Below are 72,089 nucleotides of genomic sequence, written 5' to 3' on the forward strand. Positions count from 1 at the left end.
TTAGACCTAAAATCAGATTTTCAAGATAGATTTTGTTATTTTTTGAAAGAGGAAAATGACCCTAATATCATATATCTGTGTGTGGAAAAATTAAGTAAACCTTTAGAATTATCCGATAATTTGAAGGTAAAATTAGAGTCTCGTGTTTTCAATCAATGGGATGACAATTATGTGTAAGTAGGCAACCTGCTTTGTTTAACCCCTTAAGGACCAAGCCACTTTGTATCTTAATGACAGAGCCTAATTTCTAAAATCTGACCAGTGTTGCTTTGCAAGGTAATAACTCAGGAACACTTTAACAGATCTCAGTGATTCTAAAATCGTTTTTTTCGTGACATTGTGCTTCATATTAGTGGTAAATTTTGGTTGATATGATTTGCATTTATGAAAATATCTAAAATTTGAACAGAGACCAAAGTGAGTCCAGCGTAGTGCTGCTTTCTCATTATAGTATTTGGATCCATCGGGGGTTTCATTTTAATCATGCCATTTGGAGATTTAGATGGAAACTCCAATGTAAGTGCTCATTGTAGATCGTAGAACAAACGTGATTCAAAATCTCATATAAAATGATCCCAATAAAAGTTTCAAAACAAAAGGCAAGTCACTACTCAGGTCAATCATCTGTCAATGGAAGTATAGGGAGCTCCCACGTTCCTGGTAGCACAAAGACTCTGAAAAAGCACTATGACTTCTCACCCCCCAAAAGATTTAAGAGAATTTTGCTATTACAAATTGAAATGCCCCCCCTCCCCCTTTTTTCTGAGCCCTAGTGTTCCTAAACCACATTTAGCATCCACATGATTGGCATTTCTGTAGCAATGGGAGCCCGTCTAATTTATGGGTGCATGTTTCCAGAGGCACAAGCTGGGCATAATGTACTGAGCACTACAACATACTGGGCATTTAATGTACTGGGCACTGCAATGTACATATACTATAATGGCAGATTTGCAATTTTCACATAGCAACATCCACTGCCGCTTGTTTCTGGAAAACACCCATGGAATCAAAATCATCACTACTCATGTAGATAAATTCCCAGAGGGGTATACTTTTCAAAATGGGGTCACTTGAAGGGGGGATTTTGCAACTATTGCAACCATCTGCAACTATTGTTGCCGTGTTTCGCCATCTGGCTAAGCAGTACCGAACACCCACATATGGGATATTTCCACGTTCAGCTGAAATTGTTTGACAATTTGTGGTGCTTTTTTTACCCATTTTTGCATGTGAAAATGTAAAATCTGGGGCTAAAACTAATTTTTTGTTTTTTAAAAATGGTATCATTTTTTCTTCACTGCCCAATACTATTAAATTCTGCTACACACCTATTGTGTCAATATAATCACTACACACTCAAATGAATTCACTCAGAGGTTTAGTTGGAAAATTGGGTCACTTATGAAGGGGTTTTGCTGTTCTGACACATCAGGGGGTCATGGAACCCTGAAACCTTAACAGTAAAAACTGCACTATAATATGGCGCTACCTCCCTTTTGAGCTTTCCACTTCTCAGTTCTCAATTACATGTAGGGTATTGGTGCACTAAATTTAAAAAATTAAAAATATGGGGCGAAAACATTATTTTAACGTTAAAACTGTAATTATTATTTCTTCACCGCCCAATTGTATATAATTCTGTGAGGCACAAGGAGGTCAACATGCTCTCTTCAACCCTATATGAATTCATTCAGTTTGTTAAATGGGATCACTTATGGGGGTGTTTCACTGTTATGGCACCTCAGGTGCTCTGCCAATGTGACATGGCACCCTCAAACAATTCTAGAAAAATCTGAACTTCCCTTCTGAACTTTTCACTGTACCTCAAAGTAGTTTTCAACCACATATGCCGTACTGACGTACTGAGGAGAAATTGTGTAACAAACTATAACATTCATTTTCTCCTATTATCCCTGTTGAAAATTGAAACATTGGTGCCAAAGCAACATTTTAGTGGAAAAAATAATATTTTACTTTGTCTCAGCCAGCCCAATGTAATACAATTCAGTGAATTGCCTGAGGGTTAAAAATGATTGATACACCCCTAGACGATATCCTCAAAAGGTGTAGTTTCCAAAATGGGGTCACTTATGGGGGTTTCTGTTGATTTGGCATGTCCTGGGCTCTTCAAATGTGATATGGCATACACAATCTATTTCTGCTAAAATTGTGATCCAGAATCCAATTGGTGCTCCTTCTCTTCCGAGCCCTGCCATGTGCCCAAACAAGAGTTTCTGAGAAATCCGTGTACTCAGATGAGATTGAACAACAAATTCTATGGTCCATTTTCTTCTTTTACCCTTGTGAAAATGAAAAATTTGGGGCAGAAGCAATTATGGTGGGTTTCCACTGTTTAGGCACATCAGGGCTCAGCAAATACGCTACATACTTGTGCTATATATTCCAGTCAATTTTGCACTCCAAAAGTAAAATGGTGCTCCTTCACTTCCAAGAGCTGCATTATGCCTAAAGAGTAGTTTTCCACCACGTATGGGGTGTCGGCATATTCAGGAGAAATTGCACAACAAATTTTCAGGTCAATTTTCTCATTTAAGATACAAAATTTGGGGCTAATACAACATTTTTGTGGGAAAAATTGGATTTTTCTTTATTTTCACGGCTCAAATTTATAAAATTCTGTGAAGCATCTGCAGGTTCAAGGTGCTTACCACACCTCTAATATTCCTTGATCGGTATAGTTTCCAAAATTGAGTCACTTTTGGGCTTTTATCATTGTTTAGGCACATCAGGGGATCTTCAACATATCATTCACGTCCTCTATTACAGATAGTTTTGCACTCCAAAAGTCAAATGGTGCTCCTTCCCTTCCGAGCCCTGCAGTGCGCCAAATCAGTTGTTTTCCACAACATACGGGGTATTACCTCTTAAATTACCATTTCTCAGAATTGGAAAAAATTAGCCTAGTCAGGAAGATGAAAATTGGCTCAGGGGTGAAGGGGTCAATGTTCATGAGTCCATCTTCAGAAGGACACCGAACAGCAATAGTGTGTGTGGCAAGATTAAAATAATGCTGCTGCTCACCCAATAGAACACTGCTGCAATTTATTAAAGAACAACTAGAGAAGACAGAAGAAAACTGGAACAACATTTTGTGGCTGAATAAGGCTAGAAAGAGCTGTTTGGTTTGCATTAGAAGTGTTATGTTTAGAGAAAGAAAAACACTGCATTTCAGCTTAAAAACATCATACCATCTGTGAAAAACACTGGTGGTAGTAACGTGGTTTGGGCCCTTCTGCTCTATTGGGGCCAGGATGACTTAGTATAATTGATGGAACAATGAATTCAGAATTATAACAACAAATTCTAGAAGAAAATGTCAGAACATCGATCCATGAGCTGTATATCAACAGTTTGTTGGTCATGCAGTAAGAAAATGACCTAAAGCAGGGGTGTCAAACTGCGTTCCTCAAGGGCTGCAAACAGGTCATGTTTTCAGGATTTCCTTGTATTGCACAGGTGATCATTTCATCACCTGCACAGAATGATTTCAGCACCTTGTGCAATGAGAAGGAAATCTTGAAAACACGCATGGTTTGAGGCCCTCGAGGAATGCAGTTTGACACCCCTGACCTAAAGTACACAAGTCATTCTACAAAATACTGGTTCAAGGAAGAATAATTATTGCAGTTTTAGAAGGGAAAAGTCTAAATCCTGAACTTAATTCTATAGAAATGTTGATGAAGGAATTAGAAATGGACTAAAATTTCTCCAAAGGACATGCAGGACTTATTACTGGAAATGTTTAGATGCAGTTATTGCTCACAAGTAGGTCACGCTATATACTGAAAGCAATTTAAACAACACTGCTGAGCAGGCACCATCTACAAATATTTACCATTTAAGGGGATCACCAACTGCATACCAAACAACAATGGAACAAAATAGAGCAAAGTGTATGCATGAGAAATGGGATCACCACAACAGTTTAATATTTATACAAAAAACATCTTTATTTTAGGAAACAAACACAACAACATAAAAACATTTAAAAACCCCAAAATATGACCTGGGGTAAAGGGTCCATATAGATACCAGATAAATGCTATAATATTGCACACAACATTAAACAGCCTATGCACATTAATGTACAGATAACCAAACCACTATTCCCAGCATATGGGCGTTATATAATGCAGTATGATATTATACATCAAGTTATACACTCTTAAATAGAGGTTAACACTCCATACCATACCCCATGTATGAGGAACTAACAAGGAAAATGGTGAATGGAATACAAAATATACTAGACACCAAGCAGATCCCTAGACCCTGCTGTGCACTGACCTAAGTCTTACCCTACCTAGCAGGCAGGCTGTACAAGGTTCCCGGGGTGGTGGGTTTAGTGGATTTCAATCAGGCTGTTCTGTTTGCTGAGACCAATATACTGAAAGCAAAGGCTCACATAGTATGCCACTAACAGACAAGTAATATTGATAATTTTATAAAATGATTTTTCAATAATAATGTGACACCGTGTAATATTTGTTTGACTAATATTCTTTTAAATATTAGTTTTTTTTGTTTTCTTTATCTATTTTTAAAACTTGTCTAAATATCTGTCATAGTTTCAGGTCGAATATATGCAGAAATATTGAAAATTCTGAAGAGTTTACAGAGTTTCAAGCAGTGGACGTTTTATTAATAATTATTCTCTTTTGGGTTTAGAACATACATTTTAAGATATGCTGTATATACAGTGGGTACGGAAAGTATTCAGACCCCTTTAAACTTTCACTCTTTGTTTCATTGCAGCCATTTGGTAAATTAAAAAATTAAAAAAAGTAAATTTTTTTTCTCATTATTGTACACTCTGCACCCCATCTTGAATGAATAAAACAGAAATGTAGACATTTCTGAAAATTTATTAAAAAGAAAAACTGAAATATCACATGGTCATATGTCATGATTCTCAATGGCGAGAGAACATAGCCCAGCATACATATGAACTAGCTCTTGGAAGGATGGAAACTTAAACTGACCATGAACTAAACCTGCCGCACAACTAACAGTAGCCGGGTAGCGTGCCTACGTTTTATCCCTAGACGCTCAGCGCCAGCCGGAGAACTACCTAATCCTAGCAGAGGAAAAGACAGTCCTGGCTCACCTCTAGAGAAATTTTCCCAAAAGGCAGACAGAGGCCCCCACATATATTGGCGGTGATTTTAGATGAAATGACAAACGTAGTATGAAAATAGGTTTAGCAAAAATCGAGGTCCGCTTACTAGATAGCAAGAAGACAGAAAGGGCACTTTCATGGTCAGCAGAAAACCCTATCAAAACACCATCCAGAAATTACTTTAAGACTCTAGCATTAACTCATAACACCAGAGTGGCAATTTCCGCTCACAAGAGCTTTCCAGACACAGTAACGAAACAGCAGCTGTGAACAGGAACAAAATGCAAAAACACAAGGACAAAAGTCCAACTTAGCTGGGAGTTGTCTAGTAGCAGGAACATGCACAGAAAGGCTTCTGATTACATTGTTGACCGGCATGAAACTGACAGAGGAGCAAGGTTATATAGCGACTCCCACATCCTGATAGGAGCAGGTGAACAGAGGGGATGATGCACACAAGTACAATTCCACAAGTGGCCACCGGGGGAGCCCAGAATCCAATTTCACAACAGTACCCCCCCCTCAAGGAGGGGGCACCGAACCCTCACCAGAACCACCAGGGCGATCAGGATGAGCCCTATGAAAGGCACAGACAAGATCGGAGGCATGAACATCAGAGGCAGTGACCCAAGAATTATCCTCCTGACCGTATCCCTTCCATTTGACCAGATACTGGAGTTTCCGTCTGGAAACACGAGAGTCCAAGATCTTTTCCACAACGTACTCCAACTCACCCTCAACCAACACCGGAGCAGGAGGCTCAACGGAAGGCACAGCCGGTACCTCATACCTGCGCAACAATGACCGATGAAAAACATTATGAATCGAAAAGGATGCAGGGAGGTCCAAACGGAAGGACACAGGGTTAAGAATCTCCAATATCTTGTACGGGCCGATGAACCGAGGCTTAAACTTAGGAGAAGAAACCCTCATAGGGACAAAACGAGAAGACAACCACACCAAGTCCCCAACACAAAGCCGAGGACCAACACGACGATGGCGGTTGGCAAAAAGCTGAGTCTTCTCCTGGGACAACTTCAAATTGTCCACCACCTGCCCCCAAATCTGATGCAACCTCTCCACCACAGCATCCACTCCAGGACAATCCGAAGATTCCACTTGACCGGAGGAAAATCGAGGATGAAACCCCGAATTACAGAAAAACGGGGACACCAAGGTGGCAGAGCTGGCCCGATTATTGAGGGCGAACTCCGCCAAAGGCAAAAAAGCAACCCAATCATCCTGATCCGCAGACACAAAACACCTCAAATATGTCTCCAAGGTCTGATTAGTCCGCTCGGTCTGGCCATTAGTCTGAGGATGGAAAGCAGACGAAAAAGACAAATCTATGCCCATCCTAGCACAGAATGCCCGCCAAAATCTAGACACGAATTGGGTCCCTCTGTCAGAAACGATATTCTCCGGAATACCATGCAAACGAACAACATTTTGAAAAAACAGAGGAACCAACTCGGAAGAAGAAGGCAACTTAGGCAAGGGAACCAGATGGACCATCTTAGAGAAACGGTCACACACCACCCAGATGACAGACATCTTATGAGAAACAGGCAGATCCGAAATAAAATCCATCGAGATGTGCGTCCAAGGCCTCTTCGGGATAGGCAAGGGTAACAACAATCCACTAGCCCGAGAACAACAAGGCTTGGCCCGAGCACAAACGTCACAAGACTGCACAAAGCCTCGCACATCTCGTGACAGGGAAGGCCACCAGAAGGACCTTGCCACCAAATCCCTGGTACCAAAGATTCCAGGATGACCTGCCAACGCAGAAGAATGAACCTCAGAGATGACTCTACTGGTCCAATCATCAGGAACAAACAGTCTACCAGGTGGGCAACGATCAGGTCTATCCGCCTGAAACTCCTGCAAGGCCCGCCGCAGGTCTGGAGAAACGGCAGACAATACCACTCCATCTTTAAGGATACCTGTGGGCTCAGAATTACCAGGGGAGTCAGGCTCAAAACTCCTAGAAAGGGCATCCGCCTTAACATTCTTAGAACCCGGTAGGTAAGACACCACAAAATTAAACCGAGAGAAAAACAACGACCAGCGCGCCTGTCTAGGATTCAGGCGCCTGGCAGACTCAAGGTAAATTAAATTTTTGTGGTCAGTCAATACCACCACCTGATGTCTGGCCCCCTCAAGCCAGTGACGCCACTCCTCAAAAGCCCACTTCATGGCCAAAAGCTCCCGATTCCCAATATCATAATTCCGCTCGGCGGGCGAAAATTTACGGGAAAAAAAAGCACAAGGTCTCATCACGGAGCAGTCGGAACTTCTCTGCGACAACACCGCCCCAGCTCCGATTTCAGAAGCGTCGACCTCAACCTGAAAAGGAAGAGCAACATCAGGCTGACGCAACACTGGGGCGGAAGAAAAGCGGCGCTTGAGCTCCCGAAAGGCCTCCACAGCATCAGGGGACCAATCAGCAACATCAGCACCCTTCTTAGTCAAATCAGTCAATGGTTTTACAACATCAGAAAAACCAGCAATAAATCGACGATAAAAGTTAGCAAAGCCCAAAAATTTCTGAAGACTCTTAAGAGAAGAGGGTTGCGTCCAATCACCAATAGCCTGAACCTTGACAGGATCCATCTCGATGGAAGAGGGGGAAAAAATGTATCCCAAGAAGGAAATCTTTTGAACCCCAAAAACACACTTAGAACCCTTCACACACAAGGAATTAGACCGCAAAACCTGAAAAACCCTCCTGACCTGCTGGACATGAGAGTCCCAGTCATCCGAAAAAATCAGAATATCATCCAGATACACAATCATAAATTTGTCCAAATAATCGCGGAAAATGTCATGCATAAAGGACTGGAAGACTGAAGGGGCATTTGAAAGACCAAAAGGCATCACCAAATACTCAAAATGGCCCTCGGGCGTATTAAATGCGGTTTTCCACTCATCCCCCTGCTTGATTCGCACCAAATTATATGCCCCACGGAGATCAATCTTAGAGAACCACTTGGCCCCCTTTATACGAGCAAACAAATCAGTAAGCAGTGGTAACGGATATTGATATTTAACCGTGATTTTATTCAAAAGTCGATAATCAATACACGGCCTCAAAGAGCCGTCTTTCTTAGACACAAAGAAAAAACCGGCTCCTAAGGGAGATGACGAAGGATGAATATGTCCCTTTTCCAAGGACTCCTTTATATATTCTCGCATAGCCGCGTGTTCAGGCACAGACAGATTAAATAAACGACCCTTAGGGTATTTACTACCCGGGATCAAGTCTATGGCACAATCGCACTCCCGGTGCGGAGGTAGTGAACCAACCTTGGGTTCTTCAAAAACGTCACGAAAGTCAGACAAGAATTCAGGAATCTCAGAGGGAATAGATGATGAAATGGAAACCAAAGGTACGTCCCCATGAGTTCCTTTACATCCCCAGCTTAACACAGACATAGCTCTCCAGTCGAGGACTGGGTTATGAGATTGCAGCCATGGCAATCCCAGCACCAAAACATCATGTAGATTATACAGCACCAGAAAGCGAATAACCTCCTGGTGATCCGGATTAACACGCATAGTCACTTGTGTCCAGTATTGTGGTTTATTACTAGCCAATGGGGTGGAGTCAATCCCTTTCAGAGGTATCGGAGCCTCCAATGGCTCCAAATCATACCCACAGCGTTTGGCAAAGGACCAATCCATAAGACTCAAAGCAGCGCCAGAGTCGACATTGGCGTCCGCGGTAATAGATGACAAAGAACAAATCAGGGTCACAGATAGAATAAACTTAGACTGTAAAGTGCTAATTGAAACAGACTTGTCAGGCTTCTTAGTACGCTTAAAGCATGCTGATATAACATGAGTTGAATCACCACAATAGAAGCACAACCCATTTTTTCGTCTAAAATTCTGCCGCTCGCTTCTGGACAGAATTCTATCACATTGCATATTTTCTGGCGTTTTCTCAGTAGACACCGCCAAATGGTGCACAGGTTTGCGCTCCCGCAGACGCCTATCGATCTGAATAGCCATCGTCATGGACTCATTCAGACTCGCAGGCACAGGGAACCCCACCATAACATCCTTAATGGCATCAGAGAGACCTTCTCTGAAAATCGCCGCCAGGGCGCACTCATTCCACTGAGTAAGCACAGACCATTTGCGGAATTTTTGGCAGTATATTTCAGCTTCATCTTGCCCCTGAGACAAGGACATCAAGGCCTTTTCCGCCTGAAGCTCTAAATGAGGTTCCTCATAAAGCAACCCCAAGGCCAGAAAAAACGCATCCACATTGAGCAACGCAGGATCCCCTGGTGCCAATGCAAAAGCCCAGTCTTGAGGGTCGCCCCGGAGCAAGGAAATTACAATCCTGACCTGCTGTGCAGGGTCTCCGGCAGAGCGAGACTTCAGGGACAAAAACAATTTGCAATTATTTTTAAAATTTTGAAAGTGAGATCTATTCCCCGAGAAGAATTCAGGCAAAGGAATTCTAGGCTCAGACATAGGTGCATGAACAACAAAATCTTGCAAATTTTGTACCTTTGTGGCGAGATTATTCAAACCTGTAGCTACACTCTGAAGATCCATTTGAAACAGGTGAACACAGAGCCATTCAAGGATAAGAAGGAGAGAAAGAGAGGAAGGCTGCAGTATAGGCAGACTAGCAAGTGATTCAATTAAGAGCACACTCAGAACTAGAGGGGAAAAAAAAAAAAAAAAAATTGTAGCAGACTTCTTTTTTCTCTCCTTTCTCAGCCAGTAATTTAACCCTTTTTTTTGGGCCGGTCAAACTGTCATGATTCTCAATGGCGAGAGAACATAGCCCAGCATATATGAGAACTAGCTCTTGGAAGATGGAAACTATACTGACCATGAACTAAACCTGCCGCACAACTAGAAGTGGCTGGGTAGCATGCCTACGTTTTTTTATCCCTAGATGCCCAGCGCCAGCCGGAGAACTACCTAATCCTAGCAGAGGAAAAGACAGTCCTGGCTCACCTCTAGAGAAATTTTCCCAAAAGGCAGACAGAGGCCCCCACATATATTGGCGGTGATTTTAGATGAAATGACAAACGTAGTATGAAAATAGGTTTAGCAAAAATCGAGGTCCGCTTACTAGATAGCAAGAAGACAGAAAGGGCACTTTCATGGTCAGCAGAAAACCCTATCAAAACACCATCCAGAAATTACTTTAAGACTCTAGCATTAACTCATAACACCAGAGTGGCAATTTCCGCTCACAAGAGCTTTCCAGACACAGTAACGAAACAGCAGCTGTGAACAGGAACAAAATGCAAAAACACAAGGACAAAAGTCCAACTTAGCTGGGAGTTGTCTAGTAGCAGGAACATGCACAGAAAGGCTTCTGATTACATTGTTGACCGGCATGAAACTGACAGAGGAGCAAGGTTATATAGCGACTCCCACATCCTGATAGGAGCAGGTGAACAGAGGGGATGATGCACACAAGTACAATTCCACAAGTGGCCACCGGGGGAGCCCAGAATCCAATTTCACAACAGTCATAAGTATTCAGACCCTTTGCTTAGACACTCATATTTAAGACACATGCTGTCCATTTCCTTGTGATCCTCCTTGAGATGGTTCTACTCCTTCATCGTAGTCCTGTTTGTTAAATTAAATGGATAGGACTTGATTTGGAAAGGCACACAACTGTCTATATAAGACCTCACAGCTCACAGTGCATGTCAGACCAAATGAGAGTCATGAGGTCAAAGGTGCTGGCCAAGGAGCTCAGAGACAGAATTGTGGCAAGGCACAAATCTGGCCAAGGTTACAAAAGAATTTCTGTAGTACTCAAGGTTCTTAAGACCACAGTGGCCTCCATAATCCTTGAATGCAAGAAGTTTGGGACCACCAGAAGTCTTCCTAGACCTGGCCGTCCAGCCAAACTGAGCAATCGTGGGAAAAGAGCCTTGGTGAGAGAGGTAAAGAACAACCCCAAGATCAATGTGGCTGAGCTCCAGAAATGCAGTAGGGAGATGAGAGAAAGTTCCACAAAGTCAACTATCACTGCAGCCCTATACCAGTCAGGCTTTTATGTCAGAGTGACCCGACGGAAGCCTCTCCTCAGTGCAAGACATAAGAAAGCCAGCATAGAGTTTGCTAAAAAACGCATAAAGGACTCCCAGACTATGAGAAGTAAGATTCTCTGGTCTGATGAGATGAAGATAAAACAGTTTGGTGATAATTCTAAGCAGTATGTATGGAGAAAACCAGGCACTGCTCATCACTTGCATAATACAATCCCAATAGTGAAACATGGTGGTGGCAGCATCATGCTATGGGGGTGTTTTTTAGCTGCAGGGACAGGATGATTGGTTGCCATTGAAGGAAACATGAATGTGGCCAAATACAGAGATATCCTGGATGAAAACCCCTTCCAGAGTGCTCTGGACCTCAGACTTGGCCGAAGGTTCACCTTCCACCAAGACAATGACACTAATCACACAGCTAAAATAACAAAGGAGTGGCTGCCTTCAGAACAACTCTGTGACCATTCTTGACTGGCCCAGCCAGAGCCCTGATTTAAACACAATTGAGCACCTCTGGAGAGACCTGAAAATGGCTGTCCACCAAAGTTCACCATCCAACCTGACGGAACTGGAGAGGATCTGCAAAGAAGAATGGCAGAGGATCCCCGAATCCAGGTGTGAAAAACTTGTTGCATTATTCTCAAGAAGACTCATGGCTCACAGCTCAAAAGGGTGCTTCTACTCAATCTGAATACTTATGACCATGCGATATTTCAGTTTTTCTTTTTTTTAAAAAATTTTGCAAAAATGTCTACATTTCTGTTTTTTTCAGTCAAGATGGGGTGCAGAGTGTACGTTAATGAGAAAAAAAATAGCTTTTTTGAATTTAGAAAATGGCTGCAATTAAAAAAAGAGTGAAAAATGTAAAGGGGTCTGGAAACTTTCCGTACCCACTGTATATATATATATATATATATATATATATACATATATATATATATATATATATATATATGTATATATATATATGTATATATATATATAATTTGTTAAACATAAATGAAGCCATGTATGTGTAGAATAAGTCAATGTTCTTCACGAGAAACAGTAATAAGACATAACTTAGATTTTAGCAAAGCAATGACAATGGTAGCCGGGTGAATTTTTTTTTCTTTTGAAAATAATCATTTTGTGTATTGCATGCATGATTATATATTTAGTTGTGTGACATTTCACATACAGTAAATGGAATTTTGTGGCATCAAGCAGCAATTACTGTACGATTTAAAAATAATTCAATAAATATTTTTGCAGATACTATAATCACAAGTTAACCTTAATGAAATGCTGAAAACTCAAATCAATATTATTCATCTTACTTCATTACACAGGCTATGCAGGACACTGTATCAATATATAATTTGAGGGTCAGCACAGTGATACATTTTCCTAAGATGAAAATTTAGAAACCATAATAGCTTGGGAACAAAGGTTATACTTTGATCTTGATCTAATAAGGAGCTCATAGATTTTAGTTTGGTATATTTAAATGTATTAGGCAACACCAGAAAACCATTGCTTCACAAAGTAGAGGCCTCTGGGATTCATGGATCCCTGCATTATATCAATTTTATCAGCAAGGGTCAGATAGTCTTTCCACTCCTGGCAATGACATTACATAAATAAAGAGAAATGAATACAATTAGAGAGTAAAAATAATGATACTTTAAGTGCTACTCCTGCAAAACCTGTTGGCAAGATGATAATTTAAAATCGTTCAACAAAACTGAATCCGCTTTAGCATAATGTGGCCTTGTAAAATGCTTTGTCTTAGTTTAAAGGATTTGTATAGTAAACGCGTCTTTAATAAAAATAAGTTAAATTAAGGAATGATTGATTATAAGGACATGAAGGTTACCAAAGAGAATCAATATTCATATTAAATACTTGTGCTTTTCACATCACTCTACATCTTTAAAGAATAGCTAACATAAGTTGCAATAATATCACTTATTTTTAAGTGAGAAATATTTTAAATATTTAACTATTTAGAGGTAAATAGTGATGGGCGAACATGCTCAGATAACATGCAATCTGAGCATGCTCGGGTGTTATTCGAGTATCTTGAGCGTGCTACCAAACAAACAGGCAATCCCTGCATGTGTTGTGGCTGTCTATCACTGCAAAACATGCAGCCACAGGGACTCTAATATATATTATCCAAGCACGCCCATTATTGGAATGATCCTAAAAGCTCCTTTATTCTCACACACTTCCATCATCCTGCAAATGCTTTTTTTTTGCTAGATATTGAAAACCCATGGCTTATGCAATATTGTAAAGCTATATAGGAGTGTAGCTAAAAGGGGTGCAAAGGTAATGGCAATTTCCAACTCCTGTTATTTGGGGATATTTCAAAAGTGCACTCCCACTATCCTGCCACATTGTAAGACAATAAGACACTTGTAATATAAATGGCAGATGGCAGCAAACTTGCTTTCAAACCCAGAAGAGAAATGGGTTTGAACAGTTTCAAATGTCCAAATTCTGGTATATAAGATCTTGTTTAATTAGTGTGAAGAAACTCCTGGACATTTCAAAAATTGCAGTCCTTTGATGGACTGTGAAACTAGACCATGTGAAACAAACATTATTACCATCTAAGAAAGTTATCACCTATCAAGATAGAAACCTAAGCAAATCTCATTAATGTGGCTCTGAAATTCCTTCTTGGAATAGAGGGTTGGCATGAGAACCTTTTGCTCTATTCAGTATGTATGCCAAGACTATTATACAGCTAAGTGCTGTGCTCTACTATCTCTAGCAGGATGACTAGGTGACCACCTAGTGTAAGTACCACTATCTTACTAAGCACAGTGCTATCCATATTCTGTCCGTTCACACGGTCATATATCAATGCCCTCTTTCATCACGCCATTTGTAGGCATCACACATGACTTGTGTCCTGACCATCACTAATGCCCATGCAGCGTTAAAGACACAGCACGGTATGTGTGCTTTTTCCAGAATACTCTTTCCAGAATATATTTTGTTTATTTCCAATCATTATATTGAGCGATGATATTATGTACAGTACTACTCTGATATAAAATTTATACTGTCTTACAAATATGGCTCTTTTGATAAACTGTATATACTTTGTTTTTTATTGTTTTTTTATTGCTGTTCATCTGCACACTGTATTATATTTTCTTTTCATCTTGAATGTTGTAGTGACTGATGAAAGCCTAATTGAGGCTGAAACGTTTCTCCAGTGCTACCTCAGCACCAAATAAATCTGCAAATATATTTAAGTTGAGTGCGAGACTTCTTTTTCTGTCTACTATCTCTAGCAGTCCTCTGTGCTCATCAACAACAGAACATTCCAGAGACATTGATTCTGCACCATTGTCAGCTATCCAGGGGCCATGGGACTCATTCCCTATCCCTAAAGATAGGGGTGCCCTAGCTATCACTGCACCCTGAATTACATGTAATGGGGAAGATGCTGGAGCCACATGCCTTGCTGAGCTCATGAATCATCCCTTATCTATCCCCTCCCCTCAACCAGGGAAGTGGGGTGTGCAGGGATAATTAAAAATACCAATCATACAACTATGCACGTACAGACAACAGAGTGGAATGCCAGGAAGTAAAGGAAGCAAAAACTAAAAAGGAGAGAATGAGGATATGCAAACATATGACTCACCAAACAACAGTCATTAGAGAAACACACCAGAGCTAAGTATATGTAGCAAAGGGGAGTGGCCAACACTGAACAGCTGAGACCATCAAAGCAGAAAAACTTTAGAAGTTATCAACTGAACAGATTAACCCATGCACTGCTAGCAAAAACCTGCATGTTTAATATAATGGTAAAGTGCTTCAAATCAGTGCAGGAGTATGTGAAATCAGACACCACAGTCTTTTGGCCTCTCTCTGTCGAGGTAAACCCATGACACCCATTTTCAGGATGGCTAAGGGTGGTCACAAAAAATATTGATTTGATTTAGATTTCTCTTTTGTTTATTCACTTTGCATTTTCTCAATTGATACAAATAAATTAAGAACATTTTTTTTTATTAAAAGCATTCTTACAGCATATTGTCTACGACTTAATAAAAATTTTGCACAGTTCTGTACGTTTTACTCTGAAATGTTGATTCAGAGAAGATATCACTTAAAAATTTTGCCATCAGCAAGGTATTTTGAATGACTAGCTGAAGAGGCAGGTCCCCAATGGCTCCTTCACGGGACTTTCAGGTCTCTACTTATCAGTGATGTCCGTCATAGGGAGAGGGGAGGTGAGTAGGTGCTGCCTCGGACTCCTCATCCAAGGTTCATGCTTCCAGGATGTTTTTTAAAGTAAATTCTTCTATGAAACATCGCAGCATTTCAGAGAAAAACACACACAGTATAAAAAAACATTCAATGTCTGACTCACACTGCTCAATTATAACATATACAGTATCTAAATAGTTCTGATTGCTGTGAATTCAAAGTGATCATAATATGAATAATACATATAATAATTTGTATCTCATATACTGTAACTTGACATTAGGGTTGCTGCTTACCATCTATTGTTTTCTTAATTTTGTTACAATCAAAGAACTATAAAAAAAGAGCATATTATCTTATAAAAATTTATTTTTACATTTAAACCCAGTCCATCCAAAATGAACTTGCGTTTAAAGCACCACTCTAGCATTCTCTTTATTTCAGCACCAGAGTGGCACCACTAATGTAAGTTCCCTACCTCTAGTAAAATTCTTACTGGTGGCCATATTCAGATGTTCCTAGAGGCGGTCTGGTCTTGCACCGCCATCTTGTGACCGCAACTTCTGACGGTCTGAAAGTCAGAGGTAATGATCACAAACTTTAAATCTGAGTCTATGAGAGCCTCGTTCTGGTTCTTATAGACCAACATGGAGTTGTGACTTCCAGATTGCCCAGCAAACATTGTGGAGATCTGGCAGGTCCCTGTCTGCAGAAGACCGACCGAAGAATCACCGATAACAGATGAAGACGGAGGGTGTGGGGTATAATACTGGAGGCTGGGTCACACCACTCCAATGATAAAATAAAAAAAAGCCTATAAATCTATATATCTGCAGAAACATCTTTATTTCATTAGTGCATGAGTGTGTGAAGATGTGTTCTGACTCAGATTGCCAAGTTTCATTCTGTTCAGGATATCATTCATATATTCTAATATACTGTTTTCCCTGTGCAGCAATAACCATATATAAACACTGACTGAGCAATACATATTTGAGGTTGCATTCACAGTGAGGCATAAATGTAAATGTCAAATAAACACGTTGCCAAAAAAGCTATTCTGCCAGGAATTCTATATTCTGTATTAACAGGCACATTATGTGTTTTACCTTATTGACATAATTCAATTTCATTTCCCCAAACCCTTGCCCCTGCAGACATTGTCAGTGATATGATAGAGCTAATTAGAGCGTGCCTGGTGTTAACAGTTTCATTAGAGGAGATAATATTGCAGAAGAAAAATAAGAAATCATTATGATGAATGTCTCAACATTACATTACATGTTAATGAAGTGTAAATGATCTAATTATTTTTTAAAGAAAACAGATTCGATTAAACTGTCAGAATTAAATTGGAAAGGACAGCTTATTGTACTTTTTATGTACAGACAAGTTAACATTAATTAGGCACAATGTACAGGAACAAATGAGGCACAACCCTTGTTGAACAATCATGCATCTGTTGCTCAAGGCAGGTCTCATGAAAAACTGTATTAAGAAAATATTCCGCACAGATTTAATACAGCTATATTTCAGCAAGGAAGATGTGAATCGAGAATTCAATATTGTATTCGCTCTCGTAAAATCTGCACAAGGATTTATGACGTTCACATTAACCAATCAAGGGTTGACACAGCTTGACTTTGATTTTAGATTTATTATGGTAATAGTCGTTTTATCCAATATATAAGTGACTGTAATGAGTAAAAGCCTTTATATTATAGACAGGAACTTTATGAAACACTGTTTTTTAAAATGTACCAAAAGTGTTATATGAAAAACGCTTTAGTGCACATTAAAGAAAATGTTTAGTTTAGTTCTTTACTGCTTTATCAGCGCTTTGAAGTTCCAGATTTTCATCTGCTCCAGTATCTATATTATAACACTTTCCTGCTTCAAGATTGGTGGTCCAGATCTGTAAACTAAATATTGTGTGGATTCAAATCCCATCTGAGGTAATGGGTGTGTGTGTCTTAAGAAAATGAGTTACTGTTTCTATCTGTTTTTTGTGTTATGTTTATTTTTTCATGTTGTCAATGTTTTTATTTTCAAATCACGACCTATATTAAAAAACAAAATGAGAAAACTTGCAATTTTCACATTGGCCACTGGGAATATTGCAGTAGGAGTACAGAAGTTTCCTTATCATCAGAGACTTTATTGCTTCAGCAAATAACCCCTCTATGCAGAGCTGGTAACATAGAATTCACCAGTCATAATAGGAACATCCTAAAAGCTCCTCCTCTTCCCTTTCACTTCACAATGACCTTTCCACATGCTCAGTACATGTTTAAAAACAAAAGATATGCTTGGAGTTTTGCTCATTGCTAATGTTTGTGTGGATCTCCTGAAACAACAGGAAGTTAACAACTAAAACAGTTTTAGTGGCAAATGTGAAAAGTTTTATTTTAAGAAAGATTGTGATATCAAAGAAAAATTGGCATTTTTTTTTTTTTAAATACTGTAAATTAAATTCAAAAAACTAATTACCTACTTCTAGACTACCCATAGACTATAAGTGAAGTGTCCCAACAGATCACACTTTATTCTGTAGGAAGGATTGACAGTTGCTTACTCCTATAGATCCAGTAATCATGTGATTGCTGCTTGTAGAGTGGGATCAAGAGTGGCTAGGTCATAGGAAACCCAGTCAGCTCTGCAATGCAGGCAGGATGCAGAATTTCCCATGTAAATGGGGATAATATACCAGTCCCAGTTACAGGGGAAATAAGTAATAAAAAGAATGTTCAAATGGAAGCAACATAGTACCACAAAAAACCTGCCAAGAGATGGTTGCTCACCAAAACTCTCAGCCTTAGCAAGGAGGGCATTAATCAGAGAGGCAGCATGCTCTGGGGATGTTTTTCAGCAGCAGGGACAGGAAAACTGGCCGAGTCGAGGGGTAGGTGGATGGTGCAAAATACAGGTATATTATTGAGCAAAATCTGTTTCCGTCTGTCAGTGCTTTGAGACTGGGATGGAGATTCAACCTTTCACCTTCTCTCTTCCAGCAAGACAATGACCCAAAGCATACTGCTAAAGCAACACTTTAGTGGTTTAAGTAGAAATATGTAAATGTTTTGGAGTGCCCTAGTCAAAGCCCAGACCTTTATCAAATTGAGAATCTGTGGTCAGACTTGAAGATTGCTGTTCACCAGAGGAAATTATTCACCAAAAAGAGACACTATATTTTCAGATAATCAATAACCAATAATAAAACTTAACCTTTAATTAATATAGATAAAATTCCAACACCAATCATGACCTAAAAACATGTATGGCTGCAGACAAAGATACAGGGTGCTCAATCTCCCTAGAGGGCTTAACTATCTAGTCCCTACCTCACAGCAGAGGTTGGCACCCTAATAATCCTTCGCAATGGCGCCCCTGCTCAACGTAGGCTGCCCTATCTGTCCCTAGTAGGCCCTATCGTGCAGAAGATAGTAACAACAACATACAGCAGTCCATACACTACAGACAGCACAACAAATGAAACTGAGCAAAAAAAGGGTGTAGTATGGTGTACCTATGAATAGTACAATCAATAGGTCAAATGCCACTTTTATATATATGTACACCATACAAAAAACAGGGACCTGTGCTGATCGTGTCCAAATTTCAACACTTCAAAAAAATTGCACATTAAATCCGGCCCGTCCTGTGTCATGAATCCCCAATGGCTAGGGATAGCACAGGATAAGCAAAGTATAATAAATATCGGATGAGCTCTAGGGTGATGGAACCTGGGCTGACCGCTGCCCTACGCCTGACAAACGCAACTAGAGATAGCCAGGGAGCGTGCCTACGTTGGTTCTAGACGCCACGCACCAGCCTAAGAGCTAACTAGTACTGCAGAGAAAACAAAGACCTCACTTGCCTCCAGAGGAATTAACCCCAAAGATATAGTTGCCCCCCACATGTATTGACGGTGAAATGAGAGGAAGGCACATACATAGAGATGATGTATATAGCTTTAGCAAATAGAGGCCCGCTGAAAACTAGAAAGCAGAATGACACAAAAGGGGACTGAGCGGTCAGCAAAAAACCCTAATCAAAAAAACCATCCTGAGATTACAAGAACCCATGTGCCAACTCATGGCACATGGGGAGAACCTCAGTCCACTAGAGCAACCAGCTAACAAAGAGACATTCTAAGCAAGCTGGACAAAAAACCAAACAACTGAAAATCAGCACTTAGCTTATCCTGAAAGATCTGGGAGCAGGTAGGCAGGAACCAAACAGAGCACATCTGAACACATTGATAGCCGGCAAGGGAAATGACAGAGAGGCCAGGTAAAATAGGAAACACCCAGCCTCTGATGGACAGATGGAAACCAAAGGCCGCAACCCACCAAAGTCACCCAGTACCAGCAGTAACCACCAGAGGGAGCCCGCAAACAGAATCCACAACAGTCCTGCAGCTAAATAACCTATACCCCTGCACTGTACCTAGAAATGAACAGCCTATCTGCAGGGGTTGGCGCCCTAAATACCTGCGCAGATGGCGCCCACGCTCCAGTCGACTGTCCCTAAACCAACCTCTACCATATACCAAGGTACAAAGCTAAATGATCAGCTCAATAGTACAACAAAGTAAAGTGCAGAAATACAGCAGGATAAAGTTAAAAATACTGTAAATTAAATTCAAAAAACTAATTACCTACTTCTAGACTACCCATAGACTATAAGTGAAGTGTCCCAACAGATCACACTTTATTCTGTAGGAAGGATTGTCAGTTGCTTACTCCTATAGATCCAGTAATCATGTGATTGCTGCTTGTAGAGTGGGATCAAGAGTGGCTAGGTCATAGGAAACCCAGTCAGCTCTGCAATGCAGGCAGGATGCAGAATTTCCCATGTAAATGGGGATAATATACCAGTCCCAGTTACAGGGGAAATAAGTAATAAAAAGAATGTTCAAATGGAAGCAACATAGTACCACAAAAAACCTGCCAAGAGATGGTTGCTCACCAAAACTCTCAGCCTTAGCAAGGAGGGCATTAATCAGAGAGGCAGCATGCTCTGGGGATGTTTTTCAGCAGCAGGGACAGGAAAACTGGCCGAGTCGAGGGGTAGGTGGATGGTGCAAAATACAGGTATATTATTGAGCAAAATCTGTTTCCGTCTGTCAGTGCTTTGAGACTGGGATGGAGATTCAACCTTTCACCTTCTCTCTTCCAGCAAGACAATGACCCAAAGCATACTGCTAAAGCAACACTTTAGTGGTTTAAGTAGAAATATGTAAATGTTTTGGAGTGCCCTAGTCAAAGCCCAGACCTTTATCAAATTGAGAATCTGTGGTCAGACTTGAAGATTGCTGTTCACCAGAGGAAATTATTCACCGAAAAGAGACACTATATTTTCAGATAATCAATAACCAATAATAAAACTTAACCTTTAATTAATATAGATAAAATTCCAACACCAATCATGACCTAAAAACATGTATGGCTGCAGACAAAGATACAGGGTGCTCAATCTCCCTAGAGGGCTTAACTATCTAGTCCCTACCTCACAGCAGAGGTTGGCACCCTAATAATCCTTCGCAATGGCGCCCCTGCTCAACGTAGGCTGCCCTATCTGTCCCTAGTAGGCCCTATCGTGCAGAAGATAGTAACAACAACATACAGCAGTCCATACACTACAGACAGCACAACAAATGAAACTGAGCAAAAAAAGGGTGTAGTATGGTGTACCTATGAATAGTACAATCAATAGGTCAAATGCCACTTTTATATATATGTACACCATACAAAAAACAGGGACCTGTGCTGATCGTGTCCAAATTTCAACACTTCAAAAAAATTGCACATTAAATCCGGCCCGTCCTGTGTCATGAATCCCCAATGGCTAGGGATAGCACAGGATAAGCAAAGTATAATAAATATCGGATGAGCTCTAGGGTGATGGAACCTGGGCTGACCGCTGCCCTACGCCTGACAAACGCAACTAGAGATAGCCAGGGAGCGTGCCTACGTTGGTTCTAGACGCCACGCACCAGCCTAAGAGCTAACTAGTACTGCAGAGAAAACAAAGACCTCACTTGCCTCCAGAGGAATTAACCCCAAAGATATAGTTGCCCCCCACATGTATTGACGGTGAAATGAGAGGAAGGCACATACATAGAGATGATGTATATAGCTTTAGCAAATAGAGGCCCGCTGAAAACTAGAAAGCAGAATGACACAAAAGGGGACTGAGCGGTCAGCAAAAAACCCTAATCAAAAAAACCATCCTGAGATTACAAGAACCCATGTGCCAACTCATGGCACATGGGGAGAACCTCAGTCCACTAGAGCAACCAGCTAACAAAGAGACATTCTAAGCAAGCTGGACAAAAAACCAAACAACTGAAAATCAGCACTTAGCTTATCCTGAAAGATCTGGGAGCAGGTAGGCAGGAACCAAACAGAGCACATCTGAACACATTGATAGCCGGCAAGGGAAATGACAGAGAGGCCAGGTAAAATAGGAAACACCCAGCCTCTGATGGACAGATGGAAACCAAAGGCCGCAACCCACCAAAGTCACCCAGTACCAGCAGTAACCACCAGAGGGAGCCCGCAAACAGAATCCACAACAGTCCTGCAGCTAAATAACCTATACCCCTGCACTGTACCTAGAAATGAACAGCCTATCTGCAGGGGTTGGCGCCCTAAATACCTGCGCAGATGGCGCCCACGCTCCAGTCGACTGTCCCTAAACCAACCTCTACCATATACCAAGGTACAAAGCTAAATGATCAGCTCAATAGTACAACAAAGTAAAGTGCAGAAATACAGCAGGATAAAGTTAAAAATACTGTAAATTAAATTCAAAAAACTAATTACCTACTTCTAGACTACCCATAGACTATAAGTGAAGTGTCCCAACAGATCACACTTTATTCTGTAGGAAGGATTGTCAGTTGCTTACTCCTATAGATCCAGTAATCATGTGATTGCTGCTTGTAGAGTGGGATCAAGAGTGGCTAGGTCATAGGAAACCCAGTCAGCTCTGCAATGCAGGCAGGATGCAGAATTTCCCATGTAAATGGGGATAATATACCAGTCCCAGTTACAGGGGAAATAAGTAATAAAAAGAATGTTCAAATGGAAGCAACATAGTACCACAAAAAACCTGCCAAGAGATGGTTGCTCACCAAAACTCTCAGCCTTAGCAAGGAGGGCATTAATCAGAGAGGCAGCATGCTCTGGGGATGTTTTTCAGCAGCAGGGACAGGAAAACTGGCCGAGTCGAGGGGTAGGTGGATGGTGCAAAATACAGGTATATTATTGAGCAAAATCTGTTTCCGTCTGTCAGTGCTTTGAGACTGGGATGGAGATTCAACCTTTCACCTTCTCTCTTCCAGCAAGACAATGACCCAAAGCATACTGCTAAAGCAACACTTTAGTGGTTTAAGTAGAAATATGTAAATGTTTTGGAGTGCCCTAGTCAAAGCCCAGACCTTTATCAAATTGAGAATCTGTGGTCAGACTTGAAGATTGCTGTTCACCAGAGGAAATTATTCACCGAAAAGAGACACTATATTTTCAGATAATCAATAACCAATAATAAAACTTAACCTTTAATTAATATAGATAAAATTCCAACACCAATCATGACCTAAAAACATGTATGGCTGCAGACAAAGATACAGGGTGCTCAATCTCCCTAGAGGGCTTAACTATCTAGTCCCTACCTCACAGCAGAGGTTGGCACCCTAATAATCCTTCGCAATGGCGCCCCTGCTCAACGTAGGCTGCCCTATCTGTCCCTAGTAGGCCCTATCGTGCAGAAGATAGTAACAACAACATACAGCAGTCCATACACTACAGACAGCACAACAAATGAAACTGAGCAAAAAAAGGGTGTAGTATGGTGTACCTATGAATAGTACAATCAATAGGTCAAATGCCACTTTTATATATATGTACACCATACAAAAAACAGGGACCTGTGCTGATCGTGTCCAAATTTCAACACTTCAAAAAAATTGCACATTAAATCCGGCCCGTCCTGTGTCATGAATCCCCAATGGCTAGGGATAGCACAGGATAAGCAAAGTATAATAAATATCGGATGAGCTCTAGGGTGATGGAACCTGGGCTGACCGCTGCCCTACGCCTGACAAACGCAACTAGAGATAGCCAGGGAGCGTGCCTACGTTGGTTCTAGACGCCACGCACCAGCCTAAGAGCTAACTAGTACTGCAGAGAAAACAAAGACCTCACTTGCCTCCAGAGGAATTAACCCCAAAGATATAGTTGCCCCCCACATGTATTGACGGTGAAATGAGAGGAAGGCACATACATAGAGATGATGTATATAGCTTTAGCAAATAGAGGCCCGCTGAAAACTAGAAAGCAGAATGACACAAAAGGGGACTGAGCGGTCAGCAAAAAACCCTAATCAAAAAAACCATCCTGAGATTACAAGAACCCATGTGCCAACTCATGGCACATGGGGAGAACCTCAGTCCACTAGAGCAACCAGCTAACAAAGAGACATTCTAAGCAAGCTGGACAAAAAACCAAACAACTGAAAATCAGCACTTAGCTTATCCTGAAAGATCTGGGAGCAGGTAGGCAGGAACCAAACAGAGCACATCTGAACACATTGATAGCCGGCAAGGGAAATGACAGAGAGGCCAGGTAAAATAGGAAACACCCAGCCTCTGATGGACAGATGGAAACCAAAGGCCGCAACCCACCAAAGTCACCCAGTACCAGCAGTAACCACCAGAGGGAGCCCGCAAACAGAATCCACAACAGTCCTGCAGCTAAATAACCTATACCCCTGCACTGTACCTAGAAATGAACAGCCTATCTGCAGGGGTTGGCGCCCTAAATACCTGCGCAGATGGCGCCCACGCTCCAGTCGACTGTCCCTAAACCAACCTCTACCATATACCAAGGTACAAAGCTAAATGATCAGCTTAATAGTACAACAAAGTAAAGTGCAGAAATACAGCAGGATAAAGTTAAAAATACTGTAAATTAAATTCAAAAAACTAATTACCTACTTCTAGACTACCCATAGACTATAAGTGAAGTGTCCCAACAGATCACACTTTATTCTGTAGGAAGGATTGACAGTTGCTTACTCCTATAGATCCAGTAATCATGTGATTGCTGCTTGTAGAGTGGGATCAAGAGTGGCTAGGTCATAGGAAACCCAGTCAGCTCTGCAATGCAGGCAGGATGCAGAATTTCCCATGTAAATGGGGATAATATACCAGTCCCAGTTACAGGGGAAATAAGTAATAAAAAGAATGTTCAAATGGAAGCAACATAGTACCACAAAAAACCTGCCAAGAGATGGTTGCTCACCAAAACTCTCAGCCTTAGCAAGGAGGGCATTAATCAGAGAGGCAGCATGCTCTGGGGATGTTTTTCAGCAGCAGGGACAGGAAAACTGGCCGAGTCGAGGGGTAGGTGGATGGTGCAAAATACAGGTATATTATTGAGCAAAATCTGTTTCCGTCTGTCAGTGCTTTGAGACTGGGATGGAGATTCAACCTTTCACCTTCTCTCTTCCAGCAAGACAATGACCCAAAGCATACTGCTAAAGCAACACTTTAGTGGTTTAAGTAGAAATATGTAAATGTTTTGGAGTGCCCTAGTCAAAGCCCAGACCTTTATCAAATTGAGAATCTGTGGTCAGACTTGAAGATTGCTGTTCACCAGAGGAAATTATTCACCAAAAAGAGACACTATATTTTCAGATAATCAATAACCAATAATAAAACTTAACCTTTAATTAATATAGATAAAATTCCAACACCAATCATGACCTAAAAACATGTATGGCTGCAGACAAAGATACAGGGTGCTCAATCTCCCTAGAGGGCTTAACTATCTAGTCCCTACCTCACAGCAGAGGTTGGCACCCTAATAATCCTTCGCAATGGCGCCCCTGCTCAACGTAGGCTGCCCTATCTGTCCCTAGTAGGCCCTATCGTGCAGAAGATAGTAACAACAACATACAGCAGTCCATACACTACAGACAGCACAACAAATGAAACTGAGCAAAAAAAGGGTGTAGTATGGTGTACCTATGAATAGTACAATCAATAGGTCAAATGCCACTTTTATATATATGTACACCATACAAAAAACAGGGACCTGTGCTGATCGTGTCCAAATTTCAACACTTCAAAAAAATTGCACATTAAATCCGGCCCGTCCTGTGTCATGAATCCCCAATGGCTAGGGATAGCACAGGATAAGCAAAGTATAATAAATATCGGATGAGCTCTAGGGTGATGGAACCTGGGCTGACCGCTGCCCTACGCCTGACAAACGCAACTAGAGATAGCCAGGGAGCGTGCCTACGTTGGTTCTAGACGCCACGCACCAGCCTAAGAGCTAACTAGTACTGCAGAGAAAACAAAGACCTCACTTGCCTCCAGAGGAATTAACCCCAAAGATATAGTTGCCCCCCACATGTATTGACGGTGAAATGAGAGGAAGGCACATACATAGAGATGATGTATATAGCTTTAGCAAATAGAGGCCCGCTGAAAACTAGAAAGCAGAATGACACAAAAGGGGACTGAGCGGTCAGCAAAAAACCCTAATCAAAAAAACCATCCTGAGATTACAAGAACCCATGTGCCAACTCATGGCACATGGGGACAACCTCAGTCCACTAGAGCAACCAGCTAACAAAGAGACATTCTAAGCAAGCTGGACAAAAAACCAAACAACTGAAAATCAGCACTTAGCTTATCCTGAAAGATCTGGGAGCAGGTAGGCAGGAACCAAACAGAGCACATCTGAACACATTGATAGCCGGCAAGGGAAATGACAGAGAGGCCAGGTAAAATAGGAAACACCCAGCCTCTGATGGACAGATGGAAACCAAAGGCCGCAACCCACCAAAGTCACCCAGTACCAGCAGTAACCACCAGAGGGAGCCCGCAAACAGAATCCACAACAGTCCTGCAGCTAAATAACCTATACCCCTGCACTGTACCTAGAAATGAACAGCCTATCTGCAGGGGTTGGCGCCCTAAATACCTGCGCAGATGGCGCCCACGCTCCAGTCGACTGTCCCTAAACCAACCTCTACCATATACCAAGGTACAAAGCTAAATGATCAGCTCAATAGTACAACAAAGTAAAGTGCAGAAATACAGCAGGATAAAGTTAAAAATACTGTAAATTAAATTCAAAAAACTAATTACCTACTTCTAGACTACCCATAGACTATAAGTGAAGTGTCCCAACAGATCACACTTTATTCTGTAGGAAGGATTGACAGTTGCTTACTCCTATAGATCCAGTAATCATGTGATTGCTGCTTGTAGAGTGGGATCAAGAGTGGCTAGGTCATAGGAAACCCAGTCAGCTCTGCAATGCAGGCAGGATGCAGAATTTCCCATGTAAATGGGGATAATATACCAGTCCCAGTTACAGGGGAAATAAGTAATAAAAAGAATGTTCAAATGGAAGCAACATAGTACCACAAAAAACCTGCCAAGAGATGGTTGCTCACCAAAACTCTCAGCCTTAGCAAGGAGGGCATTAATCAGAGAGGCAGCATGCTCTGGGGATGTTTTTCAGCAGCAGGGACAGGAAAACTGGCCGAGTCGAGGGGTAGGTGGATGGTGCAAAATACAGGTATATTATTGAGCAAAATCTGTTTCCGTCTGTCAGTGCTTTGAGACTGGGATGGAGATTCAACCTTTCACCTTCTCTCTTCCAGCAAGACAATGACCCAAAGCATACTGCTAAAGCAACACTTTAGTGGTTTAAGTAGAAATATGTAAATGTTTTGGAGTGCCCTAGTCAAAGCCCAGACCTTTATCAAATTGAGAATCTGTGGTCAGACTTGAAGATTGCTGTTCACCAGAGGAAATTATTCACCAAAAAGAGACACTATATTTTCAGATAATCAATAACCAATAATAAAACTTAACCTTTAATTAATATAGATAAAATTCCAACACCAATCATGACCTAAAAACATGTATGGCTGCAGACAAAGATACAGGGTGCTCAATCTCCCTAGAGGGCTTAACTATCTAGTCCCTACCTCACAGCAGAGGTTGGCACCCTAATAATCCTTCGCAATGGCGCCCCTGCTCAACGTAGGCTGCCCTATCTGTCCCTAGTAGGCCCTATCGTGCAGAAGATAGTAACAACAACATACAGCAGTCCATACACTACAGACAGCACAACAAATGAAACTGAGCAAAAAAAGGGTGTAGTATGGTGTACCTATGAATAGTACAATCAATAGGTCAAATGCCACTTTTATATATATGTACACCATACAAAAAACAGGGACCTGTGCTGATCGTGTCCAAATTTCAACACTTCAAAAAAATTGCACATTAAATCCGGCCCGTCCTGTGTCATGAATCCCCAATGGCTAGGGATAGCACAGGATAAGCAAAGTATAATAAATATCGGATGAGCTCTAGGGTGATGGAACCTGGGCTGACCGCTGCCCTACGCCTGACAAACGCAACTAGAGATAGCCAGGGAGCGTGCCTACGTTGGTTCTAGACGCCACGCACCAGCCTAAGAGCTAACTAGTACTGCAGAGAAAACAAAGACCTCACTTGCCTCCAGAGGAATTAACCCCAAAGATATAGTTGCCCCCCACATGTATTGACGGTGAAATGAGAGGAAGGCACATACATAGAGATGATGTATATAGCTTTAGCAAATAGAGGCCCGCTGAAAACTAGAAAGCAGAATGACACAAAAGGGGACTGAGCGGTCAGCAAAAAACCCTAATCAAAAAAACCATCCTGAGATTACAAGAACCCATGTGCCAACTCATGGCACATGGGGAGAACCTCAGTCCACTAGAGCAACCAGCTAACAAAGAGACATTCTAAGCAAGCTGGACAAAAAACCAAACAACTGAAAATCAGCACTTAGCTTATCCTGAAAGATCTGGGAGCAGGTAGGCAGGAACCAAACAGAGCACATCTGAACACATTGATAGCCGGCAAGGGAAATGACAGAGAGGCCAGGTAAAATAGGAAACACCCAGCCTCTGATGGACAGATGGAAACCAAAGGCCGCAACCCACCAAAGTCACCCAGTACCAGCAGTAACCACCAGAGGGAGCCCGCAAACAGAATCCACAACAGTCCTGCAGCTAAATAACCTATACCCCTGCACTGTACCTAGAAATGAACAGCCTATCTGCAGGGGTTGGCGCCCTAAATACCTGCGCAGATGGCGCCCACGCTCCAGTCGACTGTCCCTAAACCAACCTCTACCATATACCAAGGTACAAAGCTAAATGATCAGCTCAATAGTACAACAAAGTAAAGTGCAGAAATACAGCAGGATAAAGTTAAAAATACTGTAAATTAAATTCAAAAAACTAATTACCTACTTCTAGACTACCCATAGACTATAAGTGAAGTGTCCCAACAGATCACACTTTATTCTGTAGGAAGGATTGACAGTTGCTTACTCCTATAGATCCAGTAATCATGTGATTGCTGCTTGTAGAGTGGGATCAAGAGTGGCTAGGTCATAGGAAACCCAGTCAGCTCTGCAATGCAGGCAGGATGCAGAATTTCCCATGTAAATGGGGATAATATACCAGTCCCAGTTACAGGGGAAATAAGTAATAAAAAGAATGTTCAAATGGAAGCAACATAGTACCACAAAAAACCTGCCAAGAGATGGTTGCTCACCAAAACTCTCAGCCTTAGCAAGGAGGGCATTAATCAGAGAGGCAGCATGCTCTGGGGATGTTTTTCAGCAGCAGGGACAGGAAAACTGGCCGAGTCGAGGGGTAGGTGGATGGTGCAAAATACAGGTATATTATTGAGCAAAATCTGTTTCCGTCTGTCAGTGCTTTGAGACTGGGATGGAGATTCAACCTTTCACCTTCTCTCTTCCAGCAAGACAATGACCCAAAGCATACTGCTAAAGCAACACTTTAGTGGTTTAAGTAGAAATATGTAAATGTTTTGGAGTGCCCTAGTCAAAGCCCAGACCTTTATCAAATTGAGAATCTGTGGTCAGACTTGAAGATTGCTGTTCACCAGAGGAAATTATTCACCAAAAAGAGACACTATATTTTCAGATAATCAATAACCAATAATAAAACTTAACCTTTAATTAATATAGATAAAATTCCAACACCAATCATGACCTAAAAACATGTATGGCTGCAGACAAAGATACAGGGTGCTCAATCTCCCTAGAGGGCTTAACTATCTAGTCCCTACCTCACAGCAGAGGTTGGCACCCTAATAATCCTTCGCAATGGCGCCCCTGCTCAACGTAGGCTGCCCTATCTGTCCCTAGTAGGCCCTATCGTGCAGAAGATAGTAACAACAACATACAGCAGTCCATACACTACAGACAGCACAACAAATGAAACTGAGCAAAAAAAGGGTGTAGTATGGTGTACCTATGAATAGTACAATCAATAGGTCAAATGCCACTTTTATATATATGTACACCATACAAAAAACAGGGACCTGTGCTGATCGTGTCCAAATTTCAACACTTCAAAAAAATTGCACATTAAATCCGGCCCGTCCTGTGTCATGAATCCCCAATGGCTAGGGATAGCACAGGATAAGCAAAGTATAATAAATATCGGATGAGCTCTAGGGTGATGGAACCTGGGCTGACCGCTGCCCTACGCCTGACAAACGCAACTAGAGATAGCCAGGGAGCGTGCCTACGTTGGTTCTAGACGCCACGCACCAGCCTAAGAGCTAACTAGTACTGCAGAGAAAACAAAGACCTCACTTGCCTCCAGAGGAATTAACCCCAAAGATATAGTTGCCCCCCACATGTATTGACGGTGAAATGAGAGGAAGGCACATACATAGAGATGATGTATATAGCTTTAGCAAATAGAGGCCCGCTGAAAACTAGAAAGCAGAATGACACAAAAGGGGACTGAGCGGTCAGCAAAAAACCCTAATCAAAAAAACCATCCTGAGATTACAAGAACCCATGTGCCAACTCATGGCACATGGGGAGAACCTCAGTCCACTAGAGCAACCAGCTAACAAAGAGACATTCTAAGCAAGCTGGACAAAAAACCAAACAACTGAAAATCAGCACTTAGCTTATCCTGAAAGATCTGGGAGCAGGTAGGCAGGAACCAAACAGAGCACATCTGAACACATTGATAGCCGGCAAGGGAAATGACAGAGAGGCCAGGTAAAATAGGAAACACCCAGCCTCTGATGGACAGATGGAAACCAAAGGCCGCAACCCACCAAAGTCACCCAGTACCAGCAGTAACCACCAGAGGGAGCCCGCAAACAGAATCCACAACAGTCCTGCAGCTAAATAACCTATACCCCTGCACTGTACCTAGAAATGAACAGCCTATCTGCAGGGGTTGGCGCCCTAAATACCTGCGCAGATGGCGCCCACGCTCCAGTCGACTGTCCCTAAACCAACCTCTACCATATACCAAGGTACAAAGCTAAATGATCAGCTCAATAGTACAACAAAGTAAAGTGCAGAAATACAGCAGGATAAAGTTAAAAATACTGTAAATTAAATTCAAAAAACTAATTACCTACTTCTAGACTACCCATAGACTATAAGTGAAGTGTCCCAACAGATCACACTTTATTCTGTAGGAAGGATTGACAGTTGCTTACTCCTATAGATCCAGTAATCATGTGATTGCTGCTTGTAGAGTGGGATCAAGAGTGGCTAGGTCATAGGAAACCCAGTCAGCTCTGCAATGCAGGCAGGATGCAGAATTTCCCATGTAAATGGGGATAATATACCAGTCCCAGTTACAGGGGAAATAAGTAATAAAAAGAATGTTCAAATGGAAGCAACATAGTACCACAAAAAACCTGCCAAGAGATGGTTGCTCACCAAAACTCTCAGCCTTAGCAAGGAGGGCATTAATCAGAGAGGCAGCATGCTCTGGGGATGTTTTTCAGCAGCAGGGACAGGAAAACTGGCCGAGTCGAGGGGTAGGTGGATGGTGCAAAATACAGGTATATTATTGAGCAAAATCTGTTTCCGTCTGTCAGTGCTTTGAGACTGGGATGGAGATTCAACCTTTCACCTTCTCTCTTCCAGCAAGACAATGACCCAAAGCATACTGCTAAAGCAACACTTTAGTGGTTTAAGTAGAAATATGTAAATGTTTTGGAGTGCCCTAGTCAAAGCCCAGACCTTTATCAAATTGAGAATCTGTGGTCAGACTTGAAGATTGCTGTTCACCAGAGGAAATTATTCACCGAAAAGAGACACTATATTTTCAGATAATCAATAACCAATAATAAAACTTAACCTTTAATTAATATAGATAAAATTCCAACACCAATCATGACCTAAAAACATGTATGGCTGCAGACAAAGATACAGGGTGCTCAATCTCCCTAGAGGGCTTAACTATCTAGTCCCTACCTCACAGCAGAGGTTGGCACCCTAATAATCCTTCGCAATGGCGCCCCTGCTCAACGTAGGCTGCCCTATCTGTCCCTAGTAGGCCCTATCGTGCAGAAGATAGTAACAACAACATACAGCAGTCCATACACTACAGACAGCACAACAAATGAAACTGAGCAAAAAAAGGGTGTAGTATGGTGTACCTATGAATAGTACAATCAATAGGTCAAATGCCACTTTTATATATATGTACACCATACAAAAAACAGGGACCTGTGCTGATCGTGTCCAAATTTCAACACTTCAAAAAAATTGCACATTAAATCCGGCCCGTCCTGTGTCATGAATCCCCAATGGCTAGGGATAGCACAGGATAAGCAAAGTATAATAAATATCGGATGAGCTCTAGGGTGATGGAACCTGGGCTGACCGCTGCCCTACGCCTGACAAACGCAACTAGAGATAGCCAGGGAGCGTGCCTACGTTGGTTCTAGACGCCACGCACCAGCCTAAGAGCTAACTAGTACTGCAGAGAAAACAAAGACCTCACTTGCCTCCAGAGGAATTAACCCCAAAGATATAGTTGCCCCCCACATGTATTGACGGTGAAATGAGAGGAAGGCACATACATAGAGATGATGTATATAGCTTTAGCAAATAGAGGCCCGCTGAAAACTAGAAAGCAGAATGACACAAAAGGGGACTGAGCGGTCAGCAAAAAACCCTAATCAAAAAAACCATCCTGAGATTACAAGAACCCATGTGCCAACTCATGGCACATGGGGAGAACCTCAGTCCACTAGAGCAACCAGCTAACAAAGAGACATTCTAAGCAAGCTGGACAAAAAACCAAACAACTGAAAATCAGCACTTAGCTTATCCTGAAAGATCTGGGAGCAGGTAGGCAGGAACCAAACAGAGCACATCTGAACACATTGATAGCCGGCAAGGGAAATGACAGAGAGGCCAGGTAAAATAGGAAACACCCAGCCTCTGATGGACAGATGGAAACCAAAGGCCGCAACCCACCAAAGTCACCCAGTACCAGCAGTAACCACCAGAGGGAGCCCGCAAACAGAATCCACAACAGTCCTGCAGCTAAATAACCTATACCCCTGCACTGTACCTAGAAATGAACAGCCTATCTGCAGGGGTTGGCGCCCTAAATACCTGCGCAGATGGCGCCCACGCTCCAGTCGACTGTCCCTAAACCAACCTCTACCATATACCAAGGTACAAAGCTAAATGATCAGCTCAATAGTACAACAAAGTAAAGTGCAGAAATACAGCAGGATAAAGTTAAAAATACTGTAAATTAAATTCAAAAAACTAATTACCTACTTCTAGACTACCCATAGACTATAAGTGAAGTGTCCCAACAGATCACACTTTATTCTGTAGGAAGGATTGACAGTTGCTTACTCCTATAGATCCAGTAATCATGTGATTGCTGCTTGTAGAGTGGGATCAAGAGTGGCTAGGTCATAGGAAACCCAGTCAGCTCTGCAATGCAGGCAGGATGCAGAATTTCCCATGTAAATGGGGATAATATACCAGTCCCAGTTACAGGGGAAATAAGTAATAAAAAGAATGTTCAAATGGAAGCAACATAGTACCACAAAAAACCTGCCAAGAGATGGTTGCTCACCAAAACTCTCAGCCTTAGCAAGGAGGGCATTAATCAGAGAGGCAGCATGCTCTGGGGATGTTTTTCAGCAGCAGGGACAGGAAAACTGGCCGAGTCGAGGGGTAGGTGGATGGTGCAAAATACAGGTATATTATTGAGCAAAATCTGTTTCCGTCTGTCAGTGCTTTGAGACTGGGATGGAGATTCAACCTTTCACCTTCTCTCTTCCAGCAAGACAATGACCCAAAGCATACTGCTAAAGCAACACTTTAGTGGTTTAAGTAGAAATATGTAAATGTTTTGGAGTGCCCTAGTCAAAGCCCAGACCTTTATCAAATTGAGAATCTGTGGTCAGACTTGAAGATTGCTGTTCACCAGAGGAAATTATTCACCAAAAAGAGACACTATATTTTCAGATAATCAATAACCAATAATAAAACTTAACCTTTAATTAATATAGATAAAATTCCAACACCAATCATGACCTAAAAACATGTATGGCTGCAGACAAAGATACAGGGTGCTCAATCTCCCTAGAGGGCTTAACTATCTAGTCCCTACCTCACAGCAGAGGTTGGCACCCTAATAATCCTTCGCAATGGCGCCCCTGCTCAACGTAGGCTGCCCTATCTGTCCCTAGTAGGCCCTATCGTGCAGAAGATAGTAACAACAACATACAGCAGTCCATACACTACAGACAGCACAACAAATGAAACTGAGCAAAAAAAGGGTGTAGTATGGTGTACCTATGAATAGTACAATCAATAGGTCAAATGCCACTTTTATATATATGTACACCATACAAAAAACAGGGACCTGTGCTGATCGTGTCCAAATTTCAACACTTCAAAAAAATTGCACATTAAATCCGGCCCGTCCTGTGTCATGAATCCCCAATGGCTAGGGATAGCACAGGATAAGCAAAGTATAATAAATATCGGATGAGCTCTAGGGTGATGGAACCTGGGCTGACCGCTGCCCTACGCCTGACAAACGCAACTAGAGATAGCCAGGGAGCGTGCCTACGTTGGTTCTAGACGCCACGCACCAGCCTAAGAGCTAACTAGTACTGCAGAGAAAACAAAGACCTCACTTGCCTCCAGAGGAATTAACCCCAAAGATATAGTTGCCCCCCACATGTATTGACGGTGAAATGAGAGGAAGGCACATACATAGAGATGATGTATATAGCTTTAGCAAATAGAGGCCCGCTGAAAACTAGAAAGCAGAATGACACAAAAGGGGACTGAGCGGTCAGCAAAAAACCCTAATCAAAAAAACCATCCTGAGATTACAAGAACCCATGTGCCAACTCATGGCACATGGGGAGAACCTCAGTCCACTAGAGCAACCAGCTAACAAAGAGACATTCTAAGCAAGCTGGACAAAAAACCAAACAACTGAAAATCAGCACTTAGCTTATCCTGAAAGATCTGGGAGCAGGTAGGCAGGAACCAAACAGAGCACATCTGAACACATTGATAGCCGGCAAGGGAAATGACAGAGAGGCCAGGTAAAATAGGAAACACCCAGCCTCTGATGGACAGATGGAAACCAAAGGCCGCAACCCACCAAAGTCACCCAGTACCAGCAGTAACCACCAGAGGGAGCCCGCAAACAGAATCCACAACAGTCCTGCAGCTAAATAACCTATACCCCTGCACTGTACCTAGAAATGAACAGCCTATCTGCAGGGGTTGGCGCCCTAAATACCTGCGCAGATGGCGCCCACGCTCCAGTCGACTGTCCCTAAACCAACCTCTACCATATACCAAGGTACAAAGCTAAATGATCAGCTCAATAGTACAACAAAGTAAAGTGCAGAAATACAGCAGGATAAAGTTAAAAATACTGTAAATTAAATTCAAAAAACTAATTACCTACTTCTAGACTACCCATAGACTATAAGTGAAGTGTCCCAACAGATCACACTTTATTCTGTAGGAAGGATTGACAGTTGCTTACTCCTATAGATCCAGTAATCATGTGATTGCTGCTTGTAGAGTGGGATCAAGAGTGGCTAGGTCATAGGAAACCCAGTCAGCTCTGCAATGCAGGCAGGATGCAGAATTTCCCATGTAAATGGGGATAATATACCAGTCCCAGTTACAGGGGAAATAAGTAATAAAAAGAATGTTCAAATGGAAGCAACATAGTACCACAAAAAACCTGCCAAGAGATGGTTGCTCACCAAAACTCTCAGCCTTAGCAAGGAGGGCATTAATCAGAGAGGCAGCATGCTCTGGGGATGTTTTTCAGCAGCAGGGACAGGAAAACTGGCCGAGTCGAGGGGTAGGTGGATGGTGCAAAATACAGGTATATTATTGAGCAAAATCTGTTTCCGTCTGTCAGTGCTTTGAGACTGGGATGGAGATTCAACCTTTCACCTTCTCTCTTCCAGCAAGACAATGACCCAAAGCATACTGCTAAAGCAACACTTTAGTGGTTTAAGTAGAAATATGTAAATGTTTTGGAGTGCCCTAGTCAAAGCCCAGACCTTTATCAAATTGAGAATCTGTGGTCAGACTTGAAGATTGCTGTTCACCAGAGGAAATTATTCACCGAAAAGAGACACTATATTTTCAGATAATCAATAACCAATAATAAAACTTAACCTTTAATTAATATAGATAAAATTCCAACACCAATCATGACCTAAAAACATGTATGGCTGCAGACAAAGATACAGGGTGCTCAATCTCCCTAGAGGGCTTAACTATCTAGTCCCTACCTCACAGCAGAGGTTGGCACCCTAATAATCCTTCGCAATGGCGCCCCTGCTCAACGTAGGCTGCCCTATCTGTCCCTAGTAGGCCCTATCGTGCAGAAGATAGTAACAACAACATACAGCAGTCCATACACTACAGACAGCACAACAAATGAAACTGAGCAAAAAAAGGGTGTAGTATGGTGTACCTATGAATAGTACAATCAATAGGTCAAATGCCACTTTTATATATATGTACACCATACAAAAAACAGGGACCTGTGCTGATCGTGTCCAAATTTCAACACTTCAAAAAAATTGCACATTAAATCCGGCCCGTCCTGTGTCATGAATCCCCAATGGCTAGGGATAGCACAGGATAAGCAAAGTATAATAAATATCGGATGAGCTCTAGGGTGATGGAACCTGGGCTGACCGCTGCCCTACGCCTGACAAACGCAACTAGAGATAGCCAGGGAGCGTGCCTACGTTGGTTCTAGACGCCACGCACCAGCCTAAGAGCTAACTAGTACTGCAGAGAAAACAAAGACCTCACTTGCCTCCAGAGGAATTAACCCCAAAGATATAGTTGCCCCCCACATGTATTGACGGTGAAATGAGAGGAAGGCACATACATAGAGATGATGTATATAGCTTTAGCAAATAGAGGCCCGCTGAAAACTAGAAAGCAGAATGACACAAAAGGGGACTGAGCGGTCAGCAAAAAACCCTAATCAAAAAAACCATCCTGAGATTACAAGAACCCATGTGCCAACTCATGGCACATGGGGAGAACCTCAGTCCACTAGAGCAACCAGCTAACAAAGAGACATTCTAAGCAAGCTGGACAAAAAACCAAACAACTGAAAATCAGCACTTAGCTTATCCTGAAAGATCTGGGAGCAGGTAGGCAGGAACCAAACAGAGCACATCTGAACACATTGATAGCCGGCAAGGGAAATGACAGAGAGGCCAGGTAAAATAGGAAACACCCAGCCTCTGATGGACAGATGGAAACCAAAGGCCGCAACCCACCAAAGTCACCCAGTACCAGCAGTAACCACCAGAGGGAGCCCGCAAACAGAATCCACAACAGTCCTGCAGCTAAATAACCTATACCCCTGCACTGTACCTAGAAATGAACAGCCTATCTGCAGGGGTTGGCGCCCTAAATACCTGCGCAGATGGCGCCCACGCTCCAGTCGACTGTCCCTAAACCAACCTCTACCATATACCAAGGTACAAAGCTAAATGATCAGCTCAATAGTACAACAAAGTAAAGTGCAGAAATACAGCAGGATAAAGTTAAAAATACTGTAAATTAAATTCAAAAAACTAATTACCTACTTCTAGACTACCCATAGACTATAAGTGAAGTGTCCCAACAGATCACACTTTATTCTGTAGGAAGGATTGACAGTTGCTTACTCCTATAGATCCAGTAATCATGTGATTGCTGCTTGTAGAGTGGGATCAAGAGTGGCTAGGTCATAGGAAACCCAGTCAGCTCTGCAATGCAGGCAGGATGCAGAATTTCCCATGTAAATGGGGATAATATACCAGTCCCAGTTACAGGGGAAATAAGTAATAAAAAGAATGTTCAAATGGAAGCAACATAGTACCACAAAAAACCTGCCAAGAGATGGTTGCTCACCAAAACTCTCAGCCTTAGCAAGGAGGGCATTAATCAGAGAGGCAGCATGCTCTGGGGATGTTTTTCAGCAGCAGGGACAGGAAAACTGGCCGAGTCGAGGGGTAGGTGGATGGTGCAAAATACAGGTATATTATTGAGCAAAATCTGTTTCCGTCTGTCAGTGCTTTGAGACTGGGATGGAGATTCAACCTTTCACCTTCTCTCTTCCAGCAAGACAATGACCCAAAGCATACTGCTAAAGCAACACTTTAGTGGTTTAAGTAGAAATATGTAAATGTTTTGGAGTGCCCTAGTCAAAGCCCAGACCTTTATCAAATTGAGAATCTGTGGTCAGACTTGAAGATTGCTGTTCACCAGAGGAAATTATTCACCGAAAAGAGACACTATATTTTCAGATAATCAATAACCAATAATAAAACTTAACCTTTAATTAATATAGATAAAATTCCAACACCAATCATGACCTAAAAACATGTATGGCTGCAGACAAAGATACAGGGTGCTCAATCTCCCTAGAGGGCTTAACTATCTAGTCCCTACCTCACAGCAGAGGTTGGCACCCTAATAATCCTTCGCAATGGCGCCCCTGCTCAACGTAGGCTGCCCTATCTGTCCCTAGTAGGCCCTATCGTGCAGAAGATAGTAACAACAACATACAGCAGTCCATACACTACAGACAGCACAACAAATGAAACTGAGCAAAAAAAGGGTGTAGTATGGTGTACCTATGAATAGTACAATCAATAGGTCAAATGCCACTTTTATATATATGTACACCATACAAAAAACAGGGACCTGTGCTGATCGTGTCCAAATTTCAACACTTCAAAAAAATTGCACATTAAATCCGGCCCGTCCTGTGTCATGAATCCCCAATGGCTAGGGATAGCACAGGATAAGCAAAGTATAATAAATATCGGATGAGCTCTAGGGTGATGGAACCTGGGCTGACCGCTGCCCTACGCCTGACAAACGCAACTAGAGATAGCCAGGGAGCGTGCCTACGTTGGTTCTAGACGCCACGCACCAGCCTAAGAGCTAACTAGTACTGCAGAGAAAACAAAGACCTCACTTGCCTCCAGAGGAATTAACCCCAAAGATATAGTTGCCCCCCACATGTATTGACGGTGAAATGAGAGGAAGGCACATACATAGAGATGATGTATATAGCTTTAGCAAATAGAGGCCCGCTGAAAACTAGAAAGCAGAATGACACAAAAGGGGACTGAGCGGTCAGCAAAAAACCCTAATCAAAAAAACCATCCTGAGATTACAAGAACCCATGTGCCAACTCATGGCACATGGGGAGAACCTCAGTCCACTAGAGCAACCAGCTAACAAAGAGACATTCTAAGCAAGCTGGACAAAAAACCAAACAACTGAAAATCAGCACTTAGCTTATCCTGAAAGATCTGGGAGCAGGTAGGCAGGAACCAAACAGAGCACATCTGAACACATTGATAGCCGGCAAGGGAAATGACAGAGAGGCCAGGTAAAATAGGAAACACCCAGCCTCTGATGGACAGATGGAAACCAAAGGCCGCAACCCACCAAAGTCACCCAGTACCAGCAGTAACCACCAGAGGGAGCCCGCAAACAGAATCCACAACAGTCCTGCAGCTAAATAACCTATACCCCTGCACTGTACCTAGAAATGAACAGCCTATCTGCAGGGGTTGGCGCCCTAAATACCTGCGCAGATGGCGCCCACGCTCCAGTCGACTGTCCCTAAACCAACCTCTACCATATACCAAGGTACAAAGCTAAATGATCAGCTCAATAGTACAACAAAGTAAAGTGCAGAAATACAGCAGGATAAAGTTAAAAATACTGTAAATTAAATTCAAAAAACTAATTACCTACTTCTAGACTACCCATAGACTATAAGTGAAGTGTCCCAACAGATCACACTTTATTCTGTAGGAAGGATTGACAGTTGCTTACTCCTATAGATCCAGTAATCATGTGATTGCTGCTTGTAGAGTGGGATCAAGAGTGGCTAGGTCATAGGAAACCCAGTCAGCTCTGCAATGCAGGCAGGATGCAGAATTTCCCATGTAAATGGGGATAATATACCAGTCCCAGTTACAGGGGAAATAAGTAATAAAAAGAATGTTCAAATGGAAGCAACATAGTACCACAAAAAACCTGCCAAGAGATGGTTGCTCACCAAAACTCTCAGCCTTAGCAAGGAGGGCATTAATCAGAGAGGCAGCATGCTCTGGGGATGTTTTTCAGCAGCAGGGACAGGAAAACTGGCCGAGTCGAGGGGTAGGTGGATGGTGCAAAATACAGGTATATTATTGAGCAAAATCTGTTTCCGTCTGTCAGTGCTTTGAGACTGGGATGGAGATTCAACCTTTCACCTTCTCTCTTCCAGCAAGACAATGACCCAAAGCATACTGCTAAAGCAACACTTTAGTGGTTTAAGTAGAAATATGTAAATGTTTTGGAGTGCCCTAGTCAAAGCCCAGACCTTTATCAAATTGAGAATCTGTGGTCAGACTTGAAGATTGCTGTTCACCAGAGGAAATTATTCACCAAAAAGAGACACTATATTTTCAGATAATCAATAACCAATAATAAAACTTAACCTTTAATTAATATAGATAAAATTCCAACACCAATCATGACCTAAAAACATGTATGGCTGCAGACAAAGATACAGGGTGCTCAATCTCCCTAGAGGGCTTAACTATCTAGTCCCTACCTCACAGCAGAGGTTGGCACCCTAATAATCCTTCGCAATGGCGCCCCTGCTCAACGTAGGCTGCCCTATCTGTCCCTAGTAGGCCCTATCGTGCAGAAGATAGTAACAACAACATACAGCAGTCCATACACTACAGACAGCACAACAAATGAAACTGAGCAAAAAAAGGGTGTAGTATGGTGTACCTATGAATAGTACAATCAATAGGTCAAATGCCACTTTTATATATATGTACACCATACAAAAAACAGGGACCTGTGCTGATCGTGTCCAAATTTCAACACTTCAAAAAAATTGCACATTAAATCCGGCCCGTCCTGTGTCATGAATCCCCAATGGCTAGGGATAGCACAGGATAAGCAAAGTATAATAAATATCGGATGAGCTCTAGGGTGATGGAACCTGGGCTGACCGCTGCCCTACGCCTGACAAACGCAACTAGAGATAGCCAGGGAGCGTGCCTACGTTGGTTCTAGACGCCACGCACCAGCCTAAGAGCTAACTAGTACTGCAGAGAAAACAAAGACCTCACTTGCCTCCAGAGGAATTAACCCCAAAGATATAGTTGCCCCCCACATGTATTGACGGTGAAATGAGAGGAAGGCACATACATAGAGATGATGTATATAGCTTTAGCAAATAGAGGCCCGCTGAAAACTAGAAAGCAGAATGACACAAAAGGGGACTGAGCGGTCAGCAAAAAACCCTAATCAAAAAAACCATCCTGAGATTACAAGAACCCATGTGCCAACTCATGGCACATGGGGAGAACCTCAGTCCACTAGAGCAACCAGCTAACAAAGAGACATTCTAAGCAAGCTGGACAAAAAACCAAACAACTGAAAATCAGCACTTAGCTTATCCTGAAAGATCTGGGAGCAGGTAGGCAGGAACCAAACAGAGCACATCTGAACACATTGATAGCCGGCAAGGGAAATGACAGAGAGGCCAGGTAAAATAGGAAACACCCAGCCTCTGATGGACAGATGGAAACCAAAGGCCGCAACCCACCAAAGTCACCCAGTACCAGCAGTAACCACCAGAGGGAGCCCGCAAACAGAATCCACAACAGTCCTGCAGCTAAATAACCTATACCCCTGCACTGTACCTAGAAATGAACAGCCTATCTGCAGGGGTTGGCGCCCTAAATACCTGCGCAGATGGCGCCCACGCTCCAGTCGACTGTCCCTAAACCAACCTCTACCATATACCAAGGTACAAAGCTAAATGATCAGCTCAATAGTACAACAAAGTAAAGTGCAGAAATACAGCAGGATAAAGTTAAAAATACTGTAAATTAAATTCAAAAAACTAATTACCTACTTCTAGACTACCCATAGACTATAAGTGAAGTGTCCCAACAGATCACACTTTATTCTGTAGGAAGGATTGACAGTTGCTTACTCCTATAGATCCAGTAATCATGTGATTGCTGCTTGTAGAGTGGGATCAAGAGTGGCTAGGTCATAGGAAACCCAGTCAGCTCTGCAATGCAGGCAGGATGCAGAATTTCCCATGTAAATGGGGATAATATACCAGTCCCAGTTACAGGGGAAATAAGTAATAAAAAGAATGTTCAAATGGAAGCAACATAGTACCACAAAAAACCTGCCAAGAGATGGTTGCTCACCAAAACTCTCAGCCTTAGCAAGGAGGGCATTAATCAGAGAGGCAGCATGCTCTGGGGATGTTTTTCAGCAGCAGGGACAGGAAAACTGGCCGAGTCGAGGGGTAGGTGGATGGTGCAAAATACAGGTATATTATTGAGCAAAATCTGTTTCCGTCTGTCAGTGCTTTGAGACTGGGATGGAGATTCAACCTTTCACCTTCTCTCTTCCAGCAAGACAATGACCCAAAGCATACTGCTAAAGCAACACTTTAGTGGTTTAAGTAGAAATATGTAAATGTTTTGGAGTGCCCTAGTCAAAGCCCAGACCTTTATCAAATTGAGAATCTGTGGTCAGACTTGAAGATTGCTGTTCACCAGAGGAAATTATTCACCGAAAAGAGACACTATATTTTCAGATAATCAATAACCAATAATAAAACTTAACCTTTAATTAATATAGATAAAATTCCAACACCAATCATGACCTAAAAACATGTATGGCTGCAGACAAAGATACAGGGTGCTCAATCTCCCTAGAGGGCTTAACTATCTAGTCCCTACCTCACAGCAGAGGTTGGCACCCTAATAATCCTTCGCAATGGCGCCCCTGCTCAACGTAGGCTGCCCTATCTGTCCCTAGTAGGCCCTATCGTGCAGAAGATAGTAACAACAACATACAGCAGTCCATACACTACAGACAGCACAACAAATGAAACTGAGCAAAAAAAGGGTGTAGTATGGTGTACCTATGAATAGTACAATCAATAGGTCAAATGCCACTTTTATATATATGTACACCATACAAAAAACAGGGACCTGTGCTGATCGTGTCCAAATTTCAACACTTCAAAAAAATTGCACATTAAATCCGGCCCGTCCTGTGTCATGAATCCCCAATGGCTAGGGATAGCACAGGATAAGCAAAGTATAATAAATATCGGATGAGCTCTAGGGTGATGGAACCTGGGCTGACCGCTGCCCTACGCCTGACAAACGCAACTAGAGATAGCCAGGGAGCGTGCCTACGTTGGTTCTAGACGCCACGCACCAGCCTAAGAGCTAACTAGTACTGCAGAGAAAACAAAGACCTCACTTGCCTCCAGAGGAATTAACCCCAAAGATATAGTTGCCCCCCACATGTATTGACGGTGAAATGAGAGGAAGGCACATACATAGAGATGATGTATATAGCTTTAGCAAATAGAGGCCCGCTGAAAACTAGAAAGCAGAATGACACAAAAGGGGACTGAGCGGTCAGCAAAAAACCCTAATCAAAAAAACCATCCTGAGATTACAAGAACCCATGTGCCAACTCATGGCACATGGGGAGAACCTCAGTCCACTAGAGCAACCAGCTAACAAAGAGACATTCTAAGCAAGCTGGACAAAAAACCAAACAACTGAAAATCAGCACTTAGCTTATCCTGAAAGATCTGGGAGCAGGTAGGCAGGAACCAAACAGAGCACATCTGAACACATTGATAGCCGGCAAGGGAAATGACAGAGAGGCCAGGTAAAATAGGAAACACCCAGCCTCTGATGGACAGATGGAAACCAAAGGCCGCAACCCACCAAAGTCACCCAGTACCAGCAGTAACCACCAGAGGGAGCCCGCAAACAGAATCCACAACAGTCCTGCAGCTAAATAACCTATACCCCTGCACTGTACCTAGAAATGAACAGCCTATCTGCAGGGGTTGGCGCCCTAAATACCTGCGCAGATGGCGCCCACGCTCCAGTCGACTGTCCCTAAACCAACCTCTACCATATACCAAGGTACAAAGCTAAATGATCAGCTCAATAGTACAACAAAGTAAAGTGCAGAAATACAGCAGGATAAAGTTAAAAATACTGTAAATTAAATTCAAAAAACTAATTACCTACTTCTAGACTACCCATAGACTATAAGTGAAGTGTCCCAACAGATCACACTTTATTCTGTAGGAAGGATTGACAGTTGCTTACTCCTATAGATCCAGTAATCATGTGATTGCTGCTTGTAGAGTGGGATCAAGAGTGGCTAGGTCATAGGAAACCCAGTCAGCTCTGCAATGCAGGCAGGATGCAGAATTTCCCATGTAAATGGGGATAATATACCAGTCCCAGTTACAGGGGAAATAAGTAATAAAAAGAATGTTCAAATGGAAGCAACATAGTACCACAAAAAACCTGCCAAGAGATGGTTGCTCACCAAAACTCTCAGCCTTAGCAAGGAGGGCATTAATCAGAGAGGCAGCATGCTCTGGGGATGTTTTTCAGCAGCAGGGACAGGAAAACTGGCCGAGTCGAGGGGTAGGTGGATGGTGCAAAATACAGGTATATTATTGAGCAAAATCTGTTTCCGTCTGTCAGTGCTTTGAGACTGGGATGGAGATTCAACCTTTCACCTTCTCTCTTCCAGCAAGACAATGACCCAAAGCATACTGCTAAAGCAACACTTTAGTGGTTTAAGTAGAAATATGTAAATGTTTTGGAGTGCCCTAGTCAAAGCCCAGACCTTTATCAAATTGAGAATCTGTGGTCAGACTTGAAGATTGCTGTTCACCAGAGGAAATTATTCACCGAAAAGAGACACTATATTTTCAGATAATCAATAACCAATAATAAAACTTAACCTTTAATTAATATAGATAAAATTCCAACACCAATCATGACCTAAAAACATGTATGGCTGCAGACAAAGATACAGGGTGCTCAATCTCCCTAGAGGGCTTAACTATCTAGTCCCTACCTCACAGCAGAGGTTGGCACCCTAATAATCCTTCGCAATGGCGCCCCTGCTCAACGTAGGCTGCCCTATCTGTCCCTAGTAGGCCCTATCGTGCAGAAGATAGTAACAACAACATACAGCAGTCCATACACTACAGACAGCACAACAAATGAAACTGAGCAAAAAAAGGGTGTAGTATGGTGTACCTATGAATAGTACAATCAATAGGTCAAATGCCACTTTTATATATATGTACACCATACAAAAAACAGGGACCTGTGCTGATCGTGTCCAAATTTCAACACTTCAAAAAAATTGCACATTAAATCCGGCCCGTCCTGCAGCTAAATAACCTATACCCCTGCACTGTACCTAGAAATGAACAGCCTATCTGCAGGGGTTGGCGCCCTAAATACCTGCGCAGATGGCGCCCCCGCTCCAGTCGACTGTCCCTAAACCAACCTCTACCATATACCAAGGTACAAAGCTAAATGATCAGCTCAATAGTACAACAAAGTAAAGTGCAGAAATACAGCAGGATAAAGTGCAGAAAATAGTGCTATATAAATACACGAAAATGCCCAGTAACAATTCTCATATGTAGATAATTCACATTAACAAGCATGTTCAGCCCATAAGTATGTTTAGCTCGACGCGTTTCCCCCATATAGGTTCATCAGGAGACATACTCATGTTATATTATGGTCTAAAAATTTATCTGTATGCTATCAGGGGATGATCTGTTAGAGCAATCCTCCCTCAGGTGCAGTGGGGAACAATGTCCATCCAAAGTCTGCGGGACTGTATCAGCCAGGCTGATATATTTCACCAGAGGAAACCATCTAGGTTGAAAGAACTGGAGCAGTTTTGCCTTGAGGAATGGGTGTAAAGATGTGGAAAGCTCATAGAGACTTGTCCAAAGTGACTTAAACCTGTACTTGCCTGAAAAGGAGGCTCCACAAAGTAATTACTTTGGGTTGTGAATAGTTATGCACACTGTAAATTTCAATTATTTTTTACATGACTCCTGGGTATCACTGCTGCAGGGAGAGCTGCGTGCCACAGCAAGGGAGCTGAGAGCAGAGTGACGGTGAACTCATTGGGCAGCAAACAGGACCTGAACCACGTGACAGGGAAGAAGGTGGTCGGGGGTGGCACCAGACGCCGGGTTTGCAGAGTAGAGGATATACAATGAAGAGTAGTTAAACGTGCCCAGATCAAAACCAAGAGATAACGAGGTAACCAAGGGGTGAGAAGGAGGGATAGTCAGAAAAGGAAGCCAAAGGTCAAAAAGCCAGCAGAACAAACAAGCAATGCAAACGGAGCACACACTCAAGGGGTCAGACACACAGACAAACAGAAAGTATAGTTGACAGGGAATCCTAGTCTGGAGTGTGTATAAATACCCCTCCCAGATCCAAAGAGAGGCCAGCAATATTAACCCTGAGGGAGCAGGACATGAACCATGTCCTATACCATGACAATTTTGTCCTAATTGTTGTTTTCGTCACAATAAAAAGAAAACCAAATGTAAACAGTGTAGACATGTTCTTTATATGAACCAATGCAAACTCTAAAAAAGTGAAATTCTAGGTTATGAGATAGCAAAACACAAATAATACCAAGGGGTGAATACATTCGCAAGCAACTGTATTTCCTAATTTCTTAAAATTTTCCTTCACTGTCAGCAAAAAAATGTATAAAAATGATGTCAAAATTAAGCCTCATATATCGAGATAAAATTGTATAGAGCTGTTAAAAGAACATGTACTATAAAACCCCAAAATGTGCCTGTCAGGAAAGGGGAAAAATGGTCCTGTCCTCAACTTTTTAAACAATAAGTCATTTTACGATGACAAATTCCCTTTAATATCCATTTAAACAGAAAGATTTATGGACAAATTAATATGTTTTCTATATAGGCTGTTTCTGTCTTTAGTGATAATTTAATGAAGAAAGCAAAAGCTAAAGAGAGTGCTTTCTGACTGTAGCATTAGTTGACAATAGGCCTCAACTGCAAAAATGAAAGCTTTCACAATTAGGTGGGCTGCGCTGCGGGAATGAAGAGTCTTTGTATTCCAAAATGGTTTTTATTAACCCCTTAACGACCGCCGATACGCCTTTTAACGGCGGCCGCTAAGGGTACTTAAACCACAGTTTAAACCAAAGTGAATAGCGCCCCCCAGAGTCGGATTTTCTCTGGGGTCTCGGTTGCCGAGGGTAGCCGAGACCCCAGAGAACATGATTCGGGGGGTTTTTACCGACCCCCGAGTTGCGATCGCCGGTAATTAACCGTTTACCGGCGGTCGCAACAAAAAAAAAAAAAACGCGATTTGCCGTTTAATTTCTCTGTCCTCCGATGTGATCGCACATCGGAGGACAGAGAAATGTGGTCCCCGATGGCCCCCAATAGCCCCCCAATACTTACCTACCTCCCCCGGTGCTCCTCGTGTCTCCCCATGGGCGCCGCCATCTTTTTTCCGGGAAAAAATGGCGGGCGCACGCGCAGTGCGCCCGCCGCCCGGCACCCGGATTTTCTTTGGGGTCTCGGCTGCCGGGGGTAGTCGAGACCCCAAAGAACATGATCGGGGTCGATTTGCACCGACCCCTGCTTTGCGATCGCCGGTAATTAACAGTTTACCGGCGACCGCAAAAAAAAAAAAAAAAAAAAGCGATCAGTTATTTCTCTGTCCTCTGATGTGATCGCACATCAGAGGACAGAGAAATAGGGGGATTCGGGGACCCTATCATACTCACCCGGGGTCCCTGGGTCCTCTTCTGTCTTCTCCTGCCAGCCGGCTTTTTCATCATGGCGGGCGCATGCGCAGTGCGCCCGCCATCTGCTGCCATCTGCCGGCCGGCAGGAGAAGACAAGTTGGGGCTAAAATTAGGGTTAGGGTTAGGGTTAGGGTTAGAGTTAGGGTTAGGGTTAGGGTTAGAGTTAGGGTTAGGGTTGGGTCTAAATTTAGGGTTAGGGTTAGGGCTAGGGTTAGGGTTAGGCTACTTTCACACTAGCGTTTTTTGGCTTCCGTCGCAATGCGTCGTTGGAGAAAAAACGCATCCTGCAAAAGTGCTTGCAGGATGCGTTTTTTCTCCATTGGCTTGCATTAGCGACGCATTGCGACGGATTGCCACATGTCGCATCCGTCGTGCGACGGATGCGTCGTGCTTCGGCGGACCGTCGACACAAAAAAAACTACATGTAACTTTTTTGTGCGACGTGTCCCACATATTTCAGTGCCACGTGCCACGTATTTAAGTGACACGTGCCACGTATCAAAGTGCCACGTGCCACATATTTCAGTGCCACGTATCAAAGTGCCACGTGCCACGTATCAAAGTGCCACGTGCCACGTATCAAAGTGCCATGTGCCACGTATCAAAGTGCCACGTGCCACATATTTCAGTGCCACGTATCAAAGTGCCACGTGCCACGTATCAAAGTGCCACGTGCCACATCTTTCAGTGCCACGTGCCACGTATTTAAGAGACACGTGCCACGTATCAAAGTGCCACGTGCCACATATTTCAGTGCCACGTGCCACGTATTTAAGTGACACGTGCCACGTATCAAAGTGCCACGTGCCACATATTTCAGTGCCACGTATCAAAGTGCCAAGTGCCACGTATCAAAGTGCCACGTGTCACGTATCAAAGTGCCACGTGCCACGTATCAAAGTGCCACGTGCCACGTATCAAAGTGCCACGTGCCACATATTTCAGTGCCACGTGCCACGTGCCACGTATCAAAGTGCCACGTGCCACATCTTTCAGTGCCACGTGCCACGTATTTAAGAGACACATGCCACGTATCAAAGTGCCACGTGCCACATATTTCAGTGCCACGTGCCACGTATTTAAGTGACACGTGCCACGTATCAAAGTGCCACATATCACGTATTTCAGTGCCACGTATTTAAGTGACACGTATCACGTATAAGTGCCACGTGTCACGTATTTAATTGCCACATATTTAAGTGCCACGTATCAAGATTTTCCATGGAGAACAGACACATCCAGAGATATGTCTGCTCTCCACGGCTGCAGCAACACACTGACAGGAGCCATAGTTCCTGTCGGTGTGTCACTGCGCATGCGCGAGCGAGTTTACCGGCGGTCATTGACCCCGGCACTCTCGCTTAACGGCAGTGCTGCGTGGGAAAGTTCAACGCAGCTGTACTGCTGTTAACCGAGACGCCGGAGTCATTGAACTCCGGAACAGTACGCGATACACTGCTAGGAGCTTCGCTCCTGGCAGTGTATCGCCGGAGAGCAGCCGATCGGCGTGGGACACTCGTTTTATGGATTCTGCGGACAGGGAGTATGAATTTGGTTTATTATTTTTGGATTTTTTCCTGGAGGATCGAGGGCTTCGCCTACAAGTGTGCTGTTGGTGAGTATATACTCTGTGTTATATGTTGTATGTACTGTGTGTCATGTATGTGTATTGTGTGTAGGTGTTTTGTGTAACTTTACAATTGTGCTAAGTCGCCGGACACAGGGACAACTCTCCCATCCTAATACCGGATGGGAGTAGTAGTCCCATACGGCGACTTAGCACAATGGTGGCACTAGCGTCGCATGGGGACACACACACGCACACACACGCACACACACGCACACACACACACACAGAAGGACTCCATGCTGCTTCACTGGGGGGCGGGGGCTTCCCTCTTCCTGTCCGACGTCACGTCCGGTCCTGGGTGTCAACCCCTCCGTACAAAGACGCCGACACCCAGGACAAAGGCGCTGTGTGTGGAAGGTAATATGGGGCCCTAGGGGGATACGCAGACACGCCGCTGCGTAAAGAATTGACATGTCAATTCTTTTTACGCCGGCGTGTTTGCAGACAAAAGCGCCGCGTTTTTTTGCGGTGTGTCTGAACGGCAAAGTGAATTTCTCATTCACTTTGCCGGCAGACGAAAATGACATTGCGCATTTTTGAAAAGCGCCCGCAAAATAGCGCTCAAAAATGCGCTATGTCTGAAAGTAGCCTAAGGCTTCTTTCACACTTGCGTCGGTACGGGGCGGTCGCAATGCGTCGGCCCGATGTACCGACGCACGTTGTGAAAATTGTGCACAACGTGGGCAGCGGATGCAGTTTTTCAACGCATCCGCTGCCCAGTCTATGTCCTGGGGAGGAGGGGGCAGAGTTACGGCCACGCATCCGCGGAAATGGCGGACGCGACGTACAAAAAAAAGGTTACATTGAACTTTTTTTGTGACGACGGGGGCTAAAGTTATGGTTAGGGTTGGGGCTAAAGTTAGGGTTGGGGCTAAAGTTAGGGTTAGAGTTGGGATTAGGGTTAGGGTTTGGATTAGGGTTGGGATTAGTGTTACGTTTGGGATTAGGGTTGGGATTAGGGTTAGGGTTGGGATTAGGGTTAGGGGTGTGTTGGATTTAGGGTTTTGATTAGGGTTATGGTTAGGGTTGAGATTAGGGCTGTTTTGGGGTTAGGGTTGTGATTATCGTTAGGGTTGTGATTAGGATTATGGATCGGGTTGAGATTAGGGTTAGGGCTGTGTTGGGGTTAGGGTTGGAGTTAGAATTGGGGGGTTTCCACTGTTTAGGTACATCAGGGGGTCTCCAAACACGACAGCCAATTTTGCGCTAAAAAAGTCAAATGGTACTCCCTCCCTTCTGAGCTCTGCCGTGCGCCCAAACAGTGGTTTACCCCCACATATGGGGCATCAGCGTACTCGGGATAAATTGGACAACAACTTTTGGGGTCCAATTTCTCCTGTTACCCTTGTGAAAATAAAAACTTGGGGGCTAAAAATCTTTTTTGTTGGAAAAAAATATATTTTTTTATTTTCACTACTCTGCATTATAAATTTCTGTGAAGCACTTGAGCTTTCAAAGTTCTCACCACATATCTAGATAAGTTCCTTAGGGGGTCTAGTTTCCAAAATTTGGTCACTTGTGGGGGTTTCTACTGTTTAGGTACATTAGGGGTCTGCAAACGCAACATAACGCCCGCAGACAATTCTATCAAAGTCTGCATTGCAAAATGGCGCTCCTTCCCTTCCGAGCTCTGCCGTGCGCCCAAACAGTGGTTTACCCCCACATATGGGGTACCAGCATACTCAGGACAAATTGGACAACAACTTTTGGGGTCCAATTTCTCTTGTTACCCTTGTGAAAATAAAAATTTGGGGGCTAAAAAAATCTTTTTTGTGGGAAAAAAAATATTTTTTATTTTCACTACTCTGCATTATAAACTTCTGTGAAGCACTTGGGCATTCAAAGTTCTCACCACATATCTAGATAAGTTCCTTGGGGGGTCTATTTTCCAAAATGGGGTCACTTGTTGGGGGTTTCTACTGTTTAGGTACATTAGGGGTCTGCAAAGGCAACATAACGCCCGCAGACAATTCTATCAAAGTCTGCATTCCAAAATGGCACTCCTTCCCTTCCGAGCTCTGCCATGCGCCCAAACAGTGGTTTACCCCCACATATGGGGTACCAGCATACTCAGGACAAATTGGACAACAACTTTTGGGGTCCAATTTCTCTTGTTACCCTTGTGAAAATAAAAACTTGGGGGCTAAAAAATCTTTATTGTTAAAAAATATATATTTTTTATTTTCACGACTCTGCATTATAAACTTCTGTGATGCACTTGGGCATTCAAAGTTCTCACTACACATCTAGATAAGTTCCATGGGGGGTCTAGTTTCCAAAATGGGGTCACTTTTGGGGGGTTTCTGCTGTTTAGGCACATCAGGGGCTCTCCAAACGCGACATGGCGTCCGATCTCAATTCCAGTCAATTTTGCATTGAAAAGTCAAATGGCGCTCCTTTGCTTCCGAGCTCAGCCATGCGCCCAAACAGTGGTTTACCCCCACATATGGGGTGTCGGCGTACTCAAGACAAATTGTACAACAGCTTCTGGGGTCCATTTTCTCCTGTTACCCTTGGTAAAATAAAAATTTGGAGGTAAAAAGATCATTTTTGTAGAAAAAATGCGATTTTTTTTATTTTCACGGCTCTACGTTATAAACTTCTGTGAAGCACCAGGGGGTTTAAAGTGCTCACCACACATCTAGATAAGTTCCTTAAGGGGTCTAGTTTCCAAAATGGTGTCATATGTGGGGGGTCTCTACTGTTTAGGCACATCAGCGGCTCTCCAAACGTGACATGGCGTCCGATCTCAATTCCAGCCAATTCTACATTGAAAAAGTAAAACGACACTCCTTCTCTTCCACGCTCTGCGGTGCGCCCAAACAGTGGTTTACCCCCATATATGGGGTATCGACGTACTCAGGAGAAATTGCACAACAACTTTTGTGGTCTAATTTCTCCTGTTACCCTTGTGAAAATAAAAATTTGGGGGCAAAAAGATCATTTTTGTAGAAAAAATGAGATTTTTTATTTTCACGGCTCTACGTTATAAACTTCTGTGAAGCACTTGGGGGTTCAAAGTGCTCACCACACATCTAGATAAGTTCCTTGGGGGGTCTAGTTTCCAAAATGGTATCACTTGTGGGGGGTTTCCACTGTTTAGGCACATCAGGGACTCTCCAAACGCGACATGGCATCCGATCTCAATTCCAGCCAATTCTGCATTGAAAAAGTCAAACGGTGCTCCTTCACTTCCAAGCTCTGCGGTGCGCCCAAACAGTGGTTTACCTCCACATATGGGGTATCGACGTACTCAGGAGAAATTGCACAACAACTTTTGTGGTCTAATTTCTCCTGTTACCCTTGTGAAAATAAAAATTTTGGGGCAAAAAGATCATTTTTGTAGAAAAAATGAGATTTTTTATTTTCACGGCTCTACGTTATAAACTTCTGTGAAGCACTTGGGGGTTAAAAGTGCTCACCACACATCTAGATAAGTTCCTTGGGGGGTCTAGTTTCCAAAATGGTATCACTTGTGGGGGGTTTCCACTGTTTAGGCACATCAGGGACTCTCCAAACGCGACATGGCATCCGATCTCAATTCCAGCCAATTCTGCATTGAAAAAGTCAAACGGTGCTCCTTCACTTCCAAGCTCTGCGGTGCGCCCAAACAGTGGTTTACCTCCACATATGGGGTATCGACGTACTCAGGAGAAATTGCACAACAACTTTTGTGGTCTAATTTCTCCTTTTACCCTTGTGAAAATAAGAATTTGTGGGCGAAAAAATCATTTTTGTGAAAACAAATGCGATTTTTTATTTTCACGGCTCTACGTTATAAACTTCTGTGAAGCACTTGGGGGTTCAAAGTGCTCACCACACATCTAGATAAGTTCCTTGGGGGGTCTAGTTTCCAAAATGGTGCCACTTGTGGGGGGTTTCCACTGTTTAGGCACATTAGGGGCTCTCCAAACGCGACATGGCGTCCGATCTCAATTCCAGCCAATTCTGCATTGAAACAGTCAAACGGTGCTCCTTCACTTCCAAGCTCTGCGGTGCGCCCAAACAGTGGTTTACCTCCACATATGGGGTATCGGCGTACTCAGGAAAAATTGCACAACAAAATTTGTGGTTAAATTTCTGTTTTTACACTTGTGAAAATTAAAAAAAATGGTTCTGAAGTAAAATGTTTGCAAAAAAAAGTAAAATGTTAATTTTTTTCTTCCACATTGTTTTAGTTCCTGTGAAGTACGTAAAGGGTTAATAAACTTCTTGAATGTGGTTTTGAGCAGCTTGAGGGGTGCAGTTTTTAGAATGGTGTCACACTTGGTTATTTTCTATCATATAGACCCCTCAAAATCACTTCAAAGGTGATGTGGTCCCTAAAAAAAACATGGTGTTGTAAAAATGAGAAATTGCTGGTCAACTTTTAACCCTTATAACTCCCTAACAAAAAAAAAAATTGTTTCCAAAATTGTGCTGATGTAAAGTAGACATGTGAGAAATGTTATTTATTAACTATTTTTTGTGACATATCTCTCTGATTTAAGGGCATAAAAATACAAAGTTTGAAAATTGCAAAATTTTAAAAATTTTCGCCATATTTCCATTTTTTTCATAAATAATCGCAAGTAATATCGAAGAAATGTTACCACTAACTTGAAGTACAACATGTCACGAAAAAACAATCTCAGAATCAGCGGGATCCGATAAAGCGTTCCAGAGTTATAACCTCATAAAGTGACACTGGTCAGAATTGTAAAAATTGGCTCGGTCATTAAGTACCAAATTGGCTCTGTCACTAAGGGGTTAATACTAATGTGTTTCTGCGCCAAACCGTTGTCAAGTTATGAAAACCAAGTGACTTTTTATATATAAGATACATTTTTATATATAAGATAAATAAGGCCAATCTATATTTCTGTGATGGATTGTGTACCCTCATAAAACAAAAGAGAAATTGCACTGAATGCATACATTAACATGAAAATAACAGAGTATAAAACATAATAATAAAATGAGAATATTATGTGTAAAAAATAAAAACACCAAAAAAGGCTCTAGTAAAAATCCTTAAACTTGCAAAACTCATCCAAAAATTTCTATGATCTCATTAAGTCCATGAGGCTATAAAGTATTCAACCTATAGATCAAAAAACTCCTTCTCTCTGAGGATCTCCATGGTTGGGGACTTCAGAGGGAATAAACTCAATATCTCAAAGTAACTCGCTCTTGGTTAGGGATGAGGGGGCCAAGTGTAAGGTATTTTTGTAAAATGGGCCAATGCTGTTGTAGCACTTTCCTTAGAGGGAAATTAGCTGAATTGAAGGTAGTTATAAAGTTACTTGTAAACTCATTTGTTTCTTTTTTATTGTCCTGGGATCTGGGTTTCAAACATTGCTGCTGTCTGAGCCCCCTTGTTTGTTGATAGGTACATTTGATTAAGCTTTTAGAGTAGCATTGTGTTAGGGTTGGCGGAACGCACCGGGTATATGTATATATATATTGAGTAGTAGGTGCGTTCGCAACCCGGGGTCCACCATGCAGGAGAGAACCTGCTGCTAGTAAGACAGTACTATATGGCGGTATAAACGAACCCTGTTACTTCACAGATTCGCTTGAGATAGAGAACGCTGTGCCCTGTTAACCTCACAGGGGAAAAGCTACCTAACAGAGCCGACAGTGGTCATGCAGTCAGCATAGCACACACAAAACTCCTCACCGGAGCTGCCGGTGTTCTAGGGGCTTATTTCAGCCAAACCCTGACCACATGCAAGCATGACCACACTGGCGCTGAGCTCATAACTTAGGTCAATACTAGCGCATGGCCGTGCGGCCATGCAAACCTTTCATAGCTGCAGCAACTTCAGGACCTTCCTAGAGGACCAATGGGAGCTGATACAGTACCTGAGCAACTTCAGGACCTTCCTAGAGGACCAATGGGAGCTGCTGTAGTACCTGAGCATGTGATCCTCGACCTCCAATGAGAGGTCTTACCCTGGGCATGCTCAGAAGGGGAAAAGCAGGACTTAGTACCAGAGACGTCTGCTCGCCCCTGACCAGTACTGGTTACAATGGCTGAGCCTGGAACGGCAGCAGTAGTCATCCACACTGTATCAGGCTGAGCCAGACGCTGGGACTGACGTCTCCGCTGAGCAGGCTCCACTACTGCTGGAGAAGAATCGGAGACCACATCGGAGATGGTTTGAGATTCGCCCTGTGCAGAGGTGGGAACATGACCCCTTACACATTGGCTAGTAAATAGCTCCTTAAGAGTATCAGATAATTGATCAAAGTCGCTTAAAATACTGCAATTGCGCCTAATCCATAAATATTAGTTTTAAGGAATGTTTGTTAGCCATTTCTTGTAGTGGCTACAAAAGAAATGGGTGTAACCATTCATATCTACTTATTTCCTTTAAATGAGTTTTGGTGATGATGTAGTTCTCCTGATGAGAGATGTTTATATCCAAAAAAAAAATAATCGAATCTTTGATAATAGCTAGTCGGAGTGAATGAAATGTCCCAATTATTTGAATTCAATCCCTCTATAAAATGGAAAATTTTGTTGGAGTTTCCTTTCCTTGTAAAAAAAGGTCATTGATAAATCTTTTATACAGTAAAATATTTGAATTGGTAGATGTATGTGTCTTCAAATACTTCCATAAATATGTTGGCATAGCTTGGGGCTCCTCTTGTCCCCATTGCAGTGCCACTATTTTGGTCGTAGACTTGATCTTGAAATAAAAATAATCATGTAAAATGAACTCAAGGCTGTTAGGTGTTGAGTTCCTCCTGCTGCACAGGGGGAATCTCTAACCATGTCTGCTGCGGTCTCCCATTCTCCTCCAGCCGCAGTGGAACCTACTCAGCGGAGACGTCGGTCCCAGCGTCTGGCTCAGCCTGATACTGTGCGAATGGTTACTGCTGCCTTTCCAGGCTCTGCCTTTGTAGCCAGCACTGGTCAGCGGCGAGCAGACTTTTCTGGGACTAAGAATAATAAACGTGAGCACTACTCCAAGGGTGCACAGGTAGGTTCCCACACCATGTGAAATAGATACAAAGAACCTGGCACTCAACTTAAGTGTAAAGCAAACTCCTTATATTTATTGTAGTACCAAAATGTTTCGGTCTGAGAGACCTTCCTCAGTTGCTACAATGATCAAAGAACAAACTAACAAAAATATAGACGACGTGACTAAGCATAGTCTGTAATACATTACAGTATACCGATCAACTTAATGTAGTAACATCTGCAAAAACAGTGGGGGAGGGCGGGGAGTTAAAAGAAATATAACAGGGTATAAGAAAGGGGGAGTGGGATAAATAAAGTATGTACATAGAGATCAATGTGGTCCAATATTAATAAAGAGATAGCTCAAGGCGCGTTGTGGGGAGCACCACAAAATCTTGTCATCACATAAAGGGCATATGCCGGAGCAACAAGTTACTTAAGGTAATATACTTCCGGACCTCTACCCACGTCCACCTGACTCGACTATACATGGACATACTTGGCAGTAACCTCCGGATTTATACATACAGCATCGTGAGACACTATATATTTCCCCCATAGGACCGGACGGTCACATTCTACTTAGAATCACCCCAGGTAATTAACGTCCGATTCACACTGCTCTTTACCACCTTTTGTCCAGTATGATACTTATGGGGATACTTACATTTTATATATCCATTATATCAACAGAAGAGGTGATCACTGCTAGACTCTGTACCAAATGGCGACTAGTGTTGAGCATTCCGATACTGCAAATATCGGGTATCGGCCGATATTCGCTGTATCGGAATTCCGATACCGAGTTCCGATATTTTTGTGATATCGGAAATCGGAATCGGAAGTTCCTATAAGTTCCCAGGCGTGTGCGGTGAATATGGTTCCCAGGGTCTGGAGGAGAGGAGACTCTCCTTCAGGCCCTGGGATCCATATTCATGTAAAAAATAAAGAATAAAAATAAAAAATATGGATATACTCACCCACCGACGGACCCTGGACCTCACCGGTGCAAGCGTCTGCCTCCGTTCCTAAGAATGCAGTGAGTGTAGGACCTGCGATGACGTCACGGTCTTGTGATTGGTCGCATGACCGCTCATGTGACCGCTCACGTGACCGCGACGTCATCGAAGGTCCTTCACTCTCTGCATTCTTAGGAACGGAGGCAGACGCTTGCAGCGGTGACAGCCAGGGTTCGTCGGAGGGGTGAGTATATCCATATTTTTATTCTTTATTTTTTACATGAATATGGATCCCAGGGCCTGAAGGAGAGTCTCCTCTCCTTCAGACCCTGGGAACCATCAAGGATAGCTTCCGATATTTGTGTCCCATTGACTTGTATTGGTATCGGGTATCGGCGATATCCGATATTTTTTGGATATCGGCCGATCCAATCTGATACCGATACTTTCAAATATCGGACGGTATCGCTCAACACTAATGGTGACACATGCTACTTTTATAAACTGCAGTACGGTATGCTAATTTTCTTTTCTTTCCACAAATGCATGCCCTTTATGTGATGACAGGATTTTGTGGTGCTCCCCACAACGTGCCTTGAGCTATCTCTTTATTAATATTGGACCACATTGATCTCTATGTACATGCTTTATTTATCCCCTCCCCTTTCTTATGTTCTGTTATATTTCTTTTGACTCCCCGCCCTCCCCCACTGTTTTTGCAGATGTTACTACACTAAGTTGATCAGTATACTGTAATGTATTACAGACTATGCTTAGTCACGTTGTCTATATTTTTGTTCTTTTGTTCTTTGATCATTGTAGCAACTGAGGAAGGTCTCTCAGACCGAAACATTTTGGTACTGCAATAAATATACGGAGTTTGCTTTACACTTAAGTTGAGTGCCAGGTTCTTTGTATCTATTTTCTAAGACTAAGTCCTGCTTTTCACGCACTGAGCATGCCCACGAGGACCTCTCATTGGAGGTCGGGGGTCACATGCTCAGGTCCTGTAGCAGCACCCATTGGTCCACCAGGAAGGTCCTGAAGAGCTGCAACTATAAAAGGTTTGCATGGCCGCACGGCCATGCGCTAGTTTCAAATGTGTTTGGCTTATGCCAGTGGATACTATTCCACTGTATTCAAATGTGGTGTGAGGCTGTAGCTTTGGGACTGTACACTCAGGCAGGCAGCTAGCGTCAGTGGGGGCAATTAGCCTTGGATTAGCATCTGGTTCCTTCATGTGTGCGGTGAGCACAGAAGAGTTCCAGAGCAAGCACAACCCTAGTTAGGGTAATAGTTTTGTGTACAGCGCGACTCTGTGAGGCAACAGATATCGCTTCCAGGTCACACGGGGTGAAGCTTAACCCACGTGTGAGCTCAGAGTTTATCCGCTGTTACTTAGCAGCAGATATTTCTGCACGGTGGACCCCGGGCTGCGAACGCACCTTATAGCTACATATCTATACTCGGTGCGTTTCGCTAGCCCTAACAAAGGCTTTGAAGGATGAAGGCTCTATGTTCTTCACTTTTTGGGGGTCTTTTTCTAGAAATTGGTTGGTATACTGTAAAGCAATACTGTGCTTAATATTAGGATAAAGCAATGAGACATCTAAAGTAAGAAATATGAATTGTTCTTCCCAATGAAAGTCCTGTAAAATTCTAATGAGATGGGCAGAGTCTTGTAAATGGTTTTGCAAATTTTGGATGTATGTCTGTAAGATATTGTCTAAATAATATGCTAAATTGCTATTATGGGATCCAATTTCTCAAATTATGGGGCAACTGGAGGATTTGTTAAAGATTTATGAACCTTTGGTAAATGATAAAGGAATGGCTTACTGAGGTAATGGTGAGGACTTTTTTCTTTTTTATTTAATATGCCTTTGTCAAAGGCTTTCCGAAAGAGATTGGTTTAATTCACTTATATAGATGGAAAAGGACATAAAGATGTGATGGAGTAGTTGTTGGTACTGGATAATAAATTATTTGCTTCTTTCAAGTAGTCATTTTGATTCTGTTTAACGATCCCACCTCTCTTGTCAGATGGTCCAATGACAATGTTTGTATTTCTTTTGAGACATAATATGGATGATTTTTCTTTTGAAGTGAGGTTGTGTTTAAGATTCCTGGATGTACCTTTATTAAATGGTACCTGTCAGCAGGATTGTGTACAGTAACCTACAGACAGTGTCAGGTTGGGGCTGTTATATTGATTAAAATAATACCTAAAATGAGACCTGTCAGCAGTCTGCATTATGAATACCTAATCAGAGCACCGCATAAAGACTGCCCTCCAGAAAATAAAGATTAAAAAACAACCACAGGACGGATTTCATCAACCAAGGTATCATTTTAATCAGTATAACGTCGCCAACCTGATACTGTGTGTAGGTTACTGTACACTATCCTGCTGACAGGTTTTTAATGTTTTTAAAATCATGGACAACTAAGTCAAGAAAAGTATAAAGGAAATGTCCTTGGTTCTCCAATTGATACAAGTTAGATTTTTGATGTATGCCTACTTGGAAACCTGATGTTTAATTATTAGAATGGGAGGGTCTATTTTTGTTTAACTGGAAGTGTCTTTTGAGGGTTACTTTTTGCACAAAGCAGTGTAGGAACAAAAAATGTGAAATTGTCAGGTTCATTGGGTGGACAGAGAGAAAGTCCTTTGGAAAAAATTTCAGGTTTTACTGTCGTAAGTTGCTAGTCTGATAAGTTAAAGACATTAGTAAGGTTAGATTGTTCACTTAGGCTGTTAGTTGCTCTGGTGCAGTTTTACCTTTTTTTGTTTTTGTTTTTATTACTCCCCTTTTTGTTCACCTTCTACATTTTTTTCTTTTGGTTGCTTTTGGGGCAAATTAGTTTTGATGTATAAGGGTGGTAGAGTGTTAAGAGGAGTGGGGTTGGAATGTCTCGGAAGCAGAAAGGGAACTAAGTTTGTGTTGCCAGCTTTAGTGTTATCCAGTATTAGAGTTTTATCATTACTGTTAGGAGTATTGGGGGGCGTTCAGCTTGTAATTTAAGTAGGTTGGAAAAAAATCAGTAGATGTTTTATGAGTGGAAAAATCTAGCTCTCGGTCGTTTTTTGTGTGTATTGTTGGGGTATAGGCTTGTGGAGTGTCCCCTCGGTTGAGGGGGATTGGTGTAAGGGAAACCAGTGGTATATCCTCCTGGATATTAGTGGATAGGAGGTCAGATGAAATTTGATTAGAGGAAATATTAGTAGCTGGGATAGGAATATTATGTTCAGTGCGCAGCCTGTGTATTTTTTCTTTAATTTCCTGTAAATATCTCTCCATGTCGCAGAGCTCTGGAGATACAAGTGGAGAAAGTGGAACAGGATGAAGATCAAATGGTATCATGGTAATTCCTGGTATGGATGTAATTTTAGAATCCAAAGAAGTATTAGTATTGAGAAGATGAGTAAAAGAAGGTTCTGTATTGACAGGAGTAGTAGAGGTTTATTTGGGTTCACTCTGGTTTTGTTTGGATGTTTGCTGTGATTATATTTACTGTTCAGGAAGCTACGTGGGTTAGTACGTGATGAGGAATTTGTTAATGGTTGGGAGGGTGTGATGTTGAATGGTGGTCGAGACTTAAGGTACCATTACACTAAGTGACGCTCCAGCGATATAGACAACGATCCAACCTAAACTAGATCGCTGGAGCGTCGCTGTTAGATCGCTGTAGAGACGTCAAACACAGCAGCTCCAGAACAATGCAGGAGCGATCCAGTGATGTAACGGCGACTCACTTATCGTTCACGCTCAATGTAAAAACATTGCTGACCGTTGCTTTTGCTGTCAAACATGACGATACAAGCCGATCTAGCGACTAAATAAAGTTCCAGACTTCTAGCTCCGACCAGCAATATAACAGCGGGATCCAGATCGCTGCTGCGTGTCAAACTCAACGAGATCGCTATCGTTGTCGTTCTCGTTGGAAAGTTGTTTAGTGTGAAGGTACCTTTAGTATTCGACGTAGTGGGTTGAAATGCTCTGCTGATGGAATTATCCCCTTATAGTCCTGCCTGATAAGATTCTTTTTTTTATTTTTGGTGATTGTTTTGTGTTCTAATGATAGTATGCTAGAAGTAATGTTGGAGTTAATTTTTTGGCAGTCTGGATGTTAGGAAAATCTAGATAGTTTCTTGGTAAGATTGTTAATACGTATGGTAGCTCCTGAGACTATGTCTATTTTTTTATCAAAAATACTTTTGAAATCCCAAGGCTCTGCCCTCCTAAACAAGCCAGCTTCCATTTTTGACATTTACCTCAAGAAGAACTGTTTCCTCAAGCCACAGAGCAGCAGCAACAGCTTTCCATGCCTTCATAGGTGTTCTGCCTGCACACAACACCTTTAAGTGAGTGCTACCATTGATTATACCTATTCCTAACCAGATAGTATTTCCCTATTTTGTGTGCACTGCTGTCCTTCTCCAGAGCTGTCCAACAGTCCTATGTTGTGAAATTGGATTTTGGGCTCCCCCGGTGGCCACTGGTGGAATTGAACTGGTGTGCATCATCCTCTCTGTTCACCTGTTTCCATCAGGATGTGGGAGTCGCTATTTAGCCTTGCTCCTCTGTCACTTTCATGCCGGTCAACATTGTAATCAGAAGCCTTTCTGTGCATGTTCCTGCTGCTAGACAACTCCCAGCTAAGTTGGACTTTAGTCCTTGTTTGATTTTGCATTTTGTTCCAGTTCACAGCTGTAGTTTCGTTTCTGTGTCTGGAAAGCTCTTGTGATCTGAAATTGCCACTCTGATGTTATGAGTTAATACTAGAGTCTTAAAGTAATTTCAGGATGGTCTTTTGATAGGGTTTTCAGCTGACCATGAAAGTGCCCTTTCTGTCTTCCTGCTATCTAGTAAGCGGACCTCAATTTTGCTAAACCTATTTTCATACTACGTTTGTCATTTCATCTAAAATCACCGCCAATATTTGTGGGGGCCTCTGTCTGCCTTTCGGGGAAATTTCTCTAGAGGTGAGCCAGGACTATATTTTCCTCTGCCAGGATTAGTTAGTCCTCCGGCCGGCGCTGGGCGTCTAGGGATAAAACGCAGGCTACGCTACCCGGCTACTGTTAGTTGTGCGGCAGGTTTAGTTCATGGTCAGTTTAGTTTCCATCCTTCCAAGAGCTAGTTCTTATGTTTGCTGGGCTATGTTCTCTTGCCATTGAGAACCATAACAGTTTGACCGGCCACAAAGGGTTAAATTAATTGACAGAGAAAGAAGAGAAAAGAGAAGTCTGCTGAAGATTTTTTTTTTTTTCCTTCAGTTCTGTGTGTGCTTGTAATTGAATCTCTTGCAAGTCTGCCTATATTGCAGCCTTTCTCTCTCTCTCTCCTTCTAATCCTGGAATGGCTCTGTGTTCACCTGTTTAAAATGGATATTCAGAGTTTAGCTGCAGGTTTGAATAATCTCACCACGAAAGTTCAAAATTTACAAGATTTTGTTGTTCATGTTCCTATATCTGAACCTAGAATTCCTTTGCCTGAATTTTTCTCGGGGAATAGATCTTGCTTTCAAAATTTCAAAAATAATTGCAAGTTGTTTTTGTCCCTGAAATCTCGCTTTGCTGGAGATCCTGCTCAGCAGGTCAGGATTGTGATTTCCTTGCTCCGGGGTGACCCTCAGGATTGGGCTTTTGCATTGGCTCCAGGGGATCCTGCGTTGCTCAATGTGGATGCGTTTTTTCTGGCCTTGGGGTTGCTTTATGAGGAACCTCAGTTAGAACTTCAGGCGGAAAAGGCCTTGATGTCCCTATCTCAGGGGCAAGACGAAGCTGAAATATACTGCCAGAAATTCCGTAAATGGGCTGTGCTTTCTCAGTGGAATGAGTGCGCCCTGGCGGCGAATTTCAGAGAGGGTCTCTCTGATGCCATTAAGGATGTTATGGTGGGGTTCCCTGTGCCTGCGGGTCTGAATGAGTCCATGACAATGGCTATCCAGATCGATAGGCGTCTGCGGGAGCGCAAACCTGTGCACCATTTGGCGGTGTCTACTGAGAAGACGCCAGAGAATATGCAATGTGATAGAATTCTGTCCAGAAGTGAACGGCAGAATTTTAGACGAAAAAATGGGTTGTGCTTCTATTGCGGTGATTCAACTCATGTTATATCAGCATGCTCTAAGCGTACTAAGAAGCTTGATAAGTCTGTTTCAATTGGCACTTTACAGTCTAAGTTTATTCTATCTGTGACCCTGATTTGTTCTTTATCATCTATTACCGCGGATGCCTATGTCGACTCTGGCGCCGCTTTGAGTCTTATGGATTGGTCCTTTGCCAAACGCTGTGGGTATGATTTGGAGCCTCTTGAAACTCCTATACCCCTGAAGGGGATTGACTCCACCCCATTGGCTAGCAATAAACCACAATACTGGACACAAGTAACTATGCGGATTAATCCGGATCACCAGGAGATTATTCGCTTTCTTGTGCTGTATAACCTACATGATGTGTTGGTGCTTGGATTGCCATGGCTGCAATCTCATAACCCAGTCCTTGACTGGAAAGCTATGTCTGTGTTAAGCTGGGGATGTAAGGGGACGCATGGGGACGTACCTGTGGTTTCCATTTCATCATCTATTCCCTCTGAGATTCCTGAATTCTTGACTGAATATCGTGACGTTTTTGAGGAACCTAAGCTTGGTTCATTACCTCCGCACCGGGAGTGCGATTGTGCCATAGATTTGATTCCGGGTAGTAAATACCCTAAGGGTCGTCTATTTAATCTGTCTGTGCCTGAACATGCTGCTATGCGAGAATATATAAAGGAGTCCTTGGAAAAGGGACATATTCGTCCTTCGTCATCTCCCTTAGGAGCCGTTTTTTTCTTTGTGGCTAAGAAAGATGGCTCTTTGAGGCCGTGCATTGATTATCGGCTTTTGAATAAAATCACGGTTAAATATCAATATCCGTTGCCACTGCTGACTGATTTGTTTGCTCGCATAAAGGGGGCCAAGTGGTTCTCTAAGATAGATCTCCGTGGGGCGTATAATTTGGTGCGAATTAAGCAGGGGGATGAGTGGAAAACCGCATTTAATACGCCCGAGGGCCACTTTGAGTATTTGGTGATGCCTTTTGGTCTTTCTAATGCCCCTTCAGTCTTTCAGTCCTTTATGCATGACATTTTCCGTGATTATTTGGATAAATTTATGATTGTGTATCTGGATGATATTTTGATTTTTTCGGATGACTGGGACTCTCATGTCCAGCAGGTCAGGAGGGTTTTTCAGGTTTTGCGGTCTAATTCCTTGTGTGTGAAGGGTTCTAAGTGCGTTTTTGGGGTTCAAAAGATTTCCTTTTTGGGATATATTTTTTCCCCCTCTTCCATCGAGATGGATCCTGTCAAGGTTCAGGCTGTTTGTGATTGGACGCAACCCTCTTCTCTTAAGAGTCTTCAGAAATTTTTGGGCTTTGCTAACTTTTATCGTCGATTTATTGCTGGTTTTTCTGATGTTGTTAAACCATTGACTGATTTGACTAAGAAGGGTGCTGATGTTGCTGATTGGTCCCCTGCTGCTGTGGAGGCCTTTCGGGAGCTTAAGCGCCGCTTTTCTTCCGCCCCTGTGTTGCGTCAGCCTGATGTTGCTCTTCCTTTTCAGGTTGAGGTCGACGCTTCTGAAATCGGAGCTGGGGCGGTTTTGTCGCAGAGAAGTTCCGATTGCTCCGTGATGAGACCTTGTGCTTTTTTCTCGCGTAAATTTTCACCCGCCGAGCGGAATTATGATGTTGGGAATCGGGAGCTTTTGGCCATGAAGTGGGCTTTTGAGGAGTGGCGTCATTGGCTTGAGGGGGCTAGACATCAGGTGGTGGTATTGACTGACCACAAAAATCTAATTTATCTTGAGTCCGCCAGACGCCTGAATCCTAGACAGGCGCGCTGGTCGTTGTTTTTCTCTCGGTTTAATTTTGTGGTGTCCTACCTGCCGGGTTCTAAGAATGTTAAGGCGGATGCCCTTTCTAGGAGTTTTGAGCCTGACTCCCCTGGTAATTCTGAACCTACAGGTATCCTTAAGGATGGAGTGATATTGTCTGCCGTTTCTCCAGACCTGCGGCGGGCCTTGCAGGAGTTTCAGGCGGATAGACCTGATCGTTGCCCACCTGGTAGACTGTTTGTTCCTGATGATTGGACCAGTAAAGTCATTTCTGAGGTTCATTCTTCTGCGTTGGCAGGTCATCCTGGAATCTTTGGTACCAGGGATTTGGTGGCAAGGTCCTTCTGGTGGCCTTCCCTGTCTCGAGATGTGCGAGGCTTCGTGCAGTCTTGTGACGTTTGTGCTCGGGCCAAGCCTTGTTGTTCTCGGGCTAGTGGATTGTTGTTGCCCTTGCCTATCCCGAAGAGGCCCTGGACGCACATCTCGATGGATTTTATTTCGGATCTTCCTGTTTCTCAGAAGATGTCTGTCATCTGGGTGGTGTGTGATCGTTTCTCTAAGATGGTCCATTTGGTTCCCCTGCCTAAGTTGCCTTCTTCTTCCGAGTTGGTTCCTCTGTTTTTTCAAAATGTGGTCCGTTTGCATGGTATTCCGGAGAATATCGTTTCTGACAGAGGTACCCAATTCGTGTCTAGATTTTGGCGAGCATTCTGTGCTAGGATGGGCATAGATTTGTCTTTCTCGTCTGCTTTCCATCCTCAGACTAATGGCCAGACCGAGCGGACGAATCAGACCTTGGAGACATATTTGAGGTGTTTTGTGTCTGCAGATCAGGATGATTGGGTTGCTTTTTTGCCTTTAGCGGAGTTTGCCCTCAATAATCGGGCCAGCTCTGCCACCTTGGTGTCTCCCTTTTTCTGTAATTCGGGGTTTCATCCTCGATTTTCTTCTGGTCAGGTGGAATCTTCGGATTGTCCTGGAGTGGATGCTGTGGTGGAGAGGTTGCATCAGATTTGGGGGCAGGTAGTGGACAATTTGAAGTTGTCCCAGGAGAAGACTCAGCTTTTTGCCAACCGCCGGCGTCGGGTTGGTCCTCGGCTTTGTGTTGGGGACTTGGTGTGGTTGTCTTCTCGTTTTGTTCCTATGAGGGTTTCTTCTCCCAAGTTTAAGCCTCGGTTCATCGGCCCGTACAGGATATTGGAGATTCTTAACCCTGTGTCCTTCCGTTTGGACCTCCCTGCATCTTTTTCTATTCATAATGTTTTTCATCGGTCATTATTGCGCAGGTATGAGGTACCGGTTGTGCCTTCCGTTGAGCCTCCTGCTCCGGTGTTGGTTGAGGGCGAGTTGGAGTACGTTGTGGAAAAAATCTTGGACTCCCGTGTTTCCAGACGGAAACTCCAGTATCTGGTCAAATGGAAGGGATACGGTCAGGAGGATAATTCTTGGGTGACTGCCTCTGATGTTCATGCCTCCGATTTGGTCCGTGCCTTTCATAGGGCTCATCCTGATCGCCCTGGTGGTTCTGGTGAGGGTTCGGTGCCCCCTCCTTGAGGGGGGGTACTGTTGTGAAATTGGATTTTGGGCTCCCCCGGTGGCCACTGGTGGAATTGAACTGGTGTGCATCATCCTCTCTGTTCACCTGTTTCCATCAGGATGTGGGAGTCGCTATTTAGCCTTGCTCCTCTGTCACTTTCATGCCGGTCAACATTGTAATCAGAAGCCTTTCTGTGCATGTTCCTGCTGCTAGACAACTCCCAGCTAAGTTGGACTTTAGGCCTTGTTTGATTTTGCATTTTGTTCCAGTTCACAGCTGTAGTTTCGTTTCTGTGTCTGGAAAGCTCTTGTGATCTGAAATTGCCACTCTGATGTTATGAGTTAATACTAGAGTCTTAAAGTAATTTCAGGATGGTCTTTTGATAGGGTTTTCAGCTGACCATGAAAGTGCCCTTTCTGTCTTCCTGCTATCTAGTAAGCGGACCTCAATTTTGCTAAACCTATTTTCATACTACGTTTGTCATTTCATCTAAAATCACCGCCAATATTTGTGGGGGCCTCTGTCTGCCTTTCGGGGAAATTTCTCTAGAGGTGAGCCAGGACTATATTTTCCTCTGCCAGGATTAGTTAGTCCTCCGGCCGGCGCTGGGCGTCTAGGGATAAAACGCAGGCTACGCTACCCGGCTACTGTTAGTTGTGCGGCAGGTTTAGTTCATGGTCAGTTTAGTTTCCATCCTTCCAAGAGCTAGTTCTTATGTTTTCTGGGCTATGTTCTCTTGCCATTGAGAACCATAACAGTCCTGACTGGTTTCATCAGCTTCGCATGCAAATAGAAGAATCAAACATAAAAAAATTACATAGTTTTTTCTAGGGAGAGAAGAGATGATATACAGTGTACCAAAGATTACTAGAGACTTGACAATATATACCACTGATTTAATAGTGGACACAAACAGAAGAGGGCTCCTATGTAAAACAATACATGGACCCTTTGCAGTTCAAAAGCTCATCACAATGTATGATTCCATCTGCTTTAGAGGTGGTAGTGGGCCCCTTACTTTTTGGGACCCTGTGCGAATGTACAAGTTGTACCAATGGTATGTCCATCCCTGCACTGATTAGTAATTAGCTTTCAAGAATTTAGTAGCTTTGTATTGGTATTATTTTTGTCCACATTGCATTTCCTCAATGTCATTACTAACCTGTCCTTGTAGCAGGAACGTTTCTTTTCAAGCCCATCCTCTTTCGTCTATAGGGAAAAATTGCTTTTTGGGCTAAATAAGAATCAAATGATCTGACACTTTGATGGAAGAGGGGGACTGGCTTGTGGGTGAATTTGTGCACCGTCTTGAGTATTAAAAGTGTTATCTGTTCTAAAATGTTATGTGTCAATAGGGCCTTTCCACAACACCTGCAAATATGTTTTAAAAAAATGCCATGTGTAAATACATTGGATTAAAATCAAAATGCAACTATATATTAGTGACACATTTAAGAAAATGTCCAATTATTGAACTTTATTACATAATTTGCACGAGCCCTAATAAAGTATTGTATATAGACCCAATAAATACCTTTTGTGTTACTTTCAGAATTATTTGTTCCTTTTCTAAACATTCTCACTGTGTTGGCATGTTCCTCACTGTTCCTAATGCACAATCTGGGGTATTTGATAATCAATTTTACTTCTGCTTTTGCATACAATATAAGGTGGAGGTTAATAAGATTCTGTGGAAAATTGCTTATGAAGCAATGCACAGTTTGATTTGTGTATCTTATTACTTATTAGGCTAACACACTTGCTAATAGAATGCCAACATCTATTAGATATATAATGTATCAAAATTTCAGTAGCTGCAGCAAAGGCCAGATTTCTTTCAGCGAGATTATTAGTAAAAATTAAGTGTTTGATTTATGTTTTATGTTGGAACACAAGAGTTATATATTTTGTTGTCGTGTTCTATGCAAATAAATTAACCAGCATAGATAGCGTTTAATGACATACGTTATCAATAATGCAATCATGTAAGAGATAATTATTACTTGCAAAAAGAGCATTACATATACTGATCTGAGATCAAATGTCGTATGATGTAATAAACATAGAAACTACAGCAGGATATAATTTCACACAAAGCAGCGTCAAAGATAAATGACAGGTTTATTAGCAAGGATTGATTTTACTCAATGGTTTAAAACACTGTATAAGTTACTAATAAAAAACGATGTTCATTTGTTGAATGCAGATAAAATATATAATCCTATCGTAAAATAACATGCAGGAAATAAATCTCTTTAACATACAGTATATCATAACATACTTTATTAATTCTTATGTGAAAATATATTTAAAAGTAACAACCAGGGTAGGCGATGTGCCCACATAGAAATATTTGTTAACCACTAGTCAGAAGAACAGACTGAACAAAGTGCAAGTGCAATGAGGTAAAGATGACACAAATGCAACTATAAAAGTCAGGATATATCCGGGTTCTATTCAATGAGGCAAGGCATAAATGCAAGGCAAATTAATAGTTAGACAGTTCCATGGCTTAATTACGGAAAGATAGCAAGGTGTTAATAAGCTGTTTAAAATTGGGTTCAAAGCCGGGTCAATAATAGACGTTAATACAATATAAGCAAACCAAAGCAGTATAGAGTATACAATAACTAGTAAAGGAGACCAACCTAATGGGGGTTTAAATAAAGCACCTAATTAGCTGGCCAGCTAGAACATCATTACTATCAACAGTACACTTCTTCTATTAGCACTGGCGGTTTTCACAAATAGCATCCACTTGGGTGTTGCAAAGCCACCAGACACAATAAATAACCTCACTGACAGTACACTGTTGACTGGACATGACAGTACGCCCACAAGAAACATGAACAGTTTTTGCAACTGAGCCAGAAGTCCATGGGAGCAGCATCTGCCTGAGAGAGGACACAGTCTAGGTATAACTGAACCTGACCAGATCTTGAGTCTCTGTTTACTGCAGTGTGTCAGGTTGGTGTTATGTAAGATATCCTCCATAATTCAAACTTTGCAACTCCATCTCCTATATTTTTCTTGTGCTGCACCAGTTTTCAGAAATGCAGTAGCCCAGACGATCCAACTAATATGTTGCTCCCACATTTTTAAGCATACTTTAAAAACACATTTCTATTACCTCACTTCACTAATTTAACACTTCTCTGTTACCTCTTTCCAAATTTTCCTCAGAATCTAATCCCCCTACTAATCTGTCTCCACATCCTACAAATAGACAAAAGCACTTGGTTTCTGTACCTAGATACAGGTACGGACTGGGGTTGAAATTCAGCCCTGGCTTTTGAAATCACACAGGCCCATGTTGTCCCCGTCCCCATGAACCAGATGGGATATATTACTAATATTACCCTGAATGGAGGAAAGGAAGACCAATATTTCTAATGATACCCGTGGCCTACTGGGGTAAGTGACGGAGTCAGCGACTTTGTGCTCCTTCACAACTCTTAACAGTATGGGAATCTTGAGAACACCGATTCTGTTAACAACGTAGTAGACAAGGTGGCCCACGACCAGACAGGCCCTTCTGGCATTTGCCAGAATTGCCAGATAGCCAGTCTGGCCCTGCCTAGATAGATACTGGCTGGTGACTGGATCATGAAGTTTATTTGAAAGGCACTATTTATTATAATGCAGGTTGAACCATACTTGACAAGCACTTTTTACCTATTGTGCCCCCATTCCCTTATAGACTGTAAGAATGTGAGCAGAGCCCTTACTCCTCCTGTAACTGTTGAACTATGTGTTACTATGTATTGTCTTTAGTATCTGTACAGCTCCCCACACAAATGTACAGGGGACTCTGCAAAGAGAGGAAAGGGTTTCATGATTGATTAGACATTCACTTGGCAGCCATCTACATTGCAAAGCTTCACCAAGTAGGGAACATAGCTTATCCTGGAAATACGCAATTTTGGACTCCCTTATGGAAACCAGAAACAAATTTCAACAGTTTGCCTGTGTAGGAAGGGTCCAAAATAATGACAGTCCAATAGTAATCACTTTGCTTTATGGTAGCAATATGCCTGTCAACCCACAAACATTTCATAATACAGCTTGCCATGCTCGCCACTGCAAGCAAGGGCACAACTTGTTTACTTTCTACACTCTACAAGTAGGGGTAATGCATTTATGGTTGATGTCAGCTGATTTATGGCAGCTGACATCAAGCCCCGAGGTTAGTAATGGAGAGAGTATAGATGAGTATAGTTGTGAAGCACCACCTTGAGCTGTGCGGTTCTCACAGGAAAGGAAGAAAGGAGCCCTCATAGCACCCTGCTCTTTTAGTGTAACAAGTAATGTCAAAAATGTGCCACCACATGTAACTATTAAGCCCCGGGATGGGCAATTAATTTTCAGACTGGCCATACGACAGACCATGACTGTTGTGGAAGGCTAAACCAAAAGGCTGAAATTAATTCTGCTCAAGATTAATATCAATATATTATAATTACTACACCATGTACAAAATTATTATGCAAATTATATTTTTCTCGCATTTTCCTAAATGGTCGGTGCAAATGACAGTCAGTCTAATAAAAGTTATCACTAGTGTTGAGCATTCCGATACTGCAAGTATCGGGTATCGGCCGATATTTGCGGTATCGGAATTCCGATACCGAGTTCCGATATTTTTGTGATATCGGAAACCGGAATCGGAAGTTCCCAGTGTATGGTTCCCAGGGTCTGGAGGAGAGGAAACTCTCCTTCAGGCCCTGGGATCCATATTCATGAGTAAAATAAAGAATAAAAATAAAAAATAGGGATATACTCACCCTCTGACGCGCCCTGGTTGTAACCGCTGCAACCGGCAGCCTTCGTTCCTAAGAATGAGCGAGTGAAGGACCTGCGATGACGTAGCGGCTTGTGATTGGTCGCGTGAGCGGTCACATGAGCGGTCACACGACCAATCATAAGCCGCGATGTCATCGAAGGTCCTTCACTCACTGCATTCTTAGCAACGGAGGCTGCCGGTTGCAGCGGTTACAACCAGGGCGCGTCAGAGGGTGAGTATATCCCTATTTTTTATTTTTATTCTTTATTTTACACATGAATATGGATCCCAGGGCCTGAAGGAGAGTTTCCTCTCCTTCAGACCCTGGGAACCATCCAGGAGCACTTCCGATATTTGTGTCCCATTGACTTGTATTGGTATCGGGTATCGGTATCGGCGATATCCGATATTTTTCAGATATCGGCCGATACAATCCGATACCAATACTTTCAAATATTGGAAGGTATCGCTCAACACTAGTTATCACCCATTAGAGTATACATCGATTTTTATTGAAGAAACCTCCCTATGGACAGTATAATCTCCAAAATGAATAAAAACTCAAAAGGCACGGTTCCAAATTATTAGGCACAGTAGAATTTCTAGACATTTGATATGTTTTAAAGAACTAAAAAATGCTCATTTGTTGAATTTGCAGCACTAGGAGGTCACATTCACTGAACAAAAAAGCTATTTAACTCCAAAACATCCTAACAGGCCAAGTTAAAAGTTAACATAGGAACCCTTCTTTGATATCACCTTCCCAATTCTTGCATCCATTGAACTTGTTAGTTATTG

The sequence above is a fragment of the Ranitomeya variabilis genome, chromosome 6 (genome assembly GCF_051348905.1).
Source record: "Ranitomeya variabilis isolate aRanVar5 chromosome 6, aRanVar5.hap1, whole genome shotgun sequence".
Lineage (NCBI taxonomy): Eukaryota > Metazoa > Chordata > Amphibia > Anura > Dendrobatidae > Ranitomeya > Ranitomeya variabilis.